General features: G+C 43.9%; 1 protein-coding gene across 2 annotated transcripts; it reads left to right on the top strand.

Annotated features, from left to right (window-relative positions):
- Window positions 1–40,796: 40,796 nt before the first annotated feature.
- LOC126532308 (acetylcholinesterase-1-like) lies at window positions 40,797–62,846 on the top strand. Of its 2 annotated transcripts, none has more exons than XM_050179994.3 (3): window positions 40,797–42,451; window positions 60,928–61,077; window positions 62,584–62,846. In XM_050179994.3, exons 1-3 carry the CDS (start codon window positions 40,863–40,865, stop codon window positions 62,774–62,776), a joined length of 1,932 nt encoding a protein of 643 aa, XP_050035951.1. In that variant the 5' UTR covers window positions 40,797–40,862; the 3' UTR covers window positions 62,777–62,846. The 2 variants fall into 2 exon arrangements, with proteins under 2 accessions (XP_050035951.1, XP_050035950.1); XM_050179993.2 differs by lacking the exon at window positions 40,797–42,451 and adding an exon at window positions 56,655–58,473.
- Window positions 62,847–72,089: the final 9,243 nt, after the last annotated feature.

The following is a 72,089-nucleotide window of genomic DNA, read 5'->3' as shown; positions in this document are numbered from 1 at the left end:
TACGTGTTATGGTCGAGCCCATCTAGGTGCTGAACAAGGCGTACCACGACAGGAAGACACTGTTCAAACGCGCTACGCACGCCGCAATTTTATTTCCTTCAACATACATCTCATTGTGGATTGCCTCATTTATGAACTTTCTACGCGGCGCACGCAGAAGCTTTGGCAGTGAAAAACGCGTAGTGCTCTATGAAATTGAAGTGAGAACAGGTGGGGTCTCTGCGGGAAAACATTATATGAATATCTGATGGCAAAAGGAAGAAGTTTCAACTGCTTTAAATGGATATTTCAAACTAAGCCACGCAGAACAAAGATAACGGTAGTTTCATAGCGAAGTTGTCTACGGCTAGGATCTGGAAAAAAATGTGTCCGAGATGTTGACAAAAAGAAATCATGATATGGGCCGATCCTGGTGTTAGTGCAGAAAGGATAGGATAGGATAGGAATAAACTTTATTTGTCCAACGGTTGTTGATGTTGGTGCCCGTGGTCCAAGCTCAATAGTACATACCCCCGTTGGCTCCGGGACCTGTAACGCGCCCTTGAACTACCCTTGTCACACGTAGGACCCAAAGAAGTCTCAGGCACAAGAGTAAGAACAGCTGTTTAAAATAAAAAAAAAAAACGTTTCGTACAACTTTTTTCAAAAGGACTGTTAAAAAAATTCTCGCCGCCAACCACGCAACTGCGCTAGTGCCACTGCGTTGCGCAAAACACGGCCATTAGCAATGAATGGCTCGGGCGTCGTCGTCTTGCTCAACTGGCTCCGTTGCCGCTCATTATTCCAGCGTTGTAGACGAACGAAACTTCATTTGCAGAGAGGGTTTCGTTACCCTTTAAACGGGTGCAGCGCCGTGTGGTCTTGCCCCTATTCCAAGGCACCGCTACCAGCCTGAGCTGGTCCCCGAGGGCAGAGCTGGATAGCAATGCCTCCCACCTCATTCTCGGATTATTTTCTTGCTCTTCGATGTGAGCCGTGTATTTCCATGTGATGAGGAAGAATGTCGGTGTGCTCCCACACCACGACGTTACGCAGGCTCCAAACGGACACATACAGGTATACAAACCTCCATTAATTGCTCATATGCTGCCCAACAGCATGCAACGACATATGCCTGTGGTGTGGGAATTTTGCTTCTCTTCTGTGGTCGTAATGAGGAGGCCCCGTTTACGGGGGTAAAAACCATTGCTTAAGAGGGTATGAGCCATTCATTGTCTTACATGACAGACACATTTATTAACAGAGGTGACACGCGAATGTGTGCGTGCCTATATAGACATGACGATTACAGATTAGATGAATAAAAAATTGCAGGACGCTTAAGCTTCGCCTTCAAGAGTGAAACGCGACAGCGTTCCCGTCGACCCGCCAAGGGGTGTAAGACAATGCGCTACGGCGAAGCGATCACTTACGAGGCGCCCCGCATCGGACTTTGCACCCACCAATCACGCGGTGAGCGTCGAGCAACGCAGCGTTCGGCGCGGCAACGAAACGTGCGCCTGAGCAAGCGGAACGAACCAAAGAACTCGGTGTCTCGGAGGGGGAAACCATCTACGCCAGCCAAACGTAGTGATCGGCACGGGCAGAGAGATATACAGATAGTGATCTAAAGAAAGGAAGGACGCTTGATTGTGCAACCCGTGAGAGAGCACGGCGAAGCGTCGTCAGGGGAGAGGGAGTCGGGGCCGCGACGCGCCTCACACCGGTCCCCGCACAGCCCCAATGCGCGCGTGGCGCGCCACATGTCGGGGCAGCGCCGTACATTGAGAGGAGTGGGTCTTCTGTGTTTGCCGCAAGATGGCTCTGCGTGTGCGGAAAGCGCAGAAGAAATGTAGCAGAAACGTACTTCCCTACTCGTGTAACTGCAACTTCTGTAAGTTACATGCTCATAATTACCGATATACACCGCAGTATAACTTTCTACGGCACGTTTCCAAGACAACGCCGCATTCACTAGAGGCGCTTTTGTACCGCTTTGAAGCATCGAACTCTTGGCTGAGTTTTTTTGCATAACAAACAATGAGTACCCCACGGAACAAATAAACCCTTTTCTTCTAACCATGTTTTAACAGGTAAGGTTCCTGTGTGCAGCTTAAAAAAAAAGGTTTTAACCCCCGGTGCAACTAGCATTTTTTTAACGCGTTTCAAAACATCTTTTCCTTTGCCTGCACAGTATAATTCACGGTGCAATGGCACAGGAAATAACACATCCACAAGGTCCTTGTACCGTTTTTTGCGTGACACATCAGTCAAATATTGCAAAGAAAAACGCACCGATAAGAAGCGGAAAGATGACACCACTTCTTTTAGATATCCCCGTACTTGTCCTTGCTGACACACCGAAGACACAACAAACTCTGGTAGCACTTTACCCAGCCTCAGTTGAATCATAGTTCTGAGAAAGGTATCGTCTACATCTCTGAGAAATACAAATCGACTGACGAGTTGTCTCACATACAGATGCACTAAACCAAGCCCACCATCACTGCCTCTTTTAAACAGATTTGTTCTGCTCATTTTTTCCCATAGAGAGCTACAAATAAAGACCGCGAACACTCTGTGCATTTTTTGTACATTTAACCTGCTGCAATGCAAAACTTGCATTACATACCATATCTTGCTTACGACAAATAGGTTGCACGTCGTGGCCCGTGCGAAAATCGACTTATCCCATCCTTTCCACTTCTGTGCATTTTCACGTAACACCTCTGTTTGTTTTTTCCAATAAGGCTCGTTATCAGAGTAGTACTGCAGGGGTATTCCTAAGTATTTTGTCGGCGTTTCATGCCATTTAATGTTCAAAAACATCCTTGGTGCGACGTCCCATTCCCCATGCCAGAATCCAACGCACTTGTCCCAGTTTACTGCACTACCACTTGCTTGACAGAAACTTTTAACAGCGTTGACGGTATGCATTATACTTTCATGATCAACACAGAAAACTGCAATGTCATCAGCGTAAGCAAGAAGGCTTACCTCGGCTTGATGTAATTGAAATCCTCTTCTCGCGGTGTTCCTAATTACGCTTAGACAAAAAGGCTCAATATATATGCAAAAAAGAAGCGATGATAATGGACATGTGTTTTTAGATTGCTGGGGTGGAGTGCTCTTCTGGGACATCTTACAGAGAACCTTGAAAAAAGATTTGCCATTAAGTCCGCATGGAATCCGTTATCTCACGGTCGAGAACGACGATGGTGTGCCTTTCGATCTGGTTATGCTCCTGGGCCTGCACAGTATATGGCGAACTCGGACTGCTGTACACAATGCGGATATTGACGCTAGACCAGTTCGCGAATATTTTTGCGAATCGGTATCCCATTCTGTCGAAGTGCAGAAGGTGCAGTCGTATGTACCAGAGTGGGTTCCAAGATTAGAAATGTTGTTGCAGATGCCGAAATACTGATGACTTGTAGTCAGCAAACAGCTGACGGTTCTCGGTACTATGACCTTGTTAATCTGTTCTCCTGATCTCGTAAACTCGATGAAAAGCACGGCAATAAAGAAAAAAAAACAAAAAAAATAAACTCGTGGCTGAGTGGTAGCGTCTCCGCCTCGCACTCCAGAGACCCTGGTTCGATTCCCACGCAGGCCATGTTGCAAGTTGTTTTTATTTATGAATTGCCTGCCGGGATTTTTCGCTCACGGCCAACGCTGCGGACGCCGACACCGACGACACCGGCTTTTCTGCGACACGAGCTCCTTAACGCTATCGCGTTAATATGTTCGTACCTTGCTTCTATATTCTGGGTCACCTTTGTGTCGTGCGCTTAACATCTTCGCTGGTGATCCACCTTCACAGAGTAGAATGGCACTGAATTTTTCTTACGGCCTACATTTCATTCGTATTTAGTTATTCGAAGTTGCTGCTGTTAAATCCGATGAAAAATCTTATATCCTGCCCAGAACAGGACTTTACGAATGAAATACTACACGCACTCGAATATTGAACTTGCCGCGAACAGTCTGATTTGTCACATCTAGCGTCGTGAGTTGTGATAGTTGGCATTTTCGGAACTAGTAGTTACGCTTTTGAATCTGGTATACAATTATTCTCCTTTAAATTCTATGTATTGTGTTTGCTGTACTAGCGAACACTATATACACTATATTTTCTTCTTCTTCTTCTTCTTGCTGTAGAACATAGCGAGATGAATTACCGGAGGTGCCTTTCTACTTCAATATCTGCAGAGCAACTAATTTATGGCAGTTAACAGAACAGAACAGCACAGGCAAACCACGACAAATGGGAATGTGCTTCTTAAACATTGTTATAGTGTTGAGAGTGCAATATACGCAAGTACTTAGGTCACTGAGTTTAATTATAATGACGGGAACTTCCACAGAACAACGCGTTTTGTACTTGATCGAGGTAATTCGTCTCTTTTCAATTAAATGAAAGCTACGAAAGTATTACATATGCAATTTATCATCAATACCGCAGATACTGCAGCTTCAATAACTCACCATCCACACTCACCACTGTCGAAGTCGAAGTACTGACTTGTAAACTTGGAAGCGCCGATTACATAGAAACGTGCTCCATAGAAAACCAGCCGTATTAAGTGTTTGTTTTCGTAAAATGATTCGGATCACAAAAAAAACTGCAAATTTTGTTTGCGAGAATCCGAGTAGCTCAACCTCTTGCAATGATGAACAGAAGTCTTGATATCGAAACTGTTACTCTCACTCACACACACACACACACACACACACATATTATATATATATATATATATATATATATATATATAACAGATAGCCTCACCGTGAATTACTCATATTGCTGAATTTTACACTTTATTTTACTAGAGATAACAACTTCACTTCTTGGTTAGTTTTTATCTTGACACGCGTAATGATAGCTGTAATTCGTGCTTTATTAACACTTCGTGCATGCTGTCAATAGGCAGTACTTAAATGTCAGCGTAGTTGAAATTGACATCGCATGGTGGTGCCGGTGAAATGAAAAGTGCTGGAGAAGATGTATTGAAAACATACACTCAGGTAAAAATAACAACGCTAATAAGTGTCATTTTCTGTATGCAGCTAACAGCAGGCAAATGTCTTACAAAAGCCTCTCCGAAAATCCGGATATAGAAATTGGCGCCGTAAGCAAAAGCACGAATCAGTGTAGTCAACTGTTGTCGTCATTTTAAATGATCCCCAAAGTGCCGGCGTATTTTGTGTTTGAATGCACGCTAGCTGATTCACTCTTCACTTGAGGTTTTTTGCTAGTGTGTTTAAGCCAAAACCTAAAGATACTTAACAAATCAACCCCCTCCCCCCCAACCCCGAAGAAGAAGAATATGACAGCTGCAGTCACAAGTTCACTTGAGGTTCTTTGCTAGTGTGAAAACCTAAAACACTCCTAAACAAAACAAAACAAAAAAGAACACGACAGCCGCCATCACATGTTTTCAAAGTTCTTTACAACTGATTTTGAAAGCTCTTCATTCACTATCAAAATTACGATAATTGAGGTAAGTGGACTGTTTTCTACCACTTCGAAATAATTCAGGAGCCGTGAAAAACTTGTATACGGGCGTATGTGATGGTCCCGGCCGTCGGAATTCACGGCCGTGACACGGAAACGATTCCAGGGCCTTCTTTGTGTGAAACAGCCCAATGCTGAAGCTACAGAGATGTCGTGAAGAGAGTTTTTGCAGTGAGCCAGTTGGGTAATCTGTTGCTTGCAATATATTGCGCCATGTGTTTACATGTGCATACGTAAATTTCTGAGACCAACCGCGAAACGTTGCTCTTCGACAACGCGATTTATGAGCATTCATATCTTGGCGCGATGACAGGAGGGGATTTCCTCTGTGAGTACTTCTGCCTCCGACTAGTCTTGCCAAAAGGAAGTGAGCTGCCACTCGCCACTAACAGCTTCGGCAGTCGAGCTGATATGCGACGCTATATTACCGAATATATATGAGCTTCAAGCAGAAAACGCGAGTACATTAAAGGAAGAAAACAAGGAAGGTGCTCAGCAATATCTTACCTGTATTTCTCGTAACGCTGCCGCTCTATGTGGTCACGTCTGGCGCCTGAGGTGCGCAGTTGGGAAGTCGCGTACACAAGGGTTGACTACGAGATAAGATGACGTTGCTCGTTCTGCACATCCATGAGGCAGAAGCAGAAGTCGAAACAGGTTGGGTAATGCCGGCGGCTGCAGGGAGGAAACGACGCCATACGCTTGTGCAACGGCATAGTCTCTCTAAATGCAAATATAGTCCGCATGACAACGATGCGTGAACGTACTGAGGCACTAAACGAACTGCTGCCTTGATTTCCGCATGGAACAACATTTATAGGCACTAAACCTGCGAAATATCCCGCTGAACTACTATTTAGCATATGCCATACAAGATATGCTGGCGTTACCCACTGTGGTGGCGTAGTCGCTATCGTGTTGCACTAATAAGCCTGAGGGCGCGGGATCGAATCTCAGCCGCGACAGCCGCATTTCAACGGGAGTTGAATGCAAAAAAGCTCGTGTAGCATGCATTGGGTTAAGGTTAAAGAACTCCGAGTGGTCAAAATTATTCCGGAGTCCCTCACTACACCGTGCCTCATAATCACATTGGGATTTTTAGAACTAAAACTACAAAGTTAATTTTTTAATTATTGGCGTCTACGGTTTCCCGATGTATGGGCGTCGATTACCCCGGGCCCTGGCTGTGTAATGAAAGGCAAGCAAGCAGAAACTAGCGTATTTGATCGTTTTATGACATGCGGCCCGACTGGTTACAGTTACAAAACTTCAATTTCACAATTTTCATCGAATAACTTGCCTGGAACGCATTATTGCATAGTGGGGCACAGCAGGAAAAATTTGAACAAGGAAAGGCTGAGCCATGGTATGTTTCTCGTGGATAAGTTAGGCAGCCGGTAAATATCTGCATAACATCGAATGAAACCGACACCATTGCAGTCTTTCAAGCAGCACGTGCAATTTTTATAAAGAACAAAAACTTCCGTTATAGTTGAGGCCAATGTTAGTTTAGACAAGTATAGTGAAAAGTCCGTCAGCTTTTTCGCATTGTATTCTACTTAGTGAGCCAATTAATACCTATATGACCGTTTATGATTCAGTTTTGCAGTTTTGCATCACATTCCAAAATAAAATATTATAAATGGCTTGTGGCAAACCAGCTTTTCCTTTGCGCATTTTGCGGTGAGAGCAATTTGGCTCTTCGCAGCTGCATTTGCCTCAAGGCCACATGCGTTACGTCCCGAAAACTACAGTGTTATTCCTAACCACTAAATTTTATGCCAGTCGCTATCGCTCATGTTGCGTAGCGATGTTGGTCAGGGTGTACGTCATAAAAAGCATGAATAGCGCTAGTAGTTATTCTTGTGACAAATGTGAGAAAAAATTTGTACTTTCGCATATCCAGATAGCTGAGCATATGGATGCATGGATGGATGGATGGATGGATGAATGGATGGATGGATGGATGGATGGATGGATGGATGGATGGATGGATGGATGGATGGATGGATGGATGGATGGATGGATGAACGTTATGAGCGTCCCCTTTGAAATGGGGCGGTTGGTTGCGCCACCAAGCTCTTGCTATTACACTGTCTAATGTCCTACCTAAGTTAAGAAAGAAAAAAAAAGAAAGAAAGAAACCCTATGAACTCCCACAACCAAATTTTCTGTCTCCCTATTGCGAACTTTCCTTTTGTACGTCTCCGTTTTTTGTCTTTTCCCTACTTTTCTTCCACCCATCTTCCAATAGTCTCTTACTAATCTCTATTGCGGACATTTTTACTTTTCCCTTGCTCTCGCTGAATCCAAGGGCTTCAAGGAGGCTAATGATGCCTAAATCGACCGCTGGGCAGATGTCTTCACATTCTAATAAACCATGCTCCATCGTTTCCCTAGCTTTACCGCAACAAGCAACCGTTTCTTCCTTTTTATATCACGCTTTATAGGTGCGTGTTCTAAGGCACTCTGATCTCGCTTCGAAAAGTAATGAGCTTCCCTTTCATCATCATCATCATCATCATCATCATCATCCTGCTTACGCCAACTGCAGGGCAAAGGCCTCTCCCATACTTCTCCAACTACCCCGGTCATGTACTAATTGTGGCCATGTCGTCCCTGCAAACTTCTTAATCTTATCCGCCCACCTAACTTTCTACCGCCCCCTGCTACGCTTCCCATCCCTTGGAATCCAGTCCGTAACCCTTAATGACCATCGGTTATCTTCCCTACTCATTCCATGTCCTGCTCATGACCATTTCTTTTTCTTCAACTATGATGTCATTAACTCGCGTTTGTTCCCTCACCCAATCTGCTCTTTTCTTATCCCTTAACGTTACACCCATCATTCTTCTTTCCATAGCTCGTTGCGTCGTCCTCAATTTAAGTAGAACCCTTTTCGTAAGCCTCCAGGTTTCTGCCCCGTACGTGAGTACTGGTAAGACCGCTGTTATACACATTACTTTTGAGGGATAATGGCAACCTGCTGTTCATGATCTGAGAACGCCTATTCTATTCCTACTAGGAATAGAATAACGAAAATTCAAGAAAAAGACTGCACACTTACAAACCCTGAAGATATTGCATGCGCATTCAGCAACTTTTTTGGTACTGTGCCTGATATCCCTGGGGGCAATGACACTCACATGCCACGCTTGACACAACAATCATTTTATCTGCTCCCAACTACACCCAGTGAAGTTCGAGCAACAATTATAAATCTTAAAAATAGCAGTCCTGGTTTAGATTCCATATGCTCGTATCATATCAAAGAAATTGTTGACAGCATATGTGAAGCTTGCAGTCACGTTGTCAATTTAATCTTTAAAACTGCCGTTTTTCCTAGGGACTTGAAAAAGTCAAAAATAATTCCTGTGCACAAAAAAGGAGACATCACCTTACTAGCAAACTACAGGCCCATATCTATCTTGCCGTGTTTCAGTAAAGTGATAGAAAAACTATTAGCACAGCGCATATCTAATTACTTGGACAAGTTCCAATTATTAACACCAAGACAGTTTGGTTTTCGTGCTGGATATTCTACTAACCTAGTTTAATCACCCTCACTGACAAGATAAAAGCGGAAATTGATGGAGGCAGATTCGTAGGATCTGTATTTATCGATTACTCGAAGGCATTCGATTCCATTAATCACAACATTCTCTTTACTAAACTCAGCGCATATGGCATAACAGGTCCATCTTTGGAACTACTGCGGAGCTATTTATACGACAGACAGCAACAGGTTTGCATTTCAGGAGTGCTGTCTGACACAAAAATAATTAACACTGGCGTTCCACAGGGGTCCATACTCGGTCCCCTCTTATTTCTAATCTTCATTAATGATTTCCCCAACTGCCTAACTTCTACAGAATGTCTTTTGTACGCGGACGACACCACTATTTACACCTCACATAACGACATCTTTACGCTAACCGAGCTTTTAAATGATGAACTAAATAATGTCAGTAGTTGGTGCAAAAAAAATAAATTGCTAATTAACCCTCAGAAAACAAAGTTTGTGGTTTTTAGTTCACACAGTAAACCTCGACATAACCTTCTACCACTATACATCGCTTCTCACCCAATATTACCATCTAATGAATGCTCATTTTTAGGTGTTCAATTAGACCTTTTTCTAAAGTTTAATTTGCATGTCAGCTTCATAAAAAAGAAAGCTGCCTATGGTATCAGGGTGCTTTTAAAGGCCAGACAGTACTTTCAAAAGCACACTCTCCTAACATTGTATTATGCCTTCATTTATAGCCATTTAAATTACTGTATCAGTTCTTGGGGTCTTACATATCGCTGTCATATAGCTCCCTTGCAGCACATCCAAAATAACGCTGTCCGTATCATCGCTTCAGCTCCTTATAACGCTCATGTTACCCCCATCTTCACTGAGTTAAGTATCCTCACTATAAATAAAATTATCTGGTACAACCACAGCATCGTCATTTACCGCCTTCTTCAAAACCCACAATTACATTATGTCATTGGCAGGAATAGTCTTGCTAATCCTAACACTACCAGGTTCTCTTTACAAAATAACCTTTTACTTCCAAAATCACGCAGCAACTATGGCAAGCTAACTGTTGGTTTTGCTAGTGTAAAAATGTGGAATAATTTACCTACTCACGTGAAATCCTCACCTACATTATCGTCATACCAACGTTCACTGAGAGCTTATATTAATACCCTGTAAACTGCATCTATTCTTTGAAGTAGGTTTATGTTGCTTATTATGTAATTTCTTTTATGTTGTGATGTGTTGCCATAGGTTTTATTACTTTAACACTGTATAAATTGTGTAATCCATTCTTTGTTTATAACCGCAACTGACGCCTTTTTATTTATGTATTACTATGTAACTAAGAACAAGAGGTCCCGCTGCAGTTTATAACTGTGGGACCTCTTTCTGTATAACTTCTACTGCATATATGTACTACTAATGAATGAAGCAATAAAACTTGAAACTTGAAACTTGAAACGCACCCCAGCCCATTCTTATTCTTCTGATTATTTCAGTCTCATGATCCGGATCCGTGGTCACTACCTGTCCTAAGTAGATGTATTACCGAACAACTTCCAGCTCCTCGCTACCTATTGTAAACTGCTGTTCTCTTCCCGAGACTGTTAAACATTATTTTAGTTTCCTGCAAGTAAATTTTTAGACCCACCCTTCTGCTTTGCCTCTCCAGGTCAGTGAGCATGCATTGCAATTGGTCCCCTGAGTTACTAAGCAAGGCAATAGCATCAGCAAATCGCAAGTTACTAAGGTATTCTCCATTACCTCTTATACCCAATTCTTCACAATCCAGGTTTCTGAATACCTCCTGTAACCACGCTATGAATAGCATTGGAGAAATCGTATCTCCCTGCCTGATGCCCTTCTTTATTGGGATTTTGTTGCTTTCTTTATGGAGGACTACGGTGGCTGTGGAGCCGCTATAGATATCTTTCAGTATTTTTACATACGCTTCGTCTACACCCTGACTCCGTAATGCCTCCATGACTGCTGAGCATTCGACTGAATCAAACGCTTTCTCGTAGTCAATGAAAGCTATATATAACGGTTGGTTATATTCCCCAGATTTCTCTATCACCTGATTGATAGTGTGAATATGGTCTATTGTTGAGTAGCCTTTACGGAATCCTGCCTGGTCCTTTGGTTGACAGAAGTCCAAGGTATTCCTGATTCTATTTGCGATTACCTTAGTAAATACTTTGTAGGCAACGGACAGTAAGCTGATCGGTCTATAATTTTTCAGGTCTTTGGCGTCCCCTTTCTTATGGATTAGGATTATGTTAGCGTTCTTCACAGATTCCGGTACGTTTGAGGTCATGAAGCATTGCGTATACAGGGTGGCCAGTTTCTCTAGAACAATCTGCCCACCATCCTTCAACAAATCTGCTGTTACTTGATCCTCCTCAGCTGCCTTCCCCCTTTGCATAGCTCCCAAAGCATTCTTTACTTCTTCCGGCGTTACTTGTGGGATTTCGAATTCCTCTATAGACTATTCCCTTTCCATTATCGTCATGGGTGCCACTGCTACTGTATAAATCACGATAGAACTCCTCAGCCACTTGAACTATCTCATCCATATTAGTAATGATATTGCCGGCTTTGTCTCTTAACGCATACATCTGATTCTTGCCAATTCCTAGTTTCTTCTTCACTGCTTTTAGGCTTCCTCCGTTCCTGAGAGCATGTTAAATTCTATCCATATTATACTTCCTTATGTCAGCTGTCTTACGCGTGTTCATTACCTTCGAAAGTTCTGCCAGTTATATTCTAGCTGTAGTGTTAGAGGCTTTCATACATTGGCGTTTCTTGATCAGATCTTTCATCTCCTGTGATAACTTACTGGTATCCTGTCTAGCGGAGTTACCACCGACTTCTATTGCACACTCCTTAATGATGTCCCCAAGATTGTCGTTCATTGCTTCAACACTACGGTCCTCTTCCTGAGTTAAAGTGAAATACCTGTTCTGTAGCTTGATCCGGAATTTCTCTATTTTCCCTCTTACCGCTAACTCATTCATCGGCTTCCTATGTACCAGTTTCTTCCGTTCCCTCCTCAGGTCTAGGCTAATTTGAGTTCTTACCATCCTATGGTCACTGCAGCGCACCTTGCCGAGCACGTCCATATTTTGTATGATGCCAGGGTTAGCGCAGAGTATAAGGTCTATTTCATTTCTAGTCTCGCCATTCGCGCTCCTCCACGTCCACTTTCGGCTATCCCGCTTGCGGAAGAAGGTATTCATTATCCGCATATTATTCTGTTCCGCAAAGTCTACTAATAGCTCTACCCTGCTATTCCTAGTGCCTATGCCATATTCCTCCACTGACTTGTCTCCAGCCTGCTTTTTGCCTACCTTGGCATTGAAGTCGCCCATCAGTATAGTGTATTTTGTTTTGACTTAACCCATCGCCGATTCCACGCCTTCATAGAAGCTTTCGACTTCCTGGTCATCATTGGATGTAGGGGCGTAGACCTGTACGACCTTCATTTTGTACCTCTTATTCAGCTTCACAACAAGACCTGCCACCCTCTCGTTAATGCTATAGCATTCCTGTATGTTACCAGCTATATTCTTATTAATCAGGAATCCGACTCCTAGTTCTCGTCTCTCCGCTAAGCCCCGGTAGCACAGGCTTCTTTTGTCCTCCTAACTTCCCTGAGCCCTATTATATGCCATTTGCTGCCCTCTAACTCCTCCAATAGCACTGCTAGACTCGCCTCAGTAGATAACGTTCTAGCGTTAAACGTTGCCAGGTTCAGATTCCAATGGCGGCCTGTCCAGATCCAGGGATTCTTAGCACCCTCTGCTGCGTCACAGGTCTGACCGCCGTTGTGGTCAGTTGCTTCGCAGCTGCTGGGGACAGAGGGCCGGGGTTTGATTGTTGTATTCCTATAGGAGGTTGTGGCCAAGTTCTGCACCAGGGTGACCAATACTGCTCTGGTGAGGGAGTGCGTTACTGGTTCTGGTCACCGGGATCAGGCCGCACTCCAGGCCTTGTTTATGCAATTCTATCAACACGCGGATTTTTTTCCCGGTGGAACATTGCGCGGCAACGGGATTCGAACAACGGTCGTCTCGCACGCGAGGCGAATGCTCTACCTCTACGCCACCGCCGCACCGAGCTTCCCTTTGAGTTGTCATAAATCGTTTCTTTCCTGCTTTCGTTTTTTCCTCTTAAATAGTTACTCATGGCAGGTTTCTTATTCATTGCCGCCACCCGTGAGATTATTTCAGCCTCTCTGAATTTCCGCTTGACGTTCTTTCTTGCTGTGTCGCCCACCCTACAGGCCGAATACTTGCTGGTAAGCTTCCTAGTTTTTTACCTCCACTGAGAATCAATGTTTTTCCTGTACAGATACCTCAACACCCTCCCAGCCCATTTGCTTTCTTCCACATTCCTCAGTCGTTCTTCATAATCAATTTTACTGTGAGCTTCCCTCTCTTCAAACTAGTTCAGCCCATATCACCCTGCACAGCTTCATTTGTAGTCTTCCCGTGAGCGCCCAATTCGAGGCGACCCACTGACCTTTGGTTCCCATCGAGTCGTGATTGTACCTCTGATTTCAAGCAAACAACTGCATTTACAAACGTAAGTCCTGGAAGCATTACACCTTTCCACATACCTCGGAGCACCTCGTACCTATTGTATCCCCATAGCGCTCTGTGCTTCGTTATGGCTGCATTTCTTTTTCCCTTTACTGCTATTGCTTTTTCCTGTATTTCCATATATCTATTGCTTTCGTTTATCCATATACCAAAGTATTTACAGTCTCTTACCCGAGGTATTTCGTGGCCATGTATTGCCACTGTCTATTCACTGTTTTCATTGAATACCATAACACCTGATTTTCTAACACTAAATTTCAGACCTAAATTCTTGCCTTCCTGTCCCCAGATATTAGCCAAGCGTTGCAAATCACTTTGCTTGTTAGCTAGCAACACAATGCCGTCCGCATAAAATAAATCTGGAAGCTGCTGCTCTACTAGTGTACCTGCCTGTTTGTACGAGAGATTAAACCCGATATTACTTCTTTCTAGCGCACTCTCCATCCTCACAATGTACATCATAAACAGCAGTGGGGATAAAGGGCACCTCTGCCTCAGTCCCTTGTCCATATCAACTTTCTCCTCGATCCTTATCCCTTTCCTTCCCATGCTACGCAAACGGTATTTTCTAGGTAAATCTCTCTCAAAAGCTGCAGACAATCGTCACCTAATTAAGCCTTACCCTTTCAGAATATCAAACAAAATGTTGCGGTCTACATTGTCATAGGCTCCTGTAATGTCTAAAAAGGCCACATACAACGGTATGCTTTCTGCTTTTGATATTTCAGTACACTGAGTAAGAACAAATAAGTTATCATCTAAACGCCTACCTATTCTGAAGCCATCCTGAAGTTCTCCAAAAATGTCATTATTCTCTGCCCAAGCTTGAAGTTTTAATTTGATTGCCTGCATTGCTAGCCTGTATATTACCGATGTAATGGTCAACGGTCTATACGAGCGAATTCTATCTTTCTCCCCCTTGCCTTTATAAATTAAATTCATTCTACTTTGTCGCCAACTGTCTGGTATTTGTCTATCTTTTAAAGTTTTTTCCACTGCTTTCACCAGAGCTTCCTTACTTTTTGGTCCTAGTTCATTAATCAGCGTAACGGGAACCTCGTCTAGCCCTGTGGCTGTGCGCTTAGGAATTTTCTCTTCCGCTTTCTTCCAGTTGAAATTTGTCAGCACGAGCTCCTTTTCCAGTTGGGTCTCTCTCATGCTCTTTTTTTCTTCGAATACAACCTCGTCATTGCCTTGGAAAGATTCGGCTGTTATTTTTCGGATGTAATTTATTGCCGCTTCTCCTTCCAGTCTGTTTTCATCTTCGTCTAGGATATGTTGTTGTATTGTTGTTGACTTCCTCCCTAATAATTTTATGTTTTTCCAAAATATTCTAGGTGCGGCCTTCGTTTTCTCACGTATTTCTCACAACCAACGTTCACTTTCACCTTTTAATTTTGCTTGCACCTGTATTTGAACCATAGACTTTTTCTCCCGGTATATTTCCCATTTACTGGTTACTGCATCCTGCGGCAACTGCGCCTTCTTTGCCTGCCTGTGCTCTCGAGATGCTTTCTGTCGTTCTGCGATCGCTTCTCGTATGTCCCTGTTCCACCAGCTTTTCGGTTTCTTTATTCCTTTCCAACAAACATGTTGCTTCCGTATTTCTGTCATTATTACACTTAGAAGCTCGCCATATTCCCACTCTTTACTTGGCCATTTGCCAATTTCTTCATCGACTCTAGTAAATATTTTTGATATTTGTTCAGCGTTCAAATTTGGACTGGCCATTTTGCGCTCCTTGCTCTCTTTCCCAACTACATATCCCATTTTTAAAATGATGCGCTTATGGTCACTCCCTATGCTGCTATACCCTTCCTCATCAATGACCATTTCTCTCAACTTATCATGAACTCCTTCTGTCATCAGACAGTAATCAATGGTCGATTGCCGGTTTCCCACTTCCTACGTGATCTGCCCTTCAAACTTAGGCCCCGTATTCACGATAACAAGGTTATGTTGCTCTCCAAGGTCTAGCATTGACTTCCATTTGTTGTCGGTATAGCCATCTAAATCCTGTATGTGGGCATTCATGTCACCTAATAGGACAATTTAAGCACCATTCCCGAAACCCTTAATATCAGCGCTAATGCATTCCACTAACTCTTTATTCTTCTCTGTGCAATTATTTCCGGTCCACAAATACGTAACGCCCAGCCAAGTTTTTTTCCCACTCATTGGACCTGATAACCAAAGATTCTCTTGACATTTTGAATTTACTCTTTTCCATTTGGCTCCCTGATGGATGAGCATTCTGACTCCCCCTCCCTTTCTTTCCGGCTTAGTTCTGTTGCACCCTTTCCAAGCATAATTCTCAAGAACTGGCGGCTCTTCTGAATCTCTAAGGTGCGTTTCTGTAACCGCATACACCCCTATACGCGCTTTGCTAAAGTTTCTGAAGTAGACAAATCTCAGTAACGGACTGTAATTTCTATCGGCATCTCCGTATGAACACACACTCAGTAATCTCTTTTCTTTCTTACGTTTCCCAACCCTTTCTCCTTGTATAGGGTAGCAAAGCGGATATATCTGGTTACATTGTACTTCTCGTAACAGCGCAAAAGTAAACAAGGACAAAAAGGAAGAAAAACACGACAAGACAGCACATCCTTGTTTGCTCTTGCACTGTTACCACAAGCACGATTAATTTTATCCAACTCGCCCACCTTGCTATTTTATGCCTGCTTAACTCCCCGAACTATCATTTCATTTTTTTTTTCTTGTTTGGATGGTTTGCCTTACTACACAAGAGGTTTCATGCTTTATTTTACTATCGTAATATCGGGGTTGAATGTTTGGGACTAAATGAATGGCGACAAATGGGCCAGCGTCAAGTGCTTCTGTTTTACGAAATGCGAGTTCCCGAGCGCCACTAGCTTGAGTCTGCACAGTGGAAGAACACGACACAGCCCACGTGACGTTGCATTGAGAATTAGAAGTTTTGTATGAAGCATAATATTGAAAATCTTCCTGTAGGAGTCTATCATTTTAATTTGTGCAGTGTTAAATTGAATTACTTATGGGGTCATCAATCAAGAAAGACAGAGAGAGAGAAATCAAGGCAAGGCAAGGAGGTTAATCAGATAAACGTCCGCAGTGCACGGGGACATGGGATGAAGGATTGAAAGAAAGACGGAGAAGGCATAACCGAAATAAGAGATAGTACAAGCGACAAATAGTAAGCACAGGGCATCGAGAAACGTCTCTCGAGATCCGGTTGTCTTGCTGCTCCATGCTTCTCAAAAGCAGCACAGTGATTATGACAAGTATGGCACTGTAGTGTTCAGGATAAATATTAGGCACCAAACTGGGATTCTTTAATTTTCAGCCGAGGCTCGTGGACACGAGACACGAGAATACGTCCACTGCGCCCGGCAATCGAACCAGCGATCTTGCACTCCACTGCCGAAGGTGAAGCCCCCTGTCTGAACATAAGTGGGGAAGATTCCAGAAAACTTCAGAATGAAGGCAATCAACTAGCCTGTATAGAAGCATTCCCTTAAACAATGAAACCTGAAATGAACTGAACATACTTTGGCACTTGCAAGATTGGTTTATCTTAGTTATACTCCTTTGCGTATTAAATAGCCAGGCTACTCAGAGAATTTTCCTGGCTCATTTAGCTCACTTTCCTGCCATCGCGATTAAAGTAAACATTAAGCTACAGCCGAACGCTTTTGTTTCGACGCCAAGAGAGGGATTTGCAAATGTCCATACCCAGATGCAATTTTGCATTCAGAAAAGCGAATAAGGTGTAGCGACTTATCCCGAGTTTCTTCAAATATATTCTTCTATGTGTGACAACCCAAATCTTCATGATGCGGGGTGGCAGGGCATCCAACTGGCTTTTTAGGGTTAGATTTCACTATATCTTAGTTAATGAGAAAATTACAGAAGTCATATTTATTTTTATTGCGTAAAAATCCGAACTAAAGTACGGCGAGAAGCGACGGATGTGGAATTCAACTCAGAAGAAAGAACTTGATTTAGATAATGTACACCACTGGATGCGCGAAATTATAGCAGAAACTGAATGAAATAAAGTTTGGCGTAAATTTTTATACTCATATGGCGACAAGTTTAGGTTCACGGGATTTTTCTTCATTTGTGTAATTATAGTGCCTATAAGTATTGACATTCATTATGAATTGTTATGCCCAAGGAAAACACTGTATTGTGCTTATTTTCAAAACTCGCATTTAAGTTATAGCACACTTGAAAAAAAAAAGCTTACGTATTTTGGCAAGATTCCCCAAAAAAAGAGGCAGTTAAAGTTTCGCACAGTCGAAGATGCACATCCTCGCGCAAACGTCCCCACGCTCAGGTCAACAATCGACTGCCTGCTTAGGATTGTGTAGATGTACTCGCAAAGCACTCGCAAAGTAATGATAAACCAGTGTAGGCGACGGCTAATGTCCGTTGCAAGCCATGAATTGGGAAAGCGTAGATTCAATGAATATAGATTGCGTCGAGTAGCGATGTCACCACTATGCACTATGGCGAAACAGCGATTTTCATTCGTTGTTTAAAAAAAAAAGAGATTATGACTATCAAGGTCCACGTGTAAGTTGTTTTTCCGTCCTCAAGTGTGCGGTTCTCAAATACGTCCCGACTGAATGAAAGTAATTGTGCACGTGACCTTGAATACTGCGATTTACCGATGCCATGGCGTTATAGATTATGATTGCCTATAACATCCCGACATCGAGCGGTTTCGCTAGTCCCCCTGAGTCAGCACATCAAAATAGGCTCGCAATAGCGACAAAAAGCAGCTCCACTCACGTGACCGAAACTTTCGTCACCCTTTCCTACGCCACTACGGTCTATCCGCTACGCAATCTAGTGTGACAGTCTAGAAGGCCGAAACACAGAACAAACAAAAAAATATCCCCGGAATATAACAAGTTGACTTATTTATTGCCTTATTTTCCTAATGCTGTCCTCGCTTGCTTTCATTGCAGGGGTGTCCTCACCACATCAGGAGAGCACAAAGAAGAAACGACAAGGTCCGGGAAACCTCCCTCCGTAAAGTTGCCGCCACCCAGTACCAACAATGTCGAAAGCAATTATGCCTCCAAGGCACCTAACAACGTCTGTGCCTGCAATACGGTAGGTGTACTTGCGATGCTAGTTCTTTATGTTTTACGTTAGGCGGACTTCATACAGCAGACCTCTCAAGAGCTAACTGCAAGAGCCGTTTCACTTCTGTAAGACGCTCCTTTGGGCATAGCGGGATTGGAAGTTCAATTCCCATTACTCACGACTCTTATGGACTTGCTTTCATATTTCACTGACGTAGAAATGCTCCACGAATCGTGGCTCGAACAGTTACATGCCTCTAAAATAATGCGAGGACATCGGATAAACTCGCGGCCACTAAGTTCACCAATTCCAGAGGCTACAATCCGAGATATTCCAATCGCAGAACTGCTTCCGTTGCAATCACGTGCTTCCGTACTTGGTGATGATCATGAACGCTACGGGGAGTGTTCGTCATAATGGCATTTAATATTTGTATGTTGATAGAACTGCCTCATGCACTGTTATGCCTTGCATTTCTCACCCTAATGCTCATTTAAACCGACTGTTTGCATACAGTTGCCGATCTCAAGAAAAAAAGAGGCACCAGGAAACACTGCGATTACGTGTGAGTGTTAGCGTGTGGGTTATGATTGTGTATTTACTATTATCATTCGTAAAGAGCTTTACATATGTAAAAAAAGGACATTGTCAGGCGTCCATCAAACTCATAACGCACGAGGCTATAGAGGTTGATACAATAGTTTTACAGGCGAAACAGGCACAGTTTTGTTTTAACCAACGTGGGATTCATTGGAAGTACAGGCTTCGGATTACAACCTTGACTCGGACTCCGTGCTATAAATTAGATTCTACGGATCTGTCCCAACTTGTATTACTTTTAGCGAGTTCACTTCCTATACTTGTTTACTTTTAATGTTATCGCTACTGGTATTAAGCTTTCACAGGTTTTTGTTTCGCCATTTTAAAATGTTTACTCTTTCTGGGTAAGGAACGAGTCAAACTCGTAATAAGCTCAAATATATCTGATGGAACAAATGCAGAAATGCTTACTATCCGTAAGTTAACGTTTACGAACGAAATATGGAAATCCTAATTCTTTGCCGGGTTCCCCGCCTGTGCGACCTTTCCAAAAATTAATGTGGGCAGAAAGTATAATGTAGGAAGTTTTATCGCGAGCTGTTGTACCTTTATTGTAAAACAGGTTCTCCTTCTACAGCCCATCATTCCTTTGATAATTAAACGACATCGCGGAAAATCACATTAACACTACATCCACGTTTTCATCCTGAAAACATTTAGAAGCATCCTCCAAGACGTTGAAGAAATTGACATCCGGCTTGGAATGACTCCAGCATTCTGAAGGGAAAGAATGTGTTCATAGATGTTGTGGCTTTAGCTCACTTTCTAGTCATTTTAACCCTTTGAGGGTCGAATTATTTTGAAAAAAACTTTCCCAGGTGGTCAAATTATTTTTTTGCGGATCTTGAATGTCCAAAATGTATTAAGTCGGGAATAAATAGTCAAAAATAATTAGGAACAGTATTTTGGTGTCGGCATCACTCAGAAATGCAAAATGTTCAATAGTATTTCCGAGCGTGGTACTCCTTGTAACACGGGTCTACGCACAGCGCCTTATCGATGTCTGCACACCTAAAATGCGTGTCTGTTCTCTTGAAGCGAGGAGTTGTGTTGGCGCACACATGCCATCTCTGCGTGCGGCTGCCTTGGGCAGAGGTCTGAGGCACCCTCTCGCGTAAGCGCGTTGCCGCGGAGAGCGAGAATACCTCGCGAACGGCGCTGATAAGCAAGTGGTGATAACCAAGCTAAGAGAAGTGCCAATCAAGATAGAAATCAACTTCCGCCGCCCCTGCGAGAGCATGCCGACAAAGAGAAAAACAACGTTTCGCGCGCCTCCGTTGCGATCACGCGGCGGAACCGAAACCGCGAAAGCGCGTTGCCACTGAGAGCGGGAATACCTCGCGAACGCCGCTATAAGCAAGCTAAGAGCAGCGCCAATCAAGATAGAAATCAACTTCCATCGCCCTGCAAGAGAGTGCCGAGAAAGAAAAAAATGACGTTTCGCGCGCCTCCGTTGTGATCACGCGGCGAAACCGAAACCGCCAAAGGGGCGTTGCCGCAGTCTGAGCGACGCGCTGAAGCTAGCAATCAGCTCTGTTTATCTCCCCAAGAAGGTAGCACCAATTTCAAACTCATCTTGTAAGTGCTAAGAGGTGGCAGCACCTCCCGATGAGCGCTCATCGTCATTATGGCGCGAAATTTCAAACGGAGGGTCGGAACCGTACCCGTACGGCGAAGACCTTGCGGGACAGAAAACCGCCGCCGTACATGTACGGCGAAAACCTTCAAAGGGTTAACGTTGTTAATGAAGTAAGGAACGTGATATATAACAAATTGGAAGTCCTTTTCTTTCAATTCACAAGTATTTAATATCCACATGATGAACAAGCTTTTTGTTCCAATGGTGTGCTGAACAAAGTTCATGACAGGAAATAATAATATTACCGACCAGGGCGGCAAAGCAATCGCAGCATAAAGCAAGGTAAGTTAACATAAATTGCAATTTTTTAAAAAAGAAATATGCTTGCAATGTCCTTACCAGACACTTCGACACTCCTCACGCGGATTGCGTAGGCTTATGGCATGGACAAACTCCCGTGCTCATGAGGAGTGGGATTTGCAGCAAGTCTCGGATGTCATGAATGAGTTTTCAAATAGAATCTTGTAACCCTTTTGCATGAAATGGCTGATGTGTTCCTATTCAAGGTTTAATTTGCAGGAACGTTTCTGACTTCATTGTAACGAATGAGACAATGCGTACAGTCTCACAGGATATAACTTTTGACGACATTCTTGGTAAGGTTCAAATAACTGAAGCAGGGAGACAATATTTTTACTAATACTCTGTGCTATAGTCTTTATGGTACAAAGCGGAGCGCTGCAGCTCGGTCGCCCTATAGCGCGCGTGCTGCACAATCAGTAGTCAACGACTACCACATGATGCCCCTGCACTACATGGAAAATTGTGTAAACATCTCTATCTTGTTTGCCTGTTTCCTAATTTGACTTTATTCACCTATGTGCTGATGGTTAGTCTGCTCAAGCCATCTCCACTCGAGAAGTTGTTATTCCATGAAGGTCTATCTAAATCGGCTCCCGAATGTTTCATCGAGTTTGCGACGACATGACGAGGCGATATTTCTTTGTGCAGGCCGAACACGGCTCCACTGCCAACTATTTTACGTGTGGTGGTGTTCCTAAGGGTGGGGTATTGAGGCTTATACTCCAGTCACAGAGGCATATCATAAGTCCTTTGAAGTTAAGGTGCATTGAGCTTTCAAGGAAGCATTAGTTGAAGGGACATGTGTCAGTGCTCCGCGGTCTCCAGTTGGTCTCTGCTGTCGCTTTTAAGAGAAACCACAACGTATCCTAAAATGCAAAAGTGACGAGGAATGCACTAAGCTAGCGATTCAAAGAAAGAAAAGGAGGACCCTTCGATGCGTAGCAGCCGATAACCAAATCGCACATGGCGCCCATGTTGCGCCAATGTTGCTGATGGCCGCAGTCTTTGCTGGCGCTGCTGTACTCGCGGAATTATGATTGAGATTGCGGGTGTCGCGAGAGTGTCTAGCGCTTATGAACTTTTGTAGATCAATAAAACTTGTGTTTAGCAGGAAAAATTGAACTTCCGTTTATATAAAAAAGCTCAGGAGTATGCCCATGAGATATCAAAGGACAAATGCAGACTCCTCTTGACTCATAGCTCCCTTCATCTAGGCCTCCTTTTATGTGCGCATGTGACAGCGCACGGCTTCCCTTGGAGTAAAGGATGTTTGTTTGAAAGGACGTTGAAAGTACCCATGTGACTGGGACATTACTTTGTCTAGCATTCCCGCGGCCTGCCTTTTGCTGTAGTTGTACATATTTTCAAAGGGTAGTGACGGTGAAGAAAGCAGCGAAACTGCGAGTGACGAAACCAGCGCTTTATTGGGCGAACCTGTGCCCTCAGAAATAGGCTACACTCAAGGAACAACGACAGCGGCGAACACAATCGGTGACCGTCGAAAATCTCATCTGCCGGTCAAACGCCTCGGTTTTTATACATGAATCATCGATGGTTCCAGAGTAATCGGTGTCGCCCGCGTGTCTTACAGAAAGTTCTATAGAATTCGCCTCGCAGGTGCAATCACATTACACAAGCTTCGGTGACAACAGAACCATCGATAACATTCGAGAAACTTCCGATACACGCGGGCGCGTCCCGCGCTGAGCGGTGACATATGTTAGACGGGAAAAGCGCTCATCCAAATAAAATAAGCAAGTCCTGGTGTCAATATAACTGTGTACGCTAGCTTGCGAAAGTTATAATTGCGATGTTTTTCTTTAGGGGTGCTGAACTGTAACCAAAGTTTGATTATTTATTCATATACGGTGACAATATTCGACTTCGGCATTATTTATATTTAATACTGCTGGTACAATTGCGAGGCCACAGCGAGAACGTATATGATTTTATGATGTATGAATTATGGAATAAAAATACAAAAGGATAGACAGTTGGGCGAGTTGGTACGGTAACATGATTTTGGCTTCTAGCGCTCGTCCTGTCTGCTCCTTTCTGTGTCCGTGTTTCACTTCGCGCTAGAAGCCAAAAAATAAAAAATAAGAATACAGCTGGTTCAATTAACACGGGAGTTCTTTATGAAAGGGTACACGCGAGAGCGTGAGCTGCGCTCTGCAGAGGAAGCACGTCCCCTTGTGGGGTCATCTATTGGCGGCCAGGAGAACCAGGTATGACCTATGTACAAGTACCTGCTAGTTACCCGGCCTCAGCTTCTCTCTTTCCGCTCACAGATGACGTGGCAGCCGACTGAGGTGCAGGGCACGAGCCACGAGCACGCGTGTTTCCTTTCATAAAAGACCCCCGTGAACATATGTAAAGCGTGTACATGCGCATAGCAATAGTTTAACGTGCAGCTACACTAAGCACGTTTAATGCACATATGTATAACAATTGTGTATACAAAGTGAACACATATAGTGAAAAATACTAAGTAGCATGTTCATTAGACTGATCACGACATTCGTGTACAGAATTTAACTATGTTACAAACAAATAAATAATTACATGACAAAACCAATAAACTTAGCTATATGTAACATAAGTAGAAATTGTCCTGAACATGGATGATATAACAGTTTTCGAATCATTAATTGCATCTTCTTGTATTGTAAAAAAAAAAACAAGGTAGCGATACGGCATTAGTTACTGATGCATCTAGGTCTTTCCCCTCGCGAACAACACAGGGGTAGAAAGGAAATTGAAAGGTATCGTTATTGCAAAAAAACTGGTTTAGTTTATGGGGATGTTTATGGCGAGCTATGCGGGATTTAAATAAGGTAACGTATGGCGGGGGACATATTTGTACTCTATTGCACAGTATCTGGTGTACGGAATTTAGGTGAGCTCAATTTGTTCGACGTGCTAATTTTGCGAGTCCTGAGTGCTTAAAAGGATGAGTAGGTCAATGACAGGTATATCTTTTTTGTTAGTTAACCTAATTTTCTTTAGATAAGTGATTTCGAGTTTAGCAACGTTACTTTCAGTGTAAAGGAGGCATACACCATTAGCATACACAAGAACCAGTCTCACAAATGTAGTATAAGCGAAATGTTTGACTTTAGGGGGTTCCAATGATCATTTTCCTAAAGCGCAGCCAGTAGCGTTATTATCTGGTTCCTAGTCAAGATTCGACGTTATTGTTAAACCAATATATTTGGGCTGTTGAACTCAAGTTATAGAAATGCCGTTAAGGGTACATAAGAAAAATATAACGGATGGTTTTTGTCGTTACTGTTAAGCAAATCGTCTAGTCTGTATTAATGGTCATTTGCCGGTTTTTGCCCATTCTTACATATTTGCTAGTCTGTTATTGAGCATGACGTCGTCTTCCTAATTACCAATTTCTTGGTATACCATGCTGCCATCTGCAAAAGAAAGTGTATATTATGATCAATGGTATTTAAATTTGTATTGATTAAAAAATAACGGTATTCCTAGTACTAAGCTCTGTGCGACCCCTGAAACAATATGCACAGGAGCAGTCTTCAAGTGAGCGCGAAGAGCCAGCACGCAGCCACCCAACGTGGCTATATCTCCCAAACCAGGCCTTAGTGTCTCCCCCCCCCCCCCCAAAAAAAAAAGAAAAAAAAAGAAAGCAAAACAAAAACACGCGTTCAGTTTACGCGGAAGCTCATGACACTGTACCCAGTTTCTTTCACCAGCTAAGATATTTCATGTTAAAGCACGCATCACTTCTACATACTAAAGCATGCCACTATCCATCACCAAGTTTGTTGATGGACAGTGGCCTTTCGTGAAGTCATTGCTTCATGGGTTCGAGGATTACAAACCACGCCAATGTTATTGGAGTTTATGAAATCGATTAGCCTAGTGAAAACATTTATTTTCATCGGCAAAGGGCAAATGATGTCAGTGGTCACAAGACATTCTCTTATTGTTATCAATGAAGTCATTACATGATTCCCAATAATTGACACTTAGCTATCATTTTTAAACGAGTTCACAACCTTTGACACCACCCCGTGCAGGTGCCCCGTGCACTGTAACAGGTGCGCCAGACTATCAATCGAAGAGGAGACATGATTTCGCTCGGATTCTTTTTAATAGGCGACACGGTAACGCAACAACAAAAAAAGTACCACACGAAGAAAGCGCGTTAGTTTCGATCGATATGCTTTGCCTGCCTTGCACTATTGGGGTTTATGCATGGAGGAAGGAAACTACTAGGAGGGAGCGTCACGTGACAATTTCACTTGACGAGGAAACCTTTCGCCCTGCAAACGTGTGAAGGCAACGAAGCTGCCTTTCCGACGGCGATCCATCGCGTTTGGGCTCGTCTTCTGGGAAACAATGTGATGTCTTTCGCCCCTGCAAACATGTGCAGGCGCACGAGCGAGCATACAGGGTGCTCAGCGACTGCTTTTACATGTGAAAAAAATTATCCCATGTTGTGCCCAACGATGGAATGGCGAGCCGCGGACCCCGGCCATATTTGTGGCCCGCTGTAATGACAGATGGTCCCAGTCGACGCTGTCGTTCTGCTCAATGCCTTCGGCCTCTCAACAGACCGGCGAGGACTCAATAGTGTAAGGACGTCGCACCACACAATCTTACAAAATAGTGCACGCAAATCTCAAGGAAAGGCGACGAATTCGGCGTTTAGAGTGCAGGGTAATGCTATTTATTTATTACACAACGTAAAAGCGCCCAACAGAAGCTTTTGCTAAGCAAACATGCGACAAATAATATATATCCCGCGACAGATCTTGTCTCATCCTGTATAGGTGCTAGGCAGCGGAACAAAAATTAGTAAGAAAATGCGCACCAGGGTTTCAGGCACTCAACAGTTCATTTGACGAAACAATAGACCACGCTCGGGCCGGCATACTCTGGGCGGGTTTCGAAGTGAAAGCGCCGACTTTACTGACTTTACTATGTCATCATGGGTATGGCTTCTCCACGTTTAAAGGCAGCGAATTTGAAGCGAAGAATGGAGCCCGTGGTACCAGAAACCTAAGAAGCGTTGTACTTCCTAATAAGGGCCTCCGTGCCTTTGACGGCAGGGGCCACTAAATCACTAATGCTTGCCACGGACCAAACAAACACGAATGGCTCAGCAATAATGTGGGCCTATACTGCTACCCGAAATGCACCGGACAAAAGGCCCCGCCGAGCCGGAGGGGCAGCTTCAGAGAAGATTGGCTTGCCGAGGCTAGCAGAATCACGTGCCGCTCAATCCTAGTACTTTTCTTTCCTCCATGGGTTTATGGCAGCTCCACCGCATTCTCCGCCTCCGAGAATCCAGAACAAGCACTCGATAGAAGGATGGATGTCATGAGCGTCCCCTTTGAAACAGGGCGGTAGAGTGCGCCGCAGGCTCTTGTTATTATTTTGACTAGTGTCCTATCTATATTTGAAAAAGCAGACAAAAACAAAAACTGAATTCCTAGTATCAAGTTTTCTTAACCACTATAATGGGAACTTTGCTTTTTGTATGCCTCCATTGTCTGTGATCGCCCGACTATTCTGTCACCAAACTTCCAATCACAATCGAGCGCCGCCTATTGATTGAAAATGTAGACAAAGGTACAGTTATAATTTCTGCCCCTGGCTGCAGATGTCGCGTGCGCTGTGCGCTACACCGCCACTTGACAGGGATGGGAGAGTGCGAACGGTATGGAGGGGGAAATGATTTGATCGAGGTCAGTTGTTTTTTTTCATTTGCCAACGATGATCCTCCGATCTACGAGGAAAAAGTGACGGAAGGCAAAACAACATTCCCCGCAGCGCTGCATCCCAAAATAGAAGATAGCGAGGAAAATAAATCCGTGCAGGGTTGGTGCGCCTATGCTTCTTTTGAGGTGTTCGTGAGCATAAAAAAGAGCTTTCGCAAATTTGCTCGAACTCTAGGTAGCCATGCATCAATAGCAGTGCGAGTTGGAAAAAATGGAAATTTAACATTAATCTAAAAAAAAAGCGGCTGTTTTGTCCTTTACGAAAAGAGCAGCACCTGTAATTGCGACATATTCCTTGAATGGGTCACCTTTAATCAGAGTTCGACAATACAAATACCTTGGTGTAAAGTTTACTGATAATCTTTCATGGACTACACACATTGACCAAACATATTCAAAGGCACTAAAACAACCAACTGGTTACCTACGTTGTACTATGCAAAAGGCTCCGAAGGCAACTAAACTCTTAATGTATAAAACTCTTGTTCGCCCCGTTACCGATTATGCCGCAACAGTCTGGTCACCCCATAACCAAAACAACAATCAAACTAGAAGCAGTTCAGAAAAAATGCCGTCCGTTTTATTTTTCCCCGGTATGACCACTATTTCTCACACTCGTCTACCCTCCCTACGCTGAAACTAACATTACTTTCAGTACGTCATGAGGTGCAATCATTAAAATTTTTCCATAACATAATTAACAAGTCCTATCACACTTGAAACACAGCTTGCATATCTTTTACCAAGCCTTCTTGCACGCGTAACTTCCACGAGCTTAATCTTAACCCTTTCTATAGTATGCCCGTACAAATACTTTCAAGTACACCTTCTTTACCCGCACAATGGAAGTATGGAAATCCTTACCTGGCTGCCTTCGTTCACTCCCGATAAGCGAATTCTAAAGTGCTCTCTATGAAAACCAGTATGTGTAACTACTTAAATTAGGTTTAGTTTATACTTTATGTGTATGCATACTGCTGTTTCGTTCCTTTTAAGAATCTATGAAAACCATTTTCCAGTTCTTTGACTATCTTACAAATGTTGTTAGAGTCATTGTTGATGTCACTTTATTTTTTGTTCACCACTGTTTTTACCCACTCCTGCAATAGCCCTCCTATTAATAGCCATAATAGCAATAGCCCTCCTGCAGTATGCACAACTAAATAAATAAAATAAATAAAACGCTATGTTCAGTTGGAATGTGCACTTACATCGGGCTGTACAGCAACGTAGCCGTGGAAACATAGCGGCCACTCTTTCAGAAAGCTTTGGCACGAAGTCGCGTACATGTGCCTGTTAGTACTGTCACGTTGTAGGGATGGTGAAAAAACCATGCACTGTAACATCGTCTCTCGACATCAGCGGAAACCCGGTGAAAAGCGGCCACCGTCATAAAGCAAAAGAATGTACGGTTAAAGGTATGTTAGAGCTTGAAACTACGTGGTTGATCTTTGCGATAGATGTGGGAATTTTTAGGTTAGGGATAATTTTCACTTTGCTAAAGTAGTAATGACCTGGGCATCCGTTATCTCTATCCCATCACTCATCCTTGTTACATCACGACTGCTTGTAACATCACGTTCGACGCCTTGAAACAAAAATGAACTAAGAAATAATTTCGCAAATTTGCGTCGATTCAGACCAAGCACCATATGATTACGAAGCGGATGCTTATTTATTGATTAAGACGAAAAGCTTTGACGGCTCATGAGAAGAAAAATCTGGTGTCCGGCGGTACGCCGTCCGGCGTTATGGCACCAAAATTCATGGCACCCAAATTCATAGTGAGTCGAACCCTCAACATTTGGTGCGAGCCGATTCCACGACCTTTCGTGTGAATTAGGGCAAATTAGGACATCAATTTCTTTATAAGCTCAAGCTCGCTCCTTCCCGACGCCGCCCCGGCTGCGGGGGCTGCCGGGGACCTTCTCCATCGGCGTCGCCGCCGCTGGGAGGCGGCTCTCAAAAGTTCAGAGTTGGCAGACCAGCTCTGGGCCGTCCGGCAAGCCAAAGATGCCGCCCGAGTCCAAGGACTTCGAGCTGCCACCTGAGGCCACCACAACGAAACTGCCGGACCATTCATTAATGAAGTTTCTTCTCTCTCTCTCTTTATAAGAATGCGTGAAACCAAGGCGAATAGCGTCAGCACGACCAGTGGTGTTAATTATGAGAAAGTTAATCAAGGTACAGTTAAGTAAGATCTAGTTAATCAGGACAGTCGAACCTACCGCCTTTGGTGGGAGTCGAACCCACTTGCATATGTGGGTGAGCTGGCCTTATATCTCCAACTTGGATCCCAATTGCCATCGCGAATGTTGAGAGTCGGACCCACGACCTTTGGTGGGAGCCGAATTGATTTGGTGATACGGGCGAACCGACCATATCTCGAAGCTTGATTCCAACTGACATGTTGAAGGTCGAGAGTCGAACCCACTGCCCTTGGTATTAATTAAGGCATGGTTGTATTAAGATAGAGTTACTTAAGGCACTCAAGGCCATGACTATCGGTGGAAGAAAACAAGTAATAGGAAGTAAAAACGCATTAGAACGAAAATGTCAAGTGCGTAATGTAATGAATGTCTCGTGAGCGTGCAGGCTTTCGCCTTCATCATCTTTAGCGTATGCTACAGTGATTGTACACTTTTTATTTATTTATTTATTTATTTATACATAAGGCATCCCCAAGAGGGTTGCCGCAGGATTGGGGTACAAAAATCAAAGATCAAAGGTGCCACGCACACAGCAACGCACAAGGAATATGTAAGAAAAGAAAAAAGATGGTCTCACTACATACATATGTGCATATATTCATTAAGAACGTGCGTAGCTAGCACTAGTGGTGCAAGGCTGGTGTCAACAGCGGAGAATGTGATCACCTAGCTTTTACGCGGCTTGCCTAAGTTGTTTGCAGATTTTACGAGGTTATCTTTGGTTTTGCTAAGTTGTTGTCCCGGCGGGCTTGACGCTGAAAGTTTTCGGGCGGTCGCAGGCCGGGATCGCTTTCTCGGCGACGTCGAGCGTTCAGGTGCGGACTCTCGCGTTCCCCGGACTGAAACTCGCGATCCTCGACTCGGCGTCACCTCTTCCCAGCCGCAGCTTCGGCGCGGTGTTCCGGATCAGCTCGGCGGCGGCGCATCGCTTTTCGCTTGGCAGTGAGGCGCTGTTCCTGGTAAGCCGCTTCTTCTTCGGGCGTCCGGACTTCCTTCGGTCTTCCCATGGCAGCAGCACGTAGGCACGGAGAAGGGGAGGCCAGAGGTGTGTCGCCGCACCGGCTGTTCCTAGCTTTTACTCGCCTATGACGTCACGACTCCGCCCTACGTGTGTGGGGTGCGAGGAGGTTACGTGGCTCGGTGCTCTCGCAGGTGGTTGCTAGGCAACGTGAGACGGCGTACAGCTGGGCTGAGTTTTCTTGTAACACTCCACGGCGGAACGAAAGCTTAAACCATTTCGTTGTTAATATACAGTACGTGGTCCTATGAATCACAAAGTATGTAACCGGTGCGTGCGTTAACAAAGTTATCACACGACAAATTTCGAATATTAGGGGGAAGCTGATTCCACATACCCATGGATTGGGGAAAAAACCTATATTTTAATTCATCAATCCTGGCGCACAGGGATCTCATATTTAGAGAGTGAAAGTTCTTGATATTAACTGCTTTAACAAATTTAATATATTCCAAGGACGAGTAGCGTTCACAGTTAACAGTGGTGTAAGGCAGTTTCAGGCTTTCCTCATGATGCTGATCTACCAGGGAAGGCAGATTCAAGGAGGAAAGGTTAGAAGAGGGGAAAATGTTTTGTCGTAACGAAGGTATATAAATCTAATAACCTTCTTTTCTTTTGATTCAGATTCAAGTTTTTTTATGTCGAATTTCAAGTAGACTGTCGAGTCTTTTTTTTATTTACAAGCATCATACTTCGCTTTCGGACTCATGACATCGCTGCGTCTGAGACGCAGACGTCTGAGACTGTGCATCCGCCTTACTTTGTGCTTGCATTTCGGCGTGGTTTGTGAACTATGTAGTTCATAAGCATCGAAATTGAGTTAAGTTAAAGATGTGAACGTTTTTGTAGATATAAAAAACATTGCATGAGATTACCCGTGGAAAAGGATCAAAGTAAACACAATTTTACCGGTCTCCATTGGTATCGCATTTAACTGGTTTATTGAGGCTTCGCTTCAAATGGACTCCAACATGTGCTTTTGGTCTGTATTCATTGCATAATTCTTTTTATACACATTACAATATAAGTGATACGAAATCTTAACCGTTCTGGGAGACTTTCTTGAATAATTTGCTCGCATGGTAAGGTTGCATGTGCAGAACGTCCACGCATCGTTAATGAATACGAGGCTACTAAATTGGCCTTTTAGCAAAACTGGTGAGCTAGTTTACAAAAATGAGTGCTGGTGTCATTGTTTATTTTCTACAGGAAGGGACTACAGGCGTATGTCACAAAATTAGATTATAACCAGAGATGTACGACACTCTTTGAATACATCATTCGGAGAACTTCTTCATGGGCGAGTTGGTGTTTTCTTAACATGGGGATTTTTAGCGCAAAACTCGAAAAAAAAGAAAGCAGTGTGAGGCAAAAGGAAGGGAAATATGAGTGCAAGCAAATTCAACAGATGTTTCAATCTAGTTTTTGAATTGAATGCTTTCAGTGATAGCTTTGTGTAGTTTATACTTGAGTTCATCAGGATAGAATGTTACCTTAAGTATACAGATAATCTTTATTAGGACGAACTTCTGATGAGACAAACAGGTTTTGACAGCTCCACTGTTTTTAACGGGAATCTACTGTAATATGTTTATACGCTCTAATTGCAGTCAATGTAATTCGAAGGTCGAATGGTTCCACGAAAAGGATGTACTTGTATTTTTAACGTCATCTCATAAGTAATATAATCAAAGACTTCCATGTAATCTATTACATACCTAAGCCAACTTTTTTTCAAGAGGTCATGAAATGTTCCAGAGAAACTGCTTTGAAACATCATTTAACGTGAATCACATAAAGCTCAACTCACGCACATGCAACGATCTAAGGAAGTGCAAAATGAGTGCAAAAAATTTTCCCCCACGCACCCGCAGACAGACGCAGAAATATGACGAAAGATTGCCGCTAAGCACCATGAGAGAGAGCAAGAAATGGTCCCACATTTTGGTTGAACATCGCTGCCCGAAGTGAAAGTTGTTGCTAGCAGCCTGTACTTCTAACGAAGCGATCTAGTCACGAGATCAGGGCTCATCTTCCTCTACAAAATTGAAGCAGCAACCATCAAAAGTAACGACAATGTTAATCTCATTGTTTTACGCTATATGCTTAATGCGCCATCAATATGTGCCGGCAGGACAAGCAATAAACTAAAGCTTCTAAGCTGGCATGAAAAAAAAAGTTTGCACCAAGCAATGCGGCGGCACCGACCTCTTTTTCGTCATGTAGACAACCATTTTGGCAATGTTTTGCGAGATACCACTGGCAAAACATACTACTGCTCTATCACACTCTTCATAATGACCCGACCAGTGAGCGGGGAATTTATTTTAGTTTCCTTCTCTGAAAGTGCCGCTAAATTCGAAGCGCCATGAACATATACCTGCAATATAAACTTCTGCGACTAATTTGCTGAAGAGCATCCCGTATTAGGCTTTCCATGCTTACTTCCATGGCCTATAGGTCATACAGAAACTGTGGTAAGTGTGCGCAGATAGTCGAGTGAACTACTTTAAAAGAAACTGTCGTAAGTGTGCGTAGATACTCGAGTGAACTACTTTAAAAGAACTAGAGTCCTTAGTCTGTGAGTTGAATAAGTGAATTTTACGTGCACAATCCGAAAACATTTGTTACAAAGGTTGTATATTTACACCGTGAGGCCTTGCCATCAAAACTTTCTCCAGGTAAAAATAAATAAAAAATATGAAAGAAGATAAACTAGAACACAACCGAATCCACTTTAATTTCTTAGGTTTCCGAAATATTCTCCGTCGCTGGGTTTGATCTCTTGGAACGCCTTCGTAATACATTTTGCCTTTTCCGCGCGTATTACATTAAGTTGAAGGCGTTTGAAAAACTGTCACAGAGATAGTTCCGCATCTAAGTGGTAATATCGCTTGAGAGTGTACTTCCAAAAGTGTCAAAAGTACGAATCGTGTATAGGAACCCAGTAAAGGAATTCGCATTAGCAAGATCTTGATGAGGGCTGGTTGGTTCATATTTAGAACTCAGGTTAAACAGCGCGAATAAAACAAGGACATGAGGAAACAAATACCACAGACCAGCGCTAACTGCCAACTAGAAGTTCATTTGAAATTCGCCAGCCTCTTATACCATTTTTCAGCATAGGCATGCGCACACCTGTCGCAAAAACATTGCAAATCAGCAACATCATAATCTTTCATCCAAAAAAGCTATTTCTTTTCCCGACAAGGCAAGAGAGGGAGCACTTACACATTTATCTCCTTCCTTTCTATTATTTCCCTTTCCCTCTTATTTTTTCCTTTCCCTATGAATATTGTTTTGTTTTTTTCAAAAATGGGAGTGCAGTGACACTTGTTACAATGTCCTGCTAAATGACTCCCATAGCCATTCTTTAGGTTACTGCTGTGCTGACGGCCTCATTCATAGAAACACTGTCCCGTTTATCCTATATAAGTTTTTCCACAGCTGAGCGGTATCTGATAGATAACGTTGCGCCTGCAGTCAGTGAAACGGGATTTATCATTTGTGGTTCACAGGGGCCTTTCGCACGTTTTCATACGATTACATATCGAGGACAGCTTACACGGGGCACTGAAAAGCAGAATAATACTATGTCTATTGGAAACTTTCTTTAGATTGTGTGACAAATTGTGCAAGTATGGCACCACGTGCACTTGTCTCTTGTCTTGGTCCTTTTCTTTTTGTGATTAAAAGGACGTCTTGTTGGGCGAGTTGGTCACAATTCATCTTGGGTACTAGGCGCGAACACACACAAGAAACAAGGAAGGAGACGGGACAGGCGCTCTATCCCGTCTCCTTCCTTGTTTCTTGTGTGTGTTCACGCCTAGTGCCCAAGATGCTTTTTATGATGTTTCGGAACTTATTTTCTCTTTCTGCAAGATGGCTTCGCATACTGAAGTGATCACAGAACTGGGAAAGCCTGCGTTCGGCAATCGCGCAATCTGATTTAAAAAACTTTGATCGCACTCATGCTCACTCGACTTACTAAGTACTGCCTTGGAAGCTTTAGCTCGGGTGCTCCTATCTAAATGCATGTAAAACGAGAATTCGTTTTTCTGGGCAACCACTGCACCAAATTTGACCAGGTTTGCTGCATTTAAAATAAAAACTTAAAATATAGTGACTGCTGGTTTCAAATTTTTTATTGAGGTCGTCAATTTTTTATTAAAAATTGGCAAGGATAGAAAATTTTCAAAAACGAAACTATCAAGTTTGCAACTCTGTAAGTCAGCAACGAAAAATTATAATACAATGCTGTGAATTGAATCTATTAGCACATCTAAAGCGGTGAAAATTGATATGTTACACATGAATCTAAAAAAATTTAGCAATACGGAAATGCAGCTTTTGCAGAACCTTTGTAACAATCTTAACAAATTCAGGTAAGATATAAAATGACGTATCGAAATTGTACGCTTTCAATGATCTAATAGATAACGTTTGCAGAACCGCGATATCTGTTGTTAATTGAGATATATGAATTTCTAAACTTCGTGCGTCTATTTTTTTTCAAACTTCCGCATTTTTAAAAATCGTTTTAACAAATTTCAGAGCCTAAATCAAAATTCAGCTTCGCACAGTCACTAACATTTAACTCTCTCGCTCAAATGTAACAAATTTCATTAAAATCGGCCCAGGAGCTATCCCAGAAAAACGTTATTGCGTTTTACATGTATTTGAATGGGCCGCGTCGGAGTTGGGCCCGAGCTAAAGCTTCCTCTTAATGCACGTAGTTGCTACGCCTCTCTTTATCAATTTAGAGTGTGCGCTGTCGTAGCGCAGCAAGGTTTTCTTAGATATGGGATAAAGAAAGACAGACAAGAAAAACAGACATTAATATCTAGAAACTGAATACTGTTGTTAATTGGCAATTCATACGTGCACTTAAGTCTTCCCGATGAGTTAATGAACATCTCCAAAATTTCGCCGACCACGTCATGAAAATGCATACAGGTATCTTTCTTCGCAACAATTAAGTAGTCGTCAACATATCAAAACACTCGCGTTACAGGCATGTCCCCCAACTTAGCAAAAATTACATTGTCAACCAAGGATAAAATAATGTCACATAACATGGGGACTATGGCTGATCCTATACAAATGCCAGTGCATTGGATGTAGAACTGGCCATCATAATTAACAGCAGTAATCTCAGTTCTAAATATGAACCAACTAGCCCTCATCAAGATCTTAATAAGGCAAATTTCTTCTGCAATGGGCTCCTTCCTCTCATCACTAGCCTTTCAAGACCCAGCATACGTATGTGTCAACCTCATCGCCATAACTACTTGCCAGTAATGTTCCTTGGGCTACTACCTGAGAAGACGCATCACACCAGATGAAATCATAGGCCATTTTGGTTTCGTAGAACCTTCTTGGGGACTCGCAAAAAGGATGTGCAAATTACTGATGTCTGAAAAATGGCGCCAAATACGACTATACAATCATTGGCTGAAAGTACTCGTTGAAGAAAGAAAATATCCCTGCAATAAGGACCGAACGCTGCGCGAGTACGAGAGACTTGCCGGGAAATGGAAGGACATGGGAGGACTCTGGTCTTAACAATTGAGCGCGCGCTCCCATGGCGCAGGCAAGCAAGGCCCGAATCCCGCCAGAAAATCCACCAATTGGGGGAGCCCGTTGATCATCCCGTGGGCGAGATGACAGTCGAATGACAGTGTTTTGTGATCCTCCCTGCCTGGAAGGACTCGGTTAAGACGGAGCTGGGATACCGCATACAGGCGTCGGAAGGTGCTTGTGTGCTGCTATCTGCAGCACGTACGCACCTTCACGCAGCAGGTGCTCACACGTACGCAACAAGGTGTTGAAGCTCTTCCATTGTTACCTCTAAAAAATCATCCCTTGACAGGGCCCCTACAAAGTTTATTTGCAGTTGAGTTGTAAAGCGCTGTTCTAAACCCTTAGTAATTTAACTAATGATTCTAGCAATCCTTTTGGTGACAGAAGAGCTGAGTCAATACTTACGGGCACTCGAACATCCTTGCGAGAGTGGAAAAACCTAAACAGTTCTTTTTAACAGCGGAGCTGCTTAAGCTTTCGTTCCGCCGTGGAGAGTTACTATAAAACTCAGCCCAGCTGTGCCCGCTTCGCGTTGCCTAGCAACCACCTGCGAGAGCACCAAGCAACGGGACCTCCCCGCACCCCACGCTCGTAAGGCGGAGTCATGACGTCACAGGCGAGTAAGAGCTCGGCCGGCACGGCGGCACACCTCTCGCCTCCTCTACTCCATGCGTACATGCTGCTGTCATGGGAAGACCGAAGAAAGTCCGGACACCCGAAGAAGAAGCGGCTTACCAGGAAGAGCGCAGTACTGTCTAGCGAGGAGCGATGCGTCGTCACCGAGCTGTTCTGGAACACCGCGCCAAAGCTGCGGCTGGGAAGAGGCGACGCCGAGTCGAGGATGCCGAGTTTCAGTCCAGGGAACGCGAGAGTCGGCGCCTGAACGCTCGACGTCGCCGAGAAAGTGATCCTGGCCTACGACTGCTCCAAAACTTCCAGCGTCAGGCCCGCTGAGACACGGGGGACGCGGACGGCCGATTCCAGCGCGAATTTCTAGGCATATAGTTTGGGCACTGCTGTCGCGTCTATAACCTACACTGAAGCTCGGCGACCGGCTCAGCGGGACTACGATCGACGAAGGAGAGCCGATCGTGCCCATCGCGCCGAGGCCACCGCCGACAAACGCTGTCGCCGAGCCGAGGATCCCGAGTTTCGGGCCATAGACAACGAACGCTGACGGCTGAACGCTCGGCGCCTCCGGAAATCGGTCACCAATTCACCAAGAACTTCCACCGCCAAGCTTGCAAATCCATGGGAAGTGCGAACGGCCGCTTCCAGTGCGAATTCCTGGGCATAGAGTTCGGGCACAGCTGCCGCATCTGTGACCGGCTCTGGTTCGACGTGAATTTCTCCACGGTGAGCTGGGTGCGGAACTTTCAACAGAAGAGTTCTGCCTTGCAAGTGCTTTGCGAAGCTTTCCCCGACGCCATCGACAATGACGACGACCACGATGATGGCCGGACGTCGAGAATCGACGATGGTGACGACTGGTAGGGAAGCACTGTACATAACAAATTATGATGCACGTACTGCGGTTTGTATGCGTGTGACTTGCTGGGGCTTGTGTGGCTTACCGGACTGGACATGCATGACCTCTCAAAATCTTGTCGAAACTTAGCAAATCTTGGCGACACTTAGTATGAGCATAGTTATCCTTGTCCCCTTATCCTTGTCAGACTTATCCTTGTCTGTTATCCTGTCAGATAACCTTGTAAGACTTATCAAAACCTCGAAACACTTAGTGTGAACCTAGCCAAGTCATGCATAACCTCGCAAAGCCTAGCAACACTTAGTATGAACCTGCCCGAGCCATGTATAGCCTCGCAAAACTTAGAAAAACCTAACAATACTTAGCGAAAGCCGGAACTAGCTCATCTGTGGCCCAGCCTTGCACCACTAGTGTCAACTGCCCACATTTTAATTACTACTTTCCGATAAAAAATTATACAGTTTTTCATCATAATTATCCTTCGCTAATGAAACGGTTCTTTCAAATATAACCGCAATATACTTATAATTACTCCAATTAGTAGGGCACTGGTTTAAAATAAGTTTCTTCCATACAGCTTTTCGGCGTCTATAATCTCGTGCGCCAATCACTATTCCACCATTAATAATCAGTACTCCCTTTCGTTGATGAGACTACAAACTTAGATTCTTTAGTGGTACCTTTAAATTTTGCAGAAAGGCTCGCCGCTTTAATATCTCTTTCCATACCTGTGATAGAAGACAAAGTTCAGTATAAAATATTTAAAAATGTTTAATAGTCCACAAAATTCTGCGCATGCTTTTTACCGAAGTTAGAGGCTTGTTGATTATCAATCACAATGGGGCGGTGGTCACTACTAGTGGTGGCATCGACCACAACCCAAGAAGAGATGGAAACACATGAGGTAGCAAATGTCAGATCTAGGACAGATCGCGACTATGAACGCACGAAAGTGACAACTTTAGCATTTACACGTGTGAAATTGTTAGCATTAGTCCAATCCCATAAACGTTTTTCAGACTAGTCATTGCGGAATCACCATGACAGATGATGAACAGCCTTTTGAAAAACCACCAGAACAAAAAATTGTCCTAGTCCTCCCAATTCCTCCCGGTCCTCCCAGTCCCAATACACGGAGTCCGTTAAAGCACATATCCTAATCGTCCATACATGTCTACATAGAGCACGCTTCCATAGATGCTTGGTTTTAGCTTACCATTCATTGAAACGTACGCGTTTCTGTGCCTTCTATGCATGATTTTAATGAGTTTATGCATAGTTAGCTTCACTTTGAGTGATTGTAGTCTCTGTATTGCGAGGAGGATGAACCATTGCATTTTTCCTTGCTTAAGGGGTTATGAGGCATTGCTGATAATGGTAATTTTTGTTTACGGACTGACACGAAAAATGCCGAACACCGAGAAGCTAACAGCTTCGCTGTAAAAGAAAACCTGTACTACAGAAGAATCAAAGGCTCTTGGTCTGTTCATTTGCTTTTCAGCCGCTCTAACCAGAAATCGCCGTCAGCACTCGATCCCCATGCGTAAAGAACGTCTCGCATGAAGTTGTGGTCATCTGTGCATGGCGCAATGTACTATTATCCCCTAAGCCAGCAACCTCGCGCCGAGGAAAACTACAGCACACAAGATTCCGGTTTTAAGGAGGCAGCGTAGACATCTGGCCGAGCTGAATGGGTAACCCAATCGTATGGGCTTCTCACATGAAAAGCTGGCTGTTTTCCACGTGCCACGAGACACGGGCGCGTAAGTGCGTTTGCATTTTCCTTTGTGCACGCTCGTGAGGAGCGTTGGCTCAAATATTCGCGTCAGGAAGCAGCGAAGAAAAAACACACCCGTGAAAACAGAGTGAAGGCACGCTACAATTACGAATAAATCGTACAACAACAAAAGAAAAGAAAGAAAGAGAGAGAGAGAGAGAGCAGGGACTGTAATAAAAAGATTCTGCTTGCTATCACAACCATGACTTCACTGCACAGTCACATAAATTATTGAAAACGCAAGACGTTAAACGGACTTTTTTTTCACATACGCTGCTGCATGAAGCGTTTGTCTGGAAGAGACTTTTCGCCTATTAAAGCATTTTTGTGAGATTGATGCATGGAGATTATCTGCGTGCAAAGCAATCACAAGTATTTTGTGGAAGCTGCAAGTTGTCGCAAATACATCAGAAATAAATTATCTCCAACAATGCACTTTACTACGCTTTGACCTTAGGCCAAAAGACCGATCAATAAAATAATAAATCTTCATTGAACAGAACATGATAAATGCAAAGAAATTCACTGCGATTTTTTATTAAAATAAAAATAAAGAAACGAAATTAAGTCACTTTATAGTGATGACAGCTACTCCTTTTAAAGTTGTAGCAGCAGTAACAATAAAAACGTTGAGAGATAAGAAGAAACTCCCTCTTGCATCTATGTAAGAACAGCTATCGAGAAAGGCCGCTCACCTTCGCGAAAGCGAGAGAGATGGTACCCATTCAACCTGGGAATGACACGCCGATGTTATAAATAAAACGTGGGCCGGTATTCAGAAAGGAATTCTTAGGTTAGAATGCTTCCTGAGAAGAGACAACGACCACGTGTGACCGAAAACTTCACAGCAGCGAAGAAAGCCGGTCAACGACAAGCAGTTCTCACAAAAAAAAAAGCTTTGTGAATTGGGTTCTGAAAATTTACGACAAATGCCCAAAGAATAGCCATTATTAGGTCACGCACTCGACATTATAACCGAAAAAAAAAAGAATAAATGGCCAAATAATGAATGTTCGAGTGGATTTCTCAGAAAAAGGCAGCCACGAGGTTTAGCGTGGGGGTTTTCTTCGCTGACTGTTCAGAGTGAGATTAGGAGAGGGCCTGCCTTCCAAGCAAGGCACGTGATTCTGGATTATATATGACTGATCGAGTAGCGTGAAAATAGCTCTGTTGTTGAATAACCAATTATTTTAATGAGCTACATTATTGACAGACGTGGCCCCACGCTCTTCCATGCATAAGTTAACATCTGCACTTGGTAGCGGAGAAACCGCAAACGTGTAAGGCGTATTTGGCAGCAGAAATCACTAAAAACAAAGTGCACTGCACCAGGAATCACAAGACAATCATAATTGTTATGACTGTTATGACAGGTAACAGGCAGGCTGACACTGTAACGAATTTATTTATGCTTTTGGGCGAATGGTGCCTAGGCATACTGCAATAACGAGGAAGTACGCATTAGCAGAGTATGCGGAATAACCATTGTGTAACGTGCAACAGCAGTCGCAAATGGTGCTATGATATCCGCAAGTAGCAATATTCACTCTATGGAAAGCGGCACCAAGGTTACAGATAGCCCGCAAGTGTAGGCTACCTGTGCCGTCTAGGTGAGGGCAAAAATAGAAACGAGCAGCATACGAAACAGCTTACGAGGAAGCGCGGTTTCACCCGTCGAGGGCGCTTTGCCGAGCCATTCCGCTTAGGGTATTTTTTTGCAAGGCGCACTCGAGCGAAGAATCAAAGGAGCAAAGGCTGTTTTATGAGAATTCTAAATGGCGCGCTACTCACTTTGCGCGTGGAGCCTCGCAGCGGCGCTTGTTGTCGGGGCAAATTTTGTGCCCCTTGTGTACAGTTCAAATTCGGAACCCATTGTGAGCACCAACACGGGTCTTGTCGTGGGAAAGCGAATGAAGATGAAGGAAGCAAATGTGGACGCATTCCTCGGTATACCGTACGCCACAGCTCCTACCAGTCACCTGCGCTTCGAAAGGCCGCGACCGCCCGCAACCTGGAATGGAACGTACAGAGCCACAAAGATGCCGTCTCCTTGTTGGCAGACTACGCTGCGCCTGCTTGACGGCGCGCCTCTCGACTACTACTCCAGCGCTTCCGAAGACTGCCTTTACGTAAATGTCTGGAGACAGTCTTCAATTTGTTCCGGTTCGACAGGATGCGAGGCCAAGAGACCCGTAATCGTGTTCATCCATGGCGGTGGATTCACATGGGGCGACTCGGCGCTGTTCGTTTACGATATGGCGAACTTTGTCTCCCTGTCTGACGTCGTGTTCGTCACGTTCAACTACAGGCTGAGCATCCTGGGCTTCCTGTCCTTAGAAAGACCAGAATTTCCAGGCAACCTGGGCCTTTGGGACCAGAACCTGGTACTGAAATGGGTGCGCGCCAATATCGCAAGCTTTGGTGGTGACCCGGACGAAGTGACGCTCATGGGTCAAAGTGCCGGCGGTATTAGTGTGGCTCTACACGCCGTGTCCCCGCATAGCCAAGGACTGTTCAAGCGAGCCGTCATGATGAGTGGTGCACCACTGTCAATGATTCTTGGCTCTTCGCACAGGGGCGAAGGGAAGTTCGTAAACATTGTAAGTACCTTGGGCTGTTACGACTTCAAAAGAACCCTGGACGACCAGCTTCGTGACGCAGTGGCGTGCTTAAAAAGATTAGACGCCCATTTCATATTCAAGACACTGGAAAGTGAAGACCCTATGGTGCAAGTGTTCGTGCCTACGTTCGGCGACGATTTTTTCCCTGAGAGCCCATTTTCGGAAGATACATGGAAGAATATTCCAATCAAGGAAATTTTGCTCGGAAATGTGTTAAACGAGGGAACGCTGCTTTTGGACAATTTAGAATACGCATCTCCGCGATTTCGTGCGATACTGTCTACAGACTACAGACTTGCCATTACGCTGGCTATGCAGCCCATGTTTGGCATATCCGTCTCACAGGCGAGGCACATAGTCGAAGCGTACTTTGGAGATCCGGAAATTGAGCACACTCAGCACCAAGTCAGAAAGCTATTCAGCGAGCTGCTGGGAGATGCTGTATTTGACTGTCCCGTTCAACTTATGAGCGAATTAACGTCTCAGCAAGGAATGAACACATATCGTTATTTATTCGCTCACCGCGGATCGTACAGCTTTTGGCCGGAGTGGATGGGCGTCGCTCACTCAGAAGAAACTATGTACATGCTCGGATCGCTCCCGTTCTTGAATGACACTGCCCACAAAATCGAAGCGATGGCAGAAGTAGCAGCTGAGATGATGATGTCGAAGAACTACACGACCCAAGAAGAGAAGATGATGGAACATATCGTCAGTGCTGTTTCCTGCTTTGCCAAGGCTGGGTGAGCTGTCAATCAATCAATCAATCAATCAATCAATCAATCAATCAATCAATCAATCAATCAATCAATCAATCAATCAATCAATCAATCAATCAATCAATCAATCAATCAATCGATCGATCGATCGATCAATCAGTCGATTGGTTGATTTAGTGATTTTATTTGAATTTATCAACGGTATTTGTAAAGAAAGCAGGCACAGCTGGGGAGCTTATTTGTCAGTTTATTTGATCAATTTTCCCGCTTCAGGTCGTCATTTCTTAGTTTTGAGGCAGACAATGGCAATTCGTTCCAAAATTTCTCCCTTAAATCCTGAGCCGGAGTGCATTGTGCAATACTGCCTGACAATTATCATTTAAGCAGGTCATGAGTCTCGTCCTCCTTCATCAGTGCGCAGATTGTTCGACCTAGAAGCTCGGGTATATGACGCGTGAGCTGATTCTCTGACAAGTCAAACTGTCCTTATTCTCTGCACGCACTGGCCTTCTTTCTCTGCAGTTTTGGTTTTTCCCGTCACGAAACCTGCATTCTTAGCATGGTAACTTCTCAAAGGGGCTGAAAGCTGAGCTAGCCTGAACGGTTTAAATTTTTGGCCAGGAAAGGCGCAAGAAACACATCAAGGTGACCATGAAAAAGCCATACACAGGCATTTATGTTTAGGTGCGTTTGTTTCGTTGTCTCTGCGTCTTTCTTGCACCTCTCTTTGGCCGCACAAACGACTTTCACACAGTGGGCAATTTCACTTATGCAGACAGTCGTCACTGTTTAAGTAGTTATATTACGATGACAGACGCGGAGTTTGAAGGTTTTCGTAATTTTGTTTTCTTACCGAAAGTTAACGTGGACTGCAGTAACATTTTCCAGTCGAGTCACAGGCAACTGCGCCGCTACGCATCATGTTATGGTGCGTATATATTACAAGTGGCATAGCGGTTGCCTGATAATAGCTTCGGTAGCGTTTCTTTGGTACAGCTCTGCCTCCAGGCCCTGAGAAGAACAACGAAAATATTGAAGCCCACGCCGCTGTTAGCACTACTTGACGCAAACGTTGTGTTGGTTACCTTAATTGGGAAAAGAGGCCCTGTTGGAAAAGTTGGTCTGCCTAGTGTAAGAACGTGAAAAGAATTGAAGGTCTAAGTTAGAAAAGATACCAAGTACCTCAGTTGCACTAAATAGGTTGTAGCATATGATTCACAGAAGACATTGAACCTGAACTAAATGTGCAAAGGAATTGTGTTATCTTTAGCAACTAGAACTTGCTTCAAGGCGACGCTAAGAGCGTGGTTACTTCTCACTCTGTGTGAATGATGAGGAATCCAGGCGATGGCAGTAACAAGATATCAAACACTTTAATATGTAGCATTTGCAGCTTTCAGTTCTACATACAGAGTGTGGAGTTTCATAATGACATCGGCAACGATGAAAAAGGATAGGCTACTCACACAGGCCATTGGTTCGCACTACATTTGGACTGCCATAATGCAAATTTGCTGCACATCTGCCCACAGTGTCACATGTACGACAGCCAAGCCATGCCATCCACTCATCACTGTGTGAAACAAATACCAATGAAGCAGCATTCGTTGAAGATATCGTGCTGAGCGCGCCGGCATCGTCTGTAGCGGGTGTCCCAATTTATTTATTTATTTATTTATTTATTTATTTATTTATTTATTTATTTATTTATTTATTTATTTTACGCTCAGGGCACTTAACAGCACTTTACAGAGGGGATGGGCAATCGTACATGAACATATCAGTCTCATAATAGGCAAGCAATAATTGAGAAAATAACACGGGTTAAACAATATAGCAGCAATACAAAAGCAAGTAGGCACATAATTACAATAATATATACAATAAATATATAATACAACACGCAGAAATACAATGAAGAGAATGGAGTTACACAATGGTTAAAGACCAGCTAACCAACTGCTAAGGCATTTTTAAAACGTATGGGGTCACGGATGCCCGTTTTAGACCTAAGAAGCTAGTTCCAATCTCTTGCAGTCTTAGCGAAAATGACAATGAATGGGTAGCTGTGTTACTTTTGGGAACGTTAACTTTCTGACGGGGATCGAGGCGCACTGATATGGAAGGTGCAGCATGTATCAACAATAAAAACAGATATGGTTTATGATAGTAATTCTTACGGAAAAGGAAGACGGGAATATTGCCTGCGAGTGGCAAGTGAAAGAAGTTGTAATGATGCTTTCATGGAGGTTAAGCTGGATGTTCTGAGGAAATCAGATAAGATAAAACGGGCGGCGCGGTTTTGTATTGCCTTGATGTTTTGGGTTAATATCACATAGCGGGGCGGGGGGGTACCACAGTGCTGACGCATATTCAAGCTGTGGCCGAACGTATGTAGTGTATAAAATGTAGTTTAGCGGAAGATGGCAGTGTAAGAAGTTAGCTCGGAGATAACCTAGAGTGCGGTTGGCTTTAGATTTCATATGTTCTTAATCCCAAGATAAGTTGTTGGTTATATGGACACCTAGGTACTTGTATGATGTTACTTATTCTAATGGTTGGTTATTTATTAGACAGGGAGGATGAGCAATGTTAGCACGAGAAATTTGCATAACCTTGCGTTTACTGATATTGAATTCTATGTGCCAGCTACGGCATCACTCGTGCAGTGTTGAATGTGCACAAACAAAATTAAAAAAACATCAGAGAGCTCCGGAGAAATCGTACCGACTGTACAGTAGCGGCAGTCGTGTGTACTTACAGCCACAATTTTTTTAATTATTTTAATTATTTAATTAATTGCTTAAAATTTGTGAACTTCTTAATTATCCCTTGAATCGCAAACATGTCAATTGAAAATGTTGCAGGGCACGTTAAATAACCCCTGTATCAAGCATTTATTTCGTGCTTCTGTCGGCGACATGTGAAAATCGTGTCGAGGGACAATGGTCTAGTGTCAAGGTGCGCTAGAACGGATGCCAGGGACAGTCGCTGAACATTATATTCAGGACAGTCGCGCAGAATGTGTTCCAGCGTCTCCTCGCAAAGACAGGCATTGCAGAGAGCGTCGTCGGCCATACCAATGCGAAATGAGTATGATTTCGTGAAAGCCACCCCTAGCCATAAGCGATAAAGCAGAGTCGCCTCTCTTCGGCGGAGTCCAGTTGGCATGTAGATATCCATCAAAGAGGGCAGATGGTATTGACGGTTGCTCGGGTTGGTCTGGCTGTTTGGTGTGCACCATAGAGAGAGCGTGATCTCCTGTGCAAGCACTCGAAGTCTGCTAGCTGCGTCGGATCGCGAAAGCGGTATGGCCTCTTCTTGTGCGTCTTCAAGAGCTGCCCGAGCGGCATTATCGGCGTCTTCGTTTCCAGTGACGCCGCAGTGACTTGGCAGCCACTGAAACGTTACGTAGTGTCCTTTCTCCTGTGATGTATGGAGTAGGCATCTAATATCGAATACGAGTTGTTCGAATGGTCCGCGACGCAGAGCTACTAGTATAGAGTCGCTGAAGATTGACCATTGTCGAGGTGGCTCCCGATTGACGAAACAAAGTGCAGCGCGAAGAGCAGCTAGTTCAGCAGATGTCGATGTTGTAGGGTGGTCAGTCCTAAAGCTGATGGTAATAGCTTTTGCTGGGACAACCACAGCACCGGACGAACACTGGACGTTTGTGGAACCATCAGTATAAATGTGTTCACTGTCCGCGTACCTCTCGTGCAGAAGAAGCAGAGATAGTTGTTTCAGCACAGGCGACGACAGAAGACATCGCAGGTGAAGGCGACGAAGGGACTACTTCGGTTTTTGAAAGAGACGGGATTGGACAAGCGGCTGTGACAGTGATATCACGTAACATGCCAGATTGATGGACTCTAACGGACGATGTGTGTGTGCTGTGCTATGTGCTCTCTCTCTCTTCCTTCCCCATCTTTCATCGCCCCCATCCCTCTCCCATGTGTAGGGTAGCAAACCGGTTAAGCTAAACTGGTTAACTTCCCTGCCTTTCCTTCTCCACTTTTTCCTTCCTTCGTGCTGAAGTGTCCTGGTTGTTTTTTGGATGAAATAACAAAAGCCCGCGAACTACGCGAAATATTAAATAGATGTGCGCTCACGCGCCCCTACTCAAGCGCTTCCAAGCAACCTTTGAAAGATATACGGCTGCATTCATTTATCGCCGCATCGTATAAGGCTTCGTCGTGTAGGATGGCTCAAGAGGTTTCGCTGCCTAACTAGCGTTGTGCGACAAGCGTCAGCCTCTGTGGACGCAAAAATGTTGTGCTCCATCATGAGGCACTCGGGATAGCTTTAACCTTCGCGTATCATGAAACAAAGGTACAAAAAAAAATCAACCAATGTTAAAAAGAAACAGTGCACAAAAGAGCACGAAAAAGAAAGGCAGATCTCGGGAGAACAGAAAAAGAGATACTCAGGAGTTTATTTCAATAAAAAATAATCCAGAAGCACGTAAGGCGTCTCAGCCGCACACGAAGAAACATCCAAAGATGCAACTGGTTTAACCATCTGCCTTTTCAGTCTTTTGAACTCCGAAAAAGAGGCAGAACAAAGCAGTTTTTTTACCTACTTCTTTGTAGCAAGCTTTTTTTATGTAAGGACAGGATGACATCATGAAAGTGAAATGAACAGTCACATTTTAAACCAGTTTTGAGCAGTTATTTTCCACTGCCACTTATAGCACGTGCTCAAACAGGTCCCCGTCTGAAGCAATACAGAACTTGCTTCTTTCCAACACTTGTGCTGTTGCAGCTTTGACCAAATGACGACGTTGTAATCTCGCGGCACACTGCTTATTTTTGCCTTTAGGGAGCCCGGTGTGGCAGTTTCGCTGCTATACACGCGATCTTTCACGTAGCCGCACAAGAACAAAGAAGTCCAGCGGTGTCATGTCCGGCGACTTTGCAGGCCAGGGTACAGGTCCGTGCCGGCCAATCTATTGTTCAGGAAAAAGCTTGTAGTGTCACGCTCGAGACTGACTACCACTATGCGCAGGAGCACCAACGTGTTGAAAACATATGTTCCGAAGGTGCGCAAGTGGAACGTTGTAACAAACGTCGTTCATGGAGCTCTCTTGGATGTCGTTGACGTAGCGTAGCGTCGTTAGTGTGTTGTCAAAAGAGATGGGTCCGATGGTGATGCCATCAAAAATACCGCACCACACATTAAACAACCACTAGTATTGGTGTCGTGTTTGTGCCAACTGGTAGGGTTTCTTATCATTCCAGTAGTACGCGTTGTGAAGATTAACTTGTGCGTTTCTGGAAAAATTAGCCTCATCCGTCCAAAGCACCTGAGTGAGAAAGTCCATTTCTTCACATTTCGTGAAAATCCAATTGGCAAAGTCAAGTATGCTTTCACGATTTCCGCCTTTAAGTTTTTGATGAAGATGTGATACGTGTGCTGCATATAATGTTTTTTTAAGCTCCTCCATATTGATGGCCTCGAAGTTCCCATCCCCGCAGTGGTGTCGCGCACGCTACTGTGAGAGTTAGCAGCAAAGGATGCCAAAACATCCGTTTCCGCTTCTCAAACTACCATCGCAGTCCTGTGTAAATTTCCGGTAAAGCTACCCGTCTCGCAAAGGACTTCGTACGTTCTAAGTATTGTTGACGGACTAAGGCGTCCTCCACAAGGCCACATCTGAAATAGCTTGGCTGCGTTCCTCTTGTTGCCGTGCGCCCTCCCCCCCCCTCCCCCCCCCCCCCCAAGCCAGGATCATTTTAGCCTTCTGATCATTCATGAAGGGCATGACTGTTTTCTTGAAGAGCAGGTCACAGGCGTGGTACCGTTGAGATCTCCCGTTATTATCTACGCACTGACACGTCAAGCAAAAATGATTTACGTAATCAACAACAGCATACACTGGCCGTACAGATCCGCCAAAACGCATCAGATGGACATAGCGTGCGCAAGGTTTCTTTCTATTGTTAAAGGGAACAAAAGGAACATGCGTTCCAGGCGCGCCAATTTACAGAACAAGATGAGTGCGTAAAATTACAGTCCCAGGTGCGCCGTTACGGTTTCTCGGCTTCGAAATCACTCCCCCCCCCCCCCCCCCCCTCCCTTACGGCTTCGCTATGCTTATCAATGCGTCAGCGGCGCGTTCCCATGATGCAGCGATCATCACATAGCGTGAAACCTTGTATCGAGCTGCCGCCGCTAGTAAAGCCGTGTATCTGCGGCTATTCACTTGGGAGCGTTTGAGTAGCGGCATGCGAGCGCGTTTCTATTTAGTATTTTGGATGTTTCGCACGCTTTTGTTTTTTCTCGGAAAAACAAATGAGGCGAAGCTGAGCAGGAAAGAAATGTTGATTCGGGTTGAGGCGCCCTACAACTCTGTAATTGATATGTTTGCGATTCAAGCAATATTAAAAAGCTCATTAATAAATGCAATTAATGAAATAATACTTCGCGATGAAAATGTACTGGCTGTAAATACACACGACTACAGCTACTATGCAGTCGGCACGATTCCTCTATAGCTCTTGGGTTTCCTTTTTAAAATCTTCGTCCAAGTTAACTGGGACAGTCGGTATATTGAATCAGCTATGTAAAAGAGGCACTAACCGCAAATCATAAAACATTAGTAAGGTTCAAGTTCGCAACTGTTATTCAACGACGTTCCGTGAGTTTTACGGTTGTTTCGTATTTTGTACTCGCATTTATACCCTGACATTCAGAATCGGGTCTTAACTCGACGCATTTCTTGGCTCTACTGAATGCACGACAGCGCCGCCTTCAGGCTTGAGTACTGACTGCGCTGAAACGCTCGCTTCATTTGTTCGAACCGTGAAGAGTCTTCGCACTAACCGCGTTTTTGGAAAGTCAATTGTCTTCGTATAGACGCTGACAGCCAAGTGGGTACGACATTTTAGTTCGAAAAGTGCTCTGGAATGTTGTGGACGCACGGTGACAAGCTGCAGTGGAGATGATCATCTTTGGGGAGTCAAAGCGGCTGTCGAGTAAAGAATCGCTTGAGAGTACGGAGCTTAAATACGTTTTCCTCTTGAAGCCCGACTACGTGTTCCCTAACATGACGGTGCGTGAACAAAATCCCCATGCGGGAAATAAGGAAATAAATTGGGCTTTTAAAATTTTTCAATTGCTTGTAGCAGTCAATAAGTAAGTTTGCGATTCCGTGCCAAATTGAGTGCCTATACTCTGCTGGGATACTCATATCATGCAATGCCATGCTTTCGATCCTTGGTGCCCCGTCATATGAAGCAAAACAGCCATTTAGTATCTACTCTGTTCAAATCACATCTCAGGGATTCATTAAGCGCATTGAATGAGCCTGTGTATTTGCGCTCTAACAAACATAAAACAGGTGTTAACTAAAGTTTATTTACCTGCAGAACAATGGAGAGCTGGGAGAGTTGCAACAATTTTGGAATACTAAACACAGCGCAAACAGGATGATGGAGGGTAACACCCGTGTTGTTTCGCTCACCGTACATTCTCGTTTTTACGCTGATTCTAGTCTTCGGAAAAAGTTTATTTAGAACTAATTCTGTCTTAGGGAGCGGGAGATGCTAAGACGCCCAAAGCAATAGTTGCCATATTTTACCGTTTATCTTCGCCGGCCGCATACTATTCTACAACGAGAGAGAGAGAAAGAGAAAGAGAGAGAGAGCAAGGACAGGAAAGGCAGGGAGTTCAATCAGACGAGTACCCGGTTTGCTACCATACACTGGGGGAGGAAAAGGGGAATAGAAAGAGGAAAGGAGGGAGAGAGAGAGCCCTCAGTTCTACAACGATGTATCTTGGAAAAGCATGCATCTGGTGGGTTGGGAAAAAAAAAGAACTCATAAGCCTCACTAAAGAGTCTATCCTTCCAGCCTTATGAAATATTCGTGAATACCGCGTGATTGCTAGATCGTATAATTCATGGGAACGGCAAAGCATAAATTAAAACGATGCCAACGAAAAATAGCTCAAGTGCAAATTCGCTGAGGTTATTTCACCAGTTGTTAAATCCAGTCGTTAGAGATGTTTTGAAGGTCCCACATTAGGAAACGCAGAAACAGAAATCATTCCGAGATCGAAAGACGCTGCTTCGAACGATTATCTTGCTACAGGCACCTTTTCGAACATGCTGAATTGTTCGGTTACTTCATTACTCTTAAACTACAACTTCGGTCAAGGCTCCTTCACAAAAATAACAAGTGTTACGTAGCCCAGCATCACTATACCGCTTTCCTTTATCACTATCAGTATTAGTACTATCACTATAGGCTTTCCTTAATCACCGTTCCACTCCTGTAAATGCCCTTTGCTAGATCGACATCAGCACTAAATACTAAGTAATAAATAAATAAATAAATAAATAAATAAATAAATAAATAAATAAATGTTTCCGCCAGCCGTGCAAGTGAGCATACTGGTAATAGAGACGCTAAACAATAATTTTTTAAGCATGAGCGTTACACAAAAGAAATGACAACGAAAGAAACTCTCTGAGCTTTGTCCTTTGCTATATTTCCGATTCGTGGCGTTCATGCTTATCAAAAAGTGTTTTGCTACAAACTCGCCGAACTTCCCCTTCCCTAATGCCCAGTAGGCAAACGCAACAGACTGAAAATACTCCCTGCTCGGATAGATAGGTTATGATATAAACCGGTCTTTTTGTTTGCTCGGCGAAGCTAGCGTGCAACTGTTAATCAACGTGAGCGTACTTAATTGCAAACAGGAACTGCTATGCCAGCGAAATTTACATGGAAGCCTGGCAGACTGCCATGTCGCCGAGTGCATAAAAACACGGCGTGCGTCTCCAACCATCGTCAGCATCTATATCAGGCGCTCAGTACTTCTGACATTTTAAGTATACATAAATATTGCTTCACGAGCCAAGAATACGGCTGTACGATGTCTGGGTAGGCTTGATCTTACACATTAAGAGATGTCCACATAAATAAAATTATTGTACGGTACAAATGGCCAGTTCAGGATGTTTCATTTTGTTGACTAGGACTATATAGATACATTAGGTGTGCTGTAAACAATTCACCTACAAATGAATACACACTTTGCAAAAAGTAACACTCCCACAATTTCCATTCTATGGACTTCATAAACCGCGATGTACGGGGAAGGCGTGGCTGTATAAGTGCTCTTGCGCTCCTGCGATGCTCACTCCTCTCAAGAGCACTCATTTCGTGTCAGTTGAGAGGGCAAAAAATAGATATATAAATTAAGTCGCAGAACGACGTCCTTTCATACTCTAGAATGTGTTTTTTATATATTTAATTATTTATTTATTTATTTATTCAAAGTACCTTACACGCCAAAAGTGTAGGCATATGAAAGCATACATTCAGAAAAGATGCCAAGAACGTGGTTTAAGAGCACCCTGTGAATTCCATTTAGCAGATCGCCCATTCACCGAGAGCATTTTAGCGAATGCGTTCGTTTGATGCTCTTGATCGTGGGGCGCACTGTTATTAGAGACTATCAGCTGTCAGTGCCCCCTCATGATTTACCGATGTGAACTCACATCGGTCGTTCCAAGAGCACAGTGCATTTGTTTTCTGTTTTAATCACTGAAATGCTTTCAGCTCCCGTTGTCCGCGACCTTCAAGTGACCTTGAGCCAAAAGCCAGAGCCATTATCTGGGCATGTTGCGAGAACAAAATGAAATCATCCGGGCAACCAGTCAAAACTTAAGAAAATACGGTCTCTGGCCCCCCACCCTTTGTAAAGGACTGCATCACGTACGCTAATTACTGTTCAAACAAGTTACAAAAATATTGCTTCCGAGTTCTTTCTAATGTTTGTACACACGATCACTTAAGCTGTAATTTCTGGCACGCTGACCTTTTATTTGTCCAATAGCGACGTTCAAAAGGCATGTATAGGTCACCAGACACTTCTTTGTCATCTTTTGGCGCTGAGACAGGGTTGTCTATGCTCTTTTCAACGCCAGCGGTCCATGATTTCTGCCACGCTGCGTGGCATCTCCTCCAGGCGCTTTTCTTCTACCTGGACACTGGAGGCATAGCGCTTAAGAGGAAGCTTTAGCTCGGGCCCAACTCCGACGCGGCCTATTCAAATACGTGTAAAACGCAAAAACGTTTTTTTCTGAGATAACCCATGGACCGATTGTAATGAAATTTTTTGCATTTAAGATTGAAAGTTAAATTCTAGTGACTATTGGAAGTGGAATTTCGATTCAGGGCTCGAATTTTGTTAAAAAGATTTTCAAATATTCGACCACTTGAAAAAAATAGAAGCACGAAGTTTACAAATTCATAACTCTGCTTCAAGAATAGATATCGCGGTTCTGTAAACGGCATCCATTAGATCATTCAAAGCGGACAAATTGAATATGTCATTTTATATCTTATGTGAATTTGTTACGTTGGTTACAAGGGTTTTGCAAAAGCTGTATTTCCATATTACTAATCTTTTTATATTCATGTGTAACATATCAGTTTTGTCCGCTTTAGGTGTACTATTAGATTCAATTCACCGAATTGTATTATCATTTTTCGTTGTTGAGTCAATGAGTTGTACACTTGATATTTTCATCTCTTGAAAATTTTCGGTTTTTGCAAATTTTTAATAAATATTTGACAACCTAACTGAAAAATTCGAAACCAACAGTCACTAGAACTTAAGTTTTTCTTTTAAATGCAACAAACCTCGTCAAATTTGGTGCACTGGTTGCCGAGAAAAACGAATTCTTCTTTTACATGTATTTACATAGGAGCACCCGAGCTAAAGCTTCCTCTTAAGCGTCACGTACAAAGACAGACATGGAAATACATGTGTCTCTGTCTGAGCTCGCGTCACTTAAACGGTAGTATTTCAATATATTAAGCATTGGAATGCATAGCCTTTCTGTTTTGAAGCATATGCTAGCGTTTATTGCCAAATGCGCGAAATTGGGAAACCAGACACCACACAAGAAGAGACACACAGAAAGATTGCACTCTATTTTTCTGTGTGTCTCTTGTTGTGTAGTGTCCGGTTTCTCAGTTTTGCGCATTTGGCAATCAGTAATTGGAGCAAACCAACTGGCCCCTAAATACATTATACTTAATGCTGGTATTCCTGCGCGTTTTCGTGCCAGTAACCGCCAGATTCATTATTGACAGGACCACATGTTTCGTATGCTTGATATACTGGAGAATCGTCCGCTATTAGAATAGAAAGATCTAGGTCACTGCTCCCGCAGAAATTCTGCACTGAAGGCTATATTTGAGCTGCTGAGTTCTCTGAGGTCAGATCTACGACCTACATAACTGACTTTCAGAACCCTGCCTGGTACCACTAGATTGTACATGAGATTGGCTTTGTTTGTGCTCCTATCTCTTTTCCTTTCTATACCCTTAACCAGACTTCTCGTACAGGATAGCCAACGCCACCATTGGTGAACTCCCCTGCATTTCTATACGCCCTCTACGCCTAAACACAAACAACGCCAGCTCAATTTTTAAGCCGGGGCTTTTGATAAAAGGTAGTTCGAGGATTGGAATTAGTAATCAAGCACCCTCTCCTGGACGCATTACAAGGCTTAATCACCATCAGGTGGAAACATCTGTCGAATACTTGCCACTGTCGTTGAAAGCGATCTATATATGATACCCTAGCTTAAGCTTGTGTCAATTGCTTATGCCTATGACTCAACACTACTTAAGCATTGTATAATATGTAATCTGCTCCAGTATGCTAATCGTAGTAACAGCCGTTCCCAACAACTTTAGACCAGGTTCCATTATGTTCTCACAGCCACTGCCACTTTGAGCATCCATCTTTCTGACGAGCCTTGTGTTGAATCGGATGCGATGTGTCTCGGCCCGAATAGTTACCAGTTCACCTAAATAGCGATTAGGTTAAATAATAACGACAAAAAGTTGAAATAAGTCGCTTCTCTTATAAAGCGGGTTGTCCTTTCCAGTAAATGAAACAATGACAGATGAACCGTTCTTGTAAAGTGAGAGCAATGTATCAATTTGTTTAACGGCGAAGCTGAAATATATTTTTCTTTAGTACTGTGTTTCGATGATCACATGTGGTAGCGCCATGCCATTACTCTAGGCAGAGCTGCTCTTGCCATATAAGTAGTCGGGGAAACCAGAAGAACGGTAAATTAATGTACGGGCCATGCGCGCAGCTTGATACTTGGAATTCAACTGCTCAGGCTGAAATGCAAGTAAAAAAAAAATGCGGCGATAAATTTCCTTCCTCTGTGCTTAGGCAATAAAACTCAACTAGATTGTTACTTGCAGCGGATGTCGCAAGTTCGTGAGAAGTATTAACGTATAAGCTTATAAAGTATTGGCTTATTGACGAATATGCTAACATTTGTAGCTTATTCACACTGGCGATCGAACAGCCGTGCGGCTGACCCAAAGCAGTCACTTTTCAACCACCCAGACGATCCGATGATGATGATGGTGATTTAGTGGCACTCTCTTTGAAGCGGGGCGGTGACAAATAGTCACCTAGACTGCTTCAGTTAACCAGGTCAAGCTACATGCAGCATGCAACTCCCAGATGCAACTGCTACACGTCGGGACACCAGATGGAATACAACGTATAGCCTCAATGCAAATTTTGTAGGTATCGACGCTACGCGGCGTCCATGTCACATCGCGGGACAAGTGACACAATACGATGCTAATGGTGATGATGGTGATGATGATGATGATGATGATGATGATGATTTATTGGCACCCACATTGAAACGCGGTGGTAACAGCCACCTAGCGAGCTTGGTTTAATCAGGTATACAGTACGTGTTTTTTTATTCTAGCATTTTCGTATACATCTCCTTAATCTTCATTTCCGTCCTCAAACCTTCTCTATCTACCTTACACCCCTATCTATGTGACTGCTACATGGCCTGCCACCGAGTGTAATAATATTCAACTGCAATGCGAAGTGTGCATGTATCGACGCTACGCGCAAGCATATGTCGCATCACGTGACAAGTGGAACAATGCGATGAAGATGATGGTGGTGGTGATGAGGCTTTATTGGGACGACATTTGAAACGGGACGGCGACAAACAGTCTACTAGGTGGCATGATTTCATCAGGTATGCCATACATGTTTTTCATTCTAGCAATTTAGCCTACATCTCTTTAATTATCGATTATTTCCTCAAACATTCTCTATATACCTTGTGCCACTCCCTATGCTACTGCTACATTACGTGTCACCTGGCATAATAAAAAATTTATGGAGCACTCAGTTATTGCTACATGAATGAATGCGAAAGCATTGAGGCCACTGCCCGATGCTTGGACATTATGCCACAGGCAAGGTCGTATATCTTAATTAACAGTACCTTAATTAACTTCGCCTTAACCTTCGACCAACTTGGTCGCGCGATTTCTGTGGGCCGCTAGTGTGAATGAGCCATACTGTTCAGACCGCAATCACTACTCACACCGTCAAAACGGCATCGTCGAAAGCAAAGCGTGCTGTCCATATTTAAAGAATTATTCAGTTTCATCCCACTTCGTCCTATCTATCACGAACCTACGTACATATGCGTGAGTCCTGCTCTAAGAGCGCCAGCATGCAGGATGCACATCCGGAGCATAATCGCAGCTCTTGGAACTGTAACGACGGTAATGTTCTACAGTGCTCAAGTGCTCACTAGTATAGATGAACGTAGCTTTCGGTCTCCACCCATCTTAGAATGAACAGCGCACGTTTTCTTCCCCAATAGAGACTTCTGTTCCTTTAGCGCACACAAATACATGTGCTGAAGCACTTACAGTTGGCTAACGACAGTCTTTCTTTGCCCTTGCGGTGAATCAAGCAATTTCACTTCATGAAGTCAGTTGATTCAATGACCTCAGATAGTCGCAGTTATAGCTTCCGTGCATCTCCCTGCGCATAAACTCCGGTCTGCGAGTGATTATTGAACAGCTTGCTGTTTGAAAGTTGCTGGCGAAGCGACTCAGTCTCGTTTCTTTACTCTACATTTATACGAACATTATGCACTGGTGAACTCGGGGATCCTGGAAGACCAGACAGGCTGCTTGGAGTGAAACGACCCAGAAGCACAAAGCGCCCACGATTGCTCTTTTATCCCATGTATCTGGCTTAGTTTAATGCACTGTTGACGAACAGAAGGAGGAAAAAAATAATAAGTAGCACTCGGAGCAAAAATTACAGACTAAAGCTTTTGGCAATGCTTCAACTTTCTAGGGAAACGATTGGCACAGGCTGAGCCTTATTAAAGCATGCACGTGCTTCCAAACCTACAGCTCAAGGCCGGAGGGAATAAACAATGTAACCACATAACTTCCAAGAAAAAGAAAAGAGGCGAGCGCTTCTGCGGGTAATGTTGAAAGAAACGCGTGCTTGGCCACCATAAACCGCTCTTCGCCACTCAGCGACCACTAGTGTGCACTTAGGACCTGAACGAGTCGGTACGAGCGACTCATTGTCCTCCCAATCATGAAATCTGGGATTTTCGTAGTTTTCAGACGGGGCATATGCCCAATTAATGCAGTAATTGCGAAGATATATGTGCTGTTTTTGTTGACAGTGACGGCATTGGCAAGTGATGCACCTGTCGTGCGAATCAATTCGGGACTGGTGGCCGGCCAAAGAATAGAGGTCGGCGGAAAGCAACTCTACGCCTATCTCGGTATACCTTACGCGCAACCTCCTATTGGTGACTATCGTTTCCGAAAGCCTGTACCTATTGCTAATTGGGAGGGAGTGTACAACGCCTCGAACAAACCTAAGCCCTGCCGTCAGCTTCCAATACCTCTGATGGGACGCCTATCACTGAACTACTCCGGATCGTCAGAGGACTGTCTTCACATTAACGTTTGGACGCCTTCATCTGCTTGCCTATATAGTAAGAAGGAGAACTGCAAGAAGAAGCTTCCAGCAGTCGTCTTTATTCACGGTGGTGGTTTCCAGTGGGGGGACTCGGCACTCTTCATGCACGATCCGGCCAATTCCGTTGCCATGTCAGGCATCGTGTACGTGACTTTCAACTACCGGGTGGGTCTTCATGGATTCCTGTCTCTCGAACATTCCGAATTGCCCGGAAACGTTGGCTTTTGGGACCAGAACCTGGCCCTGAAATGGGTGCACAAGAATGTTGCCGCCTTTGGTGGAAACCCTGACGAAATCACAGTAGACGGGCAGAGTGCAGGCGCCATATCGGCGGCTCTTCAAGCTGCTTCACCACATAGCAAGGGGCTGTTCCAAAGATTGATTCTGCAAAGCGGATCGCCCATGAGCCTTGTTCTGGGTGACTACTTTAAAGGAAAGGGTAAATTCATCAGCATAGCTGGGACTCTTGGTTGCTACGACTTGAAGAGAACGCTCGACGAGCAGCTCACCGAATCTATCAGCTGCCTGCGCAGTCTGGAACCCGCTGAACTGATAAAGAAACTCCAGTCGCTTGACATCGTGCAGCAGACCTTTGCGCCCAATGACAACGATGAATTCTTACCTTTCTCAGTTGCCTCTCCAGAGCCTTGGAGCAATCTCTATGTCAAGGAGCTGATTGTTGGAACGACGGAGAATGAGGCTGCGATCTTCTTCCATCTGGCCATCATGACATTCCCAGATCTGGCGGAGATCCTTATGACAGAGTACACGACAGTGTGCACGATTGTTATAACTCAGGTACTCGGGCTTCCCATGGTGCAAGCGCGCAGAATAGTGAGCGCTTATTTCGGTGACGTCAGTGACGACATCAGCTACGAAAAGCTCCGAGACGTTGTCAGTCAGATGATTGGCGATGTACTCTTCGACTGCCCTGCGCAGATGTTTGCGGATACGACATCTAAAAGTGGCGTCAAGACATATCGGTATGTGTTCGCGCACAAGGGATCCCACAGCTTCTTCCCTAAATGGATGGGTGTAGCGCACGGTGAGGATGTGCTCTACACTCTTGGCTCGCTTCCTTTCCTCAAGGACAAGAGCCGATACACCGACCCGCTTGGCGACATTGGCAAGAGATTCCTGGCAACCCAGGACTACAGCTCCGAAGACGAGTGCTTCATGAAAGAAATCGTTAGCGCCTGGAATTCCTTTGCGACCACAGGGTGAGACTGGTCACTGCCCAGAACGACGTGACCTCGGTTTGTTGTTACACTGTCACACTACTCATATTCTGACGTTGTATTACCCCGAATTAGTCTTTTCTTTATTTTTATTTAGCTACCAGTCACATTCTGGCTAATTATTGCTTCTCTTTATTTTCTACGCTTATAAGCGCTTGTGAAGTGAATTGTAGAAATGATTGAATAAATTATAGTCGCAAAGAAACACAGCTGCTTTTAGTACAGCATTATCGATATACATTCAACTTCTACACTTAGGTTTATGTAATGCTTACTTCGTGTAGGGGAGAAGTAAAAGAGGAGGAGCAGCAAAACAACATACTGAGTGTATGGAGGACACAATGAACTGTAATGAGGAGGAAGCTGCGCCGAATCTTCACGATCACTTATGGTACGGAATTTTTCAAGATAACGCGACAGGGTCATGAACGTGCCAGTAATGTTGAAGGACTGACAAGTTTCCGCAACATTTTACTGTAGCTGTACGGACACTCAAGGCTGCTCGCGCAAGTGGCGCCGCCAGCGTCGTCGCGGTGCTGTCACGACATCAGCAGCATACGCGCGCCTCACGCGTGGGAGGTTAGATGGTCTCAAGAGACGCAAGAGAGGCACAGTGCATTTTTTGTGATGAACATTCGGAAGGATTTGTAAAAAACTTTCGCTTTAACTAAATCAGTACGCGAGAAACGCTTTGATGTAACACACTAGAAACAAGGAGAGCAACTGCAACCCACCGGCGCCACAACTGGACGCTATGTAATGTTCTCTTGTTTTTCCACATGTTCAGTTTTTGTTTGCACTTGCACGCGTATCTAGCTACACGAAACCAACAGTATGAACAGCTACACTTCAACGAGAAATGGGCCTAAATATTAAGCATAACTACAGCGATTTGATGTTGCAGGAAGCTACCGCGATTGAACTGTTTTTCTTCTTCATCTTCGTAATTCATTTTCAAAGAACATCAATCACATTTCACGCACTTTCGTCTCGGCTACATTTGCACCGGAAGAAAAAAGGTAAACCTTAAAGGGGCAATAGGGGCTTGCTGCTCATACGTTGTTACGCGCACGCGCGCTGTTTAAGAACACACAAAAAGAAATTGATGACGCTTACAAATTGCGAATAACCGTTTGATTTTAGAACGAACAGGCATGTCTATGCATAACTTTTGTGTGTGCATCCTGGACTCTTTCACGCGTGTCTCTAGATGCGCCACTGCTTGTTCTGAATTAATAACTGAAAAAATAATGAGCCATTCCACTCTGTGAAGACGGATGACCATGCGAAGCCGTTTAGCACAGGACACAGAGGTGACAGAATTTTGAACCAAAGTACAAACTGATTTACCATGATATTCATATACATTCGCGTGGACGGTGGGACCGCCGCCCTGAGGAGCCGGAGGAAACTAGACACGCGTGACGTTTCGACGGGACCAGCACCACGGGAGAGCGGAAGGAAAGGAAAGTAGATACGCGATCGCTTGGAACGCCGACAAAGAAAGGGCAGTGCGAACGTGGACGTGGCCGACGTGGGTCAAAGTGTAGTTTCTCTTCTTATCAGTTTATTATGTGGTGTGAGTTCTATTTGGACCAAAGATATCGAACTTATTTTTGGAAATTGGCGGAGTGCTTGCAGCCTTGCTTGCTGAACGCTTGTAGCCTCGGCCTTACGGGGGTATGAACAATTGCTTACGGTGGCGTGAGCCATTGTTGATGATGAGCTTGTCCTTTATTGAAACGTACACTGTCCTGTACGTTGCATGTGTCATTCCAATGAATGTATGCACTCTTCGCTTCACTTTGGTGAGTGCTTGTAGCCTCTGCAATACGAGGGGGATGAGCCATTGCATTTTTGCTTACTTAGGGGGGTATGACCTATAGCTGTTGACGCTCATAAAAATAGATGGAGTCTTAGCCATGTACATATTTGCTGTACTTCTTATTTAGAGTTTCGTGGGCATCATTGCAAGACTTCCTTGTAGTGTTATGTGTTCCGAACACCGCGCCAGTAAATCAAAGGTGTGATAATGAACTACAGAGACACTTCAACATATTCAAGTTTATGCTTTTAGCTCTATTTTCTGTGCTTTCCTGTGCGACATTCCATTAGATGGTGCCATTTTTTACTTACTACGCGTGCTAAGTTTGCTTTATTTAATACCTATCACGCTGCTTCTAGAGTGGGACTTCTATGTGTGCGCCGCGCCGTCTACTGTTCAGCAGTGAATGCGAACTACTTCGGTGCATCGGCCTTTGTAGCTTCTTGACGAAGCAATGTTTGCGATTCTGATTACACGCAGTCACTTGCAAGCGCCGAAGGTTACCCAGGCGGTTCTGCATACTTTAGTAGCCCAGTGGTGCGCGCAGTTACGCATATGTGATGCTTGTTTGCGTCTCTCGGATACTTGAATGTTCTCACTTCGAACTGCAGGAAACCGGTCATTCCTCATTCGAATGTCGACTGGCCCGAGTACACAATAGAAGATCCCCAAATGCTCGTGCTCAAGCCCAACAACTACACCGTTGTCCGAGAGATGAAACGAGAACGTTGCAAGTTTTGGAAACCACTGCTCTACAAAAGGTAAACAAAATGAAATAATTCTCCAAATATAGAAAGAAAACAATTCGTGATTAAGATGACAGTAATTAGCGCTTTCTTTTTAACAGTGGGGCGCAACATAAAATGCAGAGCCGTGCCCTTGAATATAGAAGATGTGTGCCCGGAATCAGCTGCCTGCTTCGCTAGGCAAAAACGCTTTTCCTTTTTCACACGGAGTAAAGTGGTAGCAATCGCAGAGTACTAACTGGGAAATGTTTCAAAGCGAACCGTCCCGGATTTAACTGACCCTGGCTACCGGGTGTTTCTGCTGTTGTCTGGCCGAATAGCTCACACACAGGACGGCACTCAAATAACGAATTGACTTATATTTCGCCCTGCATGTGCTACCCCTGCGGATGTGCCGGTAACCGGCTCTGGAGGAGCTTGCATGAACATTTAATAAGGAAAATAATAACGAATTTGAGAACGCGTTCCTGTATGTTTCATAGACAACGCCTAGACCGCAAAAGAACGAGTTCGTAAATTTGTTATTATTTTCGTTATTAAATGTTTGCGCAAGCCGTCCTTGTTCTCTACGAATTACGCAATGAAACGACAAGCGGTACCGAAATATCTTCACTGCAACAAATGTACGCCTTTAAGCGTATCATTCCTTTATCAAAGTATAACTTTCTGCTACAGCTTCTGCTAGGCCGGCTAAGATGGGCCGAGCAAGATGGGCCAGCCTTTGAGATAGTGTTATAGTAAATTGAGCTTATGCCGGAGATGGCGTGATGAGAAATGGGCCGATCCAATAGATAGTGTAATATGCGGTCTCCTGGATCACGTGACTCACGTGGTTGGAGTTTTCCTGTTTTTCAGAGGCACGTGATAGCTATGCTGCAAAGCACGCTTCCGAAGATGAAAGGTTTGCAACATGTTAATTAACATTCTAATTAACGTATCGCTTCAAATAGATACAGAAATGTGCATTGGATCGGCATAACTTTTTGTTCATAGAAATAACAACTTATCTTGGTAGCTAACGTTCTAATTTTCGCAAAGTAGAAGTTCACGACTTTTTAAAATCAATTTGTAACAAAGTAATCAAATGCGAAATATTTTCTCGGAACTTCAGTATTCATATTAAACTAAACCATTCGTTTACAAAATTTGAATTATTGACAACGTGAACTAACCTGTTTCTAGGATAAGAATTACTGCAGTTTAGTGGCCATCTTGTAAACTACAATAGATGCGGACCGCCACCTTTTTATCCTTTAAGCATCTTGCTATACCTGCATAGTATTAAGACTTTAAGTAGAGACTTTATATATTTTGTACTACTAAGTAAGTCGGAAAAAGGACTGAACTTACTAAGCGGGTATAAAAAGCTTGATCGTCTGCACTTTTTATGCTATTCCTGGAATGAGAAATTTTACAACTCGGACTGTATGAGGTTGTTGCTAAGTAAAGAATTTTGGTAACAGAATTTGAAAGCAGAGTATGCATTTCTAATTAATGCGAGTATTCTATCCTCTGTTTCAGCGACGACTCCTTAAAGACTAGGAACGCGCCGAGCGCCAGCGCTAAGCCCACCAAGCCGAGTATGCGCACGTCCACGAAGAAGAAAATATCGGGCCTTGGCAAAGAGAACATCGCGTCTGCGTCTCCAGCGATAATCCACTCATCTGGCGTGTTTACATCCATGTTTTTAACCTGTTTGTTATTTTGTTTCTGACGCGAGGATTTTCCACAGCAGAAGACCGGTGAGGATACTGCGCTGATGTACTTTAAAAGATGTATATGTACCCTTTCTTTCATTTCTGAGAGTGACTGCCGACGCGATGATGGTGGCTGGGGTCAAGAGCAAGTTGTCAACACTGCTCGAAAGATCCAAGATAATCTCACTCAGTGGTCAGAGGAAATGGTTCGTGTTGTATTTCTTAAAATTATTTTTTTTTTTCATGGCAAAAGCATCGCGACCCGCACTCTGACGTGGTTCCCCGCTCACATGGGATCCATCATGAGAGGCCCCACAAACCTCAACGAGCTGGCCCACTCCAAGGCGCGAGGTCTCGCTTTCCGCGACCATGGAGAACTCCAACGCCGGCTCACAGGGGTGAAGAACAGAGATCAACCAACCACATACAATGAAATTAGGCAGCACTTTTATCTCGGCAGGAGAGACTTTCCCCTTCCCCACAAGAAGTTAAATAGAGCGTCGGCATTGACCCTCAGATTATTGCAAACATGCTCGTATGCCAGCCTGGCTTTATTCCACAAGCTTTATCCCGTCACTTATGCCACAAGTTCTTGCAGGCATTGCAATGACTTTGCTAGCCTAGACCATATGTTCTGGCGTTGCCCCTCGTTACGAGGCACAGAACAAATCAATGAGGACAAGTGGCTCTCCGCTATCAAGAGCCCGATGCCGGGGCGCAACTATGGGCTGTCCAGAGGGCCCACGATGCGGCGGTCGGGCATGGCCTGACTGTCCCAACGTGGGAGCGGCCCGCAGCGCGCTGAGTCGCGTACCTCAGGACCTTCATTAATGTTTTGCATCCATCCATCCATCCACTTGAAGAAAACTGCTTTATGACGTAATAGAGGATAACAATATTAAGCCAGATGCATTCTTGGTGAAAATTTTCAAAACCTGACAGTGCTAGATAATGCAGTTGTACAGTTCAATTACTTTAATTTGGTTCTGGTGTTTCACGTTCCGAAACCACGGTTTGATAGTCAGGCAGATCGTAGTGAGGCACTCCAGGTTAATTTTAACCACACGGGATCTTTAACGTGCTCCTAAATCCATACACTAGCGTTTTTGCATTTCGCTCTCATCGAAATGCGGCCGCCATTGCCGGCCTCGAACCTGCGTCCTTGAACTCAGCTGCGCACAGCCATAGCCGCTAAGACACCAAGGCGGGTAGTTATAATCCTTTAGCTGCACTACTTAAACAAGCGGATATCACTTGCATAAGAAATCGAAACGCAATATCATATAAATTGGCAATCTTTCATTAGCCAACTTTTTAACCATTCACTTTAGGGCATATTTTGTAGCTAACAAATTGAAGCAGGCAAGTTCTCATGGTACACACACTTGGAACAAATTATAAAACTAGCAATAGTTATGAGATAAGCGCCGTCGAATTTGAGGTAATATGAATTGTTATTCATTTTACTTTTTCAACAAAACACTTTTTTATGCATTACAGGACAATGAATAACTGAAACACCAATCTAGTTTGTCGTACAATTGTGGAACAATTTTCGAAGTTGATGATATTGCCAGAATTGGTTCCAAGTGGATATGTCTTGCGAATTTACCGGCTGATAATTGCATTACTTAATGAAGGCGAACAGGAGACTTACGTAAATATCTTGGAAAATATCTATAGAGATTCCACAGCTACCTTAACTGTCCACCAGACAAGTAGAAAGATACCTATAAAGAAAGGGGTAAGACAAGGAGACACAACGTCTCCAATTCTATTCCCTGCATGCTTGGAACAAGTATTCACGCTATTAAATTGGGAAGGCTTAGGAGTAAGGATCGACGGAGTAACCTTCGGTTTGCAGATGACATTGTCCTGTTCAGTAACAGTGGGGAAGAATTACAACAAATGATTGAGGACTTTAATAGAGAGAATGTAAGAGTGGGATTGAAGATTAATATGCAGAAGACAAAGATAAGGATGAATATCTGGCCAAGGGAAGAAGAGTTCAAGATCGCCAGTAAGCCTATAGAATCTGTGAAGGAGTATGTTTACCTAGGTCAATTCCTCACAGGGGACCCTAATCATGAGAAGGAAATTTACAGAATAAAAATGAGTTGGAGCGCATTCGGCAGACTTTATCGGATCCTGACTGGAAGCTTACAATTACCATTAAAACCAAAGGTGTATAAGTAATGCATTCTACTGGTGCTGACATATACAGCAGAAACTTAGAGACTGACAAAGAAGCTGGAAAACAAGTTAAGGTCCTCGCAAGGAGCGCTGGAACGAAGAATGTTAGTCGTAACGTTAAGAGACAGGAAGAGAGCAGTGTGTATCAGGAAGCAAAAGGGGATAGCCGATATTCTAATCGACATTAAGGGAAAGAAATGGAGCTGGACAGGTCATGTAATGCGTAGGTTAGGTAACCGGTGGACCATTATGGTTACAGAATAGGTGCCAAGAGAAGGGAAGCGCAGTCGAGGACGACAGAAGTCTAGCTGGGGTGATGAAATTAAGGAATTCGCAGGCGCTAGTTGGAATCCGTTGGTGAAGGATAGGCCTAATTGGAAATCGCGCGGAGAGGCCTTCGCCCTACAGTGGACATAACACATGCTGCTGCTGCTCCTGATGATGATGGTGATGATAATTTGTCAATTGCAATATATCCGTAAAATATTTAGCTAGAAGTGCATCAGTAATAATAGTTGATAATTGTACTGTGGATGTTGATTTCGTGTGAAAATAATGTCCGCCTCTTCGTATGATGCCTCTGATAAATCAGAATTGTGCTATCTGCCACAGGCAATTTCTAAACATTTCTAAACATTCTACCCCCTATGTAATACCCTCTCCAAGAGGGCCTTTAGGGTATTTGAATAAATAAATAAATCTAACAACAACAACAACAACAACAACAACAACAACAACAACAACAACAACAACAAACACAACACCAACACCACCAACAACAACAACAACAACAACAAAATAACAACTAGGACGTCACGCACATTTTATATAACGCATCATGATATAACTGGAGTGCAAAACTGTGTCATGCTGGAACTTCAGTAATATTCCATAATTAGAGTCGATTAAAAGGTATACATGCACACTTTATGGGCAGTTCATGTTGGAAGGCAGTCACTTTTTGCCATCTCTCCCGCATTTGTCAAGTGCCTTGGTGCAGGGGATGTTGTGATCAGGTAAGTAACTGTAAATACTCGTAAAAGAAAAACGTGTGCTAGTAAATATTTCTACTTTACAAAAGAAGCAAAAGAAGGTGTATCTACTCTCGATATGATGAACTTCTGGTCGCAAATCACGTAATGGCAAAGTGGGCTGAACATGGCAATGTTAAAATATCACATAGCTTAATTTTCCCGCACCGGAAGGCAACAAGGTGATACTAGGAAAGGGAGAATAGCTTGTACATAATAAGCAACTTTTCTCGTGCCATCGATGACTTTCTGTTCTAGAACTTCTTGTTTAATAAAACGCGCTATGTACAGTAAAAAACCACGAGCGCTTTCCACCTGGCTTGAATCATATTGCATCACGGAGAGGGAAATGACAGTGCCGATATCGCTTTTGCGGAAGAAACGCAAAAGCCTCTCTTTAGGCTACCAAACGATAATTAATTCGTACAGATTTCTAGCCTATAAAGAATGTTTTGTTGATTCAGTATGAAAGATGTTGCAGAAAGAAAACTGTGATTTTCTGAAACTATTTCAAGTGCAGCAGGAGCCATATGCGGTGAATGGTGCTGTGAATGTTCATATATTGTAAGAAGTACTAAGAAAAGTAAGCTTCATAGTTGTACAGCAACAAATTCAACAAATCACGCATTGCAGGTGTGAAATTACACGAACAAATAGTAGACTACAGGAATTATTTGAGTTACCAACAGCCTCGCAAGGTCTCGCACTTCTACATTTTGCTATTATTCTAATTGAACAAGTAAAGTCAGTGCAAAAGAGGAAAGCACACACCTGTGAGCACTTACAATACATATGCACTATATATAAAAAAGGTCCTGACAGTGGTTAAAATAATTCGAAAGGTACAATGTGGATCAAAGGACGAGATCTACGGTTCCACATGAAATACGTGACAAGAAACTAGTGCGGCTACTTAGTTCCTAAATACTATAAGCTTCGGCTTAAACGAAGCCAAACTTGAAAATAGATACACAATAGTTTTGCTTATTCGAAATTTCGCTTAGGCGACGCAAAAGTAAATTATGGGATATCCTTTTATTTCAAAAATAACCGAGGCATGATAAAACTGCAGTGCAAAACACTGTTTGTGCCGTGCTTCAGCTTTCTTACATTATCTTAAACAATGTATGCGAGCGTGCGCAAATTATCATCCGAGAATTCTGCGCAGTTGTCGTGTTCAAAGTATCATTGCATAACGCTGTTTAGATCACCGCCAACAAACTTGCTCTTTCTTGTGATCTCACTTGTGGCACGACGGTACGACCATCCGCTTTGACAGCGTTCATGGTCAAACGAGCATAGGCGCACTGTACGTTCGCTTTGTACTATTTCCGTCACGATACAAAACCCGAAGCGAGGGCTAATAGGTTATATCAGCGTTTCTCAAACTCCGGGTCACGACTCCCCCAATGGGTGATAAGCCTTTTGTTGGGTGTCTTGCAGGGTCCAACAATGTGTATACCCGTGAGCAAAAGTATATGTACGGACCAGGGATTGCGCGATGAAGCCGATTTCTTTACTCTGCCTGTGAAAGCAACTTTAAATTAAAGACTGCAGTCCAATTTTGGCATTGCGAACTTTCTAGCGTACTCAAAACTTCCCTTTATGAATGTTAATTACAAAGAAATTTAGTTTTGTCTGCGACATGTGGTCCGTGTACTTATGCCCACGTGTGTACATTGTTCTCACTGGAGCAGAGATCAGTTTTCAGTCTCGGTGCCCCTACTCTTTCTATGCCGTTTTCTTTAAGGGCCCAGATACCACCATCACAATGCAGACAGATGCCATCACAGCTTTCCTGGACAAGCTACCTCTTTAGAAGGGGAAGGTCGATAGGGGAAATGTGGCTTCCTACCAACGTCCGATGAGGTCTTTGGTAAAAAATCATTTGCAGAAGAGCTACAACAGGACCTCAAGCAGCATTTGGCAAGTCTCCAAAGAGAGTTCAGACACTATTTCCATGATATCGTTGCACATGTTGCATATCGTTGCTTTCCGAAGCAGTGTGAGCACTGTGGGCGATCTTCCTGATGACGTGCTACGAAGAGCTCCAAGAACAACAGTTAGGCTACTTTCCGCTTTCTATAGGATCATCTAATTCGCCCAGAAGGTTATCCTCCCTTTCTCATCAACCTAACTCTGTGATGGTGGTTTTTCTACTCTTTTAGTGATCCACTGAAAGGCCAGGAAAAGGATGAGTGCTGTAGCAGACATGCCACATCGCTTGAGCCACACAGTCAAAGCTATTTATTTGCTCGAATAAAGAAAGCAATTGAGTGTAAAACTGGGCAGTTTGCTGATATTCATGATGAAAGCAGGCATCCATTGTAATCGATTGGTACATGTGCTTGTGTTCTTTATAACATTCCACTATCGTGTGGAAGAATGTTAATTAGACACACTGGCGCCCGCCTTAGAGAAAGGTTACGCCAGCACAACAACTTAAACGGCACACCTTCATCACATCTGTCAGCACATTGTCGTTCCTGTGGCTATAAAACATTTTTTGAAAGAACGCATGTCATCTACAGGCACGTGGATCTAAAAGCACATGAAATCATTGAAGCTCTCCACATAAAGAAAAACCATGAATACTGCATTTCCGTCTCATCACTCAACCTGCACAATTGAGAAATCAGCCTCCTCGAGAGATGTGGCAAATGCCAATAGCGTGATGGTACACGCGCAGGTGGACTACTTGCATTTATTTATTCCTGTGTGAAATAAACCAATCAGTTCAGCGCTTGTCCTGTGTATTTGTCTCTCTTCTGTCGCAGTTATTTTTGTGCTTCCTTTAGCAATAAAAAAACAAATACAGCCTTCGCATTAAAACACGTCATTTAATCAATCCTGGTTGCACAAACACGCATGTTCTGAGCTGGTTAATGTATTTTAAATAAATTAAAATATAAATGTCTCTGCGCCATCGAAAAAAGTAAATTTTCAACAAACTTAGGAAAGTGGCGCGGGGTGGGGGAGGGGGGATGTCATGGTAGGTTCGGTACTACTCAAGGGGGTCACGCATATGGAACAGTTTGAGAAATACTGGGCTATACGAAATGTGAGCACAGCAGCGTAGTGACTATACGAATACAGAAATAGAAGCACAATGAAGCCATCGTTTGGAAACACGAACAAAAACTAGTAAGAAGACAAGGAAGACCACAGGACAATTGCCGGTCTTCCTTGTTTTCGTATTATTTCGGGCTCGTGCTTGCGTATCCTTGAGCTCCCCTAGCATTTTATTTTGCTTGTGTAAATCTCCACGCAAATGACACACGTGCGGATCATAGTATCTGTATGCCGTTCCAAGACCTGTAATTTTCCTGTGTAATCAAGCATTTTTGTTCCTTCGGCAAAGCTGCGCAAAGCTGCGCAGTTAATCTAGGAGCGCACATCAGAGAGAGAGAGAATCAACTTTTATTCTGAGCCCTTAGCAAAGGTTAGTGCGCGCTGGCACCAGATGGGGTGGAACCTTCTTCTCAGGTCCCATATGCGTCCAGCAGTTCCTGGCCCCTGGCCGCCAGCGCGAGCTGGGTCGGTTGGCTGGGGCTGGACAACAAGGTCTCCCATCGCTCGGGGGGGTTGGGGCTGGGGAGGGTGGGGGGTAGGGATGGTGGGGGCTTCGTGAGCGTAGTACACTCTGCAAGGATGTGCGCTAGAGTGCCTTTTGATCGTCTGCAAAACAGGCAGGAAGTGTCGTGCTCTGTTGGGAACATCTTGTGCAAGAGCACGGGATGCGCTAGCGACTCCGCTTGCGTGCGTCGCACGATCGTTTGCTGCATTCGGCTGAGTCTGCACATCAGACTCTTCGCAGGCGATGAAACATTTTCAGGAAATCCCAGCACCTACGTTGTGTGTAAAGCGCTTGATTACTGCTTTCTTTATGAAATATTTTGCATTATTAAATTTCATAGTTTCGTAAAAAGAGGCACCTAACATCTTGATGGATTGGATGACTTGTCGATGTAAAATACTAGAACACGAATTTGCTACGTGGATAAAATAGCTCTACTTTAGCGTTACAAGAATAAATTTATGGTTACGCTTTAGGGAGCCTTCAATAGTTTCAGTAGCTACTGAAGGTACCTTAATAATTGTGAGCACCCATGTTACCACAAACAAAACTGACCTGTCATATGGTGTATGAGGTTATAAATATTGAGAACACCAAATAAATACTCAGTTCCCTCAACGACACCCTGAACCACTTTTTATCTGAGTCGAGAAATGCATTTGCAGTTAAAACATACTATTTCAGAAACACTTTGGTGAAAAAACTACTTGAATACGTTTAGCAGAAGCGGAGTCATTGGTAATAAAAGGTGGCAGCCAAAGATGGCGTAACCTTCACGGTGCTCCCGCTCCTTCTTCAATGACTTGCACTGCGAAGGCTATGGAGGAGCGGCGTGTGTGCACAACGCTCCGCCTGCTGAACGTCACTGTGGCTCGCAGGTGAAATTTGATTTTGGTTCTTCACGAAGACGCCGCCACGCCTGACTTTCGCGCCTACGACGCGCCAAACGTAGTCAAAAGAGTTTGTCCTCACCGAGCCGCAGTGAGCTAAGCCAGTGTACTCACTGCGGCACAGCGCGGTGGCCGCGGCATCTTCGCTATATAGCAGGCCGAGGCTACATGCAACTGTAGTGCGTATGTGTGGCATTTCCTTTGCGCACGACACGGCTTGAGTGCATGCTCGCGCTCATATGATCCTGTCTGGCCGTGCTACGTGCCGTAAACCGCTTTCGTCCTGCACCAGATTCACCGATGGAATGTAGCCACATCCAACTTTCGTAGCTCAGTATGAAGCGAGCTATGCCAAGGCGCCTAGACAGGATCGGCCAGGAGTGAGCGTTAGCTAGCAAGGGTGCGTGTGGTCTGACCTTAAAGGTATCCGCAAGCACCCCTCGGGCTTGGTGAAAAAACATTGTCCGCGGACAGCGTACGCTTGTGTGAAGACCTCAGTCAAGTTTTGCAGCCGTGCGTAGTGCACGGAGCTCCACGCCCTGCGCACAACAAGCGGAAATAGGTGCGTTTTAATAATGTATAAAGTACAATTAAGAAAATCTTTTAGATATAACAACACAATAATTTATTAGCCCGCTAGAAAGCTTCACTCGTCCACAAGCGTTACACACCTCAAAATTATACTTTATTCATAAAAAGAAACACCATTAAAATACTAAGCATGCCATCCTCATGGCCTTGTTAGTCATGCCGATGCATTTCAGGGACCCATGAAGTTGAACCGATATATCATCTTGGCCAGAGATACGCTCGGTTACTTAGATAATCGATAATCATCCTAGAAGGAAGGCAGCGAATACGCTTTTGTACTACACGAGAAAAACTCGATTGTGGAAGCCACTTTGACTGACGTAGTGCTGTCCGCGCATGTGTACACATTCGCCGCATTCCTCTCTCTCTCTCTCTCGCTTTTTTTTCTCTCTCTCTAGATAATCAACTTCAATGGTTCTTCCATATGTATCTTTTTTAACTCGGAAATTCTCAATTATGCTCCTATCAAGCTGAGGCCACAGTGCCATCGACTCATTTGATAAAAGCAGTCAGAGGCTTCATAGAGAAGAAAAGTTATCTTAAGCAACAGGATCCTCTGTCCTGATGGTACTGTACAACAGTCTCACTGCACACCGTGCACGCGTCGCGACATGAACACAAAACAGTCCTTTCATTTCTACTGCGCATTTTCCATCACCACTATTCAAGGTATGAACGTGGCATCATATACCTCCATTCGGATCTCTCAGCTTGCATCTCGCCTTATCGACATGGCGTATGAGCGACGTAGAGCTAAGCCACAATAATTTTTCGCACGTTAAATAAAGTGTTTGCGACCAGCGTGATTCCGTAAACATGGGCTCAAGAAATGAAATCGCACTGACGCATGAAATCTTATTTGCATGAATGCGCCAAATATAAATCCAGCACATAAAGAAATCCAATTCGGAATAATTGAAAGCGCAGGCTCTTTGATGACTTCCTTTTTCATATTTTAACCTCCTTTTGAATAGCACACAAATAACCCACTAAACGTTTAAGTTGACAAGAAAGAGTACCTGTGTATTTCTGCAGGCGCATTTACTTT

This window comes from Dermacentor andersoni, chromosome 5, assembly GCF_023375885.2.
Source record: "Dermacentor andersoni chromosome 5, qqDerAnde1_hic_scaffold, whole genome shotgun sequence".
Lineage (NCBI taxonomy): Eukaryota > Metazoa > Arthropoda > Arachnida > Ixodida > Ixodidae > Dermacentor > Dermacentor andersoni.
The sequence above is the reverse complement of the archived record's forward strand: the minus strand, read 5'-3'. Positions and strand labels throughout refer to the sequence as shown.

Coding starts and splice junctions, on each gene's coding strand:
- LOC126532308 (XM_050179993.2), top strand. CDS start 56,861: ATGAAATCTGGGATTTTCGTAGTTTTCAGACGGGGCATATGCCCAATT. Junction 58,474..60,927: donor AATTCCTTTGCGACCACAGG/GTGAGACTGGTC, acceptor TTCGAACTGCAG/GAAACCGGTCATTCCTCATT. Junction 61,078..62,583: donor AAACCACTGCTCTACAAAAG/GTAAACAAAATG, acceptor CCTCTGTTTCAG/CGACGACTCCTTAAAGACTA.